The 70,234-nt window shown below is 56.4% G+C and overlaps 2 protein-coding genes and 1 long non-coding RNA gene across 5 annotated transcripts in view; 1 reads left to right on the top strand and 2 right to left on the bottom strand.

Annotated features, from left to right (window-relative positions):
- Nucleotides 1–9,548: 9,548 nt before the first annotated feature.
- On the bottom strand, nucleotides 9,549–40,412 carry MAP3K7CL (MAP3K7 C-terminal like). Of its 2 annotated transcripts, XM_054710457.1 has the most exons (5): nucleotides 40,248–40,412; nucleotides 38,444–38,552; nucleotides 29,435–29,493; nucleotides 18,021–18,136; nucleotides 9,549–10,539 (listed from the first exon to the last, which is right to left on the bottom strand). In XM_054710457.1, exons 2-5 carry the CDS (start codon nucleotides 38,511–38,513, stop codon nucleotides 10,359–10,361), a joined length of 426 nt encoding a protein of 141 aa, XP_054566432.1. In that variant the 5' UTR covers nucleotides 38,514–38,552; nucleotides 40,248–40,412; the 3' UTR covers nucleotides 9,549–10,358. The 2 variants fall into 2 exon arrangements, with proteins under 2 accessions (XP_054566432.1, XP_054566423.1); XM_054710448.1 differs by lacking the exons at nucleotides 29,435–29,493; nucleotides 38,444–38,552; nucleotides 40,248–40,412 and adding an exon at nucleotides 18,337–18,396.
- Nucleotides 40,413–59,759: 19,347 nt separating this feature from the next.
- Nucleotides 59,760–67,982, bottom strand: LOC129148341 (uncharacterized). Of its 2 annotated transcripts, none has more exons than XR_008555415.1 (3): nucleotides 67,890–67,982; nucleotides 63,839–64,478; nucleotides 59,760–60,100 (listed from the first exon to the last, which is right to left on the bottom strand). It is a non-coding gene; the product is annotated as an uncharacterized LOC129148341 (long non-coding RNA). The 2 variants fall into 2 exon arrangements; XR_008555409.1 differs by lacking the exon at nucleotides 59,760–60,100 and adding an exon at nucleotides 67,670–67,741 and having other exon boundaries at nucleotides 63,494–64,478.
- Nucleotides 67,983–69,258: 1,276 nt separating this feature from the next.
- CCT8 (chaperonin containing TCP1 subunit 8) overlaps nucleotides 69,259–70,234 on the top strand; it is a 12,650-nt gene continuing 11,674 nt past the window's right edge. Inside the window, exon 1 of the mRNA XM_008160350.3 lies at nucleotides 69,259–69,383. Coding sequence (XP_008158572.1) covers nucleotides 69,324–69,383 — 60 coding nt within the window. The 5' untranslated portion in view covers nucleotides 69,259–69,323. The remainder of the gene's footprint in view (nucleotides 69,384–70,234) is intronic.

Genomic DNA, 70,234 nt, shown 5'->3' with positions numbered 1-70,234 from the left:
AGGGACAGACCTGGGTCTCTCAGCGGCTCTCTCCGCGTGAGAAAGGCATTTCTCAGCCCGACGTGAAATCCAGACGCCATGAAAAGGGTGGTGTTATTTGCCTATACAAACTCATAAACATCCACCTGGCATGAACCTTTGGAAAAGAACATTTGCTACACATACGACCAAGAGCCTACTTCCTTCATGTAAAAATAGTACTTCTAAATAAGGAAGAAATTAACCCAATAGAAAAATCAACTAAGCGTATGTAAGTATCCAAGATATATGTGAAAAAGCCCACAATTTCCTCATAACTAAAGAAATACAATGTCGTAGAGAAAAAGATAGCATTCTACCTGTAAAACAGTCAAAAAAAATTTAAAGTTTCACAACCTACAGTTGACTAAAGCAGAGAGAAAGGTAAATGCAGGCCAATTTCTTGGATAGCCATCTGGCAAACTCCTTCCCAGTGACACAGTGTGAATAACCTCTGACCCAGCCACTGCACTGCTAGTACTTTATCCTGGAATTCATGAGAGCACACGTGATCACACACGCACACACACACAATGACCATAGATACGACCACACAATGATCACACATGCACACACTCACACACAGTGATCACACATGCACACGTGAGCACACACAATGATCACACGTGAGCACACACAATGATCACACATGCACACACACCACTTGGGTTGCAACCAAGGTGCAGGTGCATCCAGGGGTGGCCTGCACCCCCCACCCTGACGAGCTTAAAGGGAAGGGGCTGATCACCTGCTCCCATCAAACCAACATCCTGTCAAGAAAGCATTCCCCAGCGGGAGCCCCGGCAGGAAGCTGACGGCCCACAAACGGGGTGATCTGAGGACCGAGTGGTAAACAGGCCGTTTAGGAAGGCACAGCACGAGGGGGGACACTACCGAGGAGGTGCAGCCGCCCAGGCCCCGCAGGGTGCGGGAGGGGGCGCTGTCAGAGGAGGGGGCGCTGTCAGAGGAGGGGGCGCTATCGGAGGAGGGGGCGCTGTCAGAGGAGGGGGCGCTGTCAGAGGAGGGGGCGCTATGAGAGGAGGGGGCGCTGTCAGAGGAGGGGGCGCTGTCAGAGGAGGGGGCGCTGTCGGAGGAGGGGGCGCTGTCGGAGGAGGGGGCGCTATCAGAGGAGGGGGCGCTGTCAGAGGAGGGGGCGCTGTCAGAGGAGGGGGCGCTGTCAGAGGAGGGGGCGCTATCAGAGGAGGGGGCGCTATCAGAGGAGGGGGCGCTGTCAGAGGAGGGGGCGCTGTCAGAGGAGGGGGCGCTGTCGGAGGAGGGGGCGCTGTCAGAGGAGGGGGCGCTGTCAGAGGAGGGGGCGCTGTCAGAGGAGGGGGCGCTATCAGAGGAGGGGGCGCTATCAGAAGAGGGGGCGCTATCAGAGGAGGGGGCGCTATCAGAGGAGGGGGCGCTGTCAGAGGAGGGGGCGCTGTCAGAGGAGGGGGCGCTGTCGGAGGAGGGGGGGCTGTCGGAGGAGGGGCGCTATCGGAGGAGGGGGCGCTGTCAGAGGAGGGGGCGCTGTCAGAGGAGGGGGCGCTGTCAGAGGAGGGGGCGCTATCGGAGGAGGGGGCGCTGTCAGAGGAGGGGGCGCTGTCGGAGGAGGGGCGCTATCGGAGGAGGGGGCGCTGTCAGAGGAGGGGGCGCTATCAGAGGAGGGGGCGCTGTCAGAGGAGGGGGCGCTATCGGAGGAGGGGCGCTATCAGAGGAGGGGGCGCTATCGGAGGAGGGGCGCTATCAGAGGAGGGGGCGCTGTCAGAGGAGGGGGCGCTGTCAGAGGAGGGGGCGCTGTCAGAGGAGGGGGCGCTATCAGAGGAGGGGGCGCTATCAGAGGAGGGGGCGCTGTCAGAGGAGGGGGCGCTGTCAGAGGAGGGGGCGCTGTCGGAGGAGGGGGCGCTGTCAGAGGAGGGGGCGCTGTCAGAGGAGGGGGCGCTGTCAGAGGAGGGGGCGCTATCAGAGGAGGGGGCGCTATCAGAAGAGGGGGCGCTATCAGAGGAGGGGGCGCTATCAGAGGAGGGGGCGCTGTCAGAGGAGGGGGCGCTGTCAGAGGAGGGGGCGCTGTCGGAGGAGGGGGCGCTGTCGGAGGAGGGGCGCTATCGGAGGAGGGGGCGCTGTCAGAGGAGGGGGCGCTGTCAGAGGAGGGGGCGCTGTCAGAGGAGGGGGCGCTATCGGAGGAGGGGGCGCTGTCGGAGGAGGGGCGCTATCGGAGGAGGGGGCGCTGTCAGAGGAGGGGGCGCTATCAGAGGAGGGGGCGCTGTCAGAGGAGGGGGCGCTATCGGAGGAGGGGCGCTATCAGAGGAGGGGGCGCTGTCAGAGGAGGGGGCGCTGTCAGAGGAGGGGGCGCTATCAGAGGAGGGGGCGCTGTCAGAGGAGGGGGCGCTGTCGGAGGAGGGGGCGCTGTCAGAGGAGGGGGCGCTGTCAGAGGAGGGGGCGCTATCAGAGGAGGGGGCGCTGTCGGAGGAGGGGGCGCTGTCAGAGGAGGGGGCGCTGTCAGAGGAGGGGGCGCTATCAGAGGAGGGGGCGCTGTCGGAGGAGGGGGCGCTGTCAGAGGAGGGGGCGCTATCAGAGGAGGGGGCGCTGTCGGAGGAGGGGGCGCTATCAGAGGAGGGGCGTTATCAGAGGAGGGGGCGCTGTCAGAGGAGGGGGCGCTGTCGGAGGAGGGGGCGCTGTCAGAGGAGGGGGCGCTATCGGAGGAGGGGGCGCTGTCAGAGGAGGGGGCGCTGTCAGAGGAGGGGGCGCTGTCAGAGGAGGGGGCGCTATCAGAGGAGGGGGCGCTATCGGAGGAGGGGGCGCTATCGGAGGAGGGGGGGCTGTCAGAGGAGGGGGCGCTGTCAGAGGAGGGGGCGCTGTCGGAGGAGGGGGCGCTGTCAGAGGAGGGGGCGCTATCGGAGGAGGGGGCGCTATCAGAGGAGGGGGCGCTATCAGAGGAGGGGGCGCTGTCGGAGGAGGGGGCGCTATCAGAGGAGGGGGCGCTATCGGAGGAGGGGGCGCTGTCAGAGGAGGGGGCGCTATCAGAGGAGGGGCGTTATCAGAGGAGGGGGCGCTGTCAGAGGAGGGGGCGCTATCGGAGGAGGGGGCGCTGTCAGAGGATGGGGCGCTGTCGGAGGAGGGGGCGCTATCGGAGGAGGGGGCGCTATCGGAGGAGGGGGCGCTATCGGAGGAGGGGGCGCTATCGGAGGAGGGGGCGCTATCAGAGGAGGGGCGTTATCAGAGGAGGGGGCGCTATCGGAGGAGGGGGCGCTGTCAGAGGAGGGGGCGCTATCGGAGGAGGGGGCGCTGTCAGAGGAGGGGGCGCTATCAGAGGAGGGGGCGCTGTCAGAGGAGGGGGCGCTGTCAGAGGAGGGGGCGCTGTCAGAGGAGGGGGCGCTGTCGGAGGAGGGGGCGCTGTCAGAGGAGGGGGCGCTGTCAGAGGAGGGGGCGCTATCAGAGGAGGGGGCGCTATCAGAGGAGGGGGCGCTATCAGAGGAGGGGGCGCTGTCGGAGGAGGGGGCGCTGTCAGAGGAGGGGGCGCTGTCAGAGGAGGGGGCGCTGTCAGAGGAGGGGGCGCTGTCGGAGGAGGGGGCGCTGTCAGAGGAGGGGGCGCTATCGGAGGAGGGGGCGCTGTCAGAGGAGGGGGCGCTATCGGAGGAGGGGGCGCTATCAGAGGAGGGGGCGCTATCAGAGGAGGGGGCGCTGTCGGAGGAGGGGGCGCTATCAGAGGAGGGGGCGCTATCGGAGGAGGGGGCGCTGTCAGAGGAGGGGGCGCTATCAGAGGAGGGGGCGCTGTCAGAGGAGGGGGCGCTGTCGGAGGAGGGGGCGCTGTCAGAGGAGGGGGCGCTGTCCGAGGAGGGGGCGCTGTCAGAGGAGGGGGCGCTGTCAGAGGAGGGGGCGCTATCAGAGGAGGGGGCGCTATCAGAGGAGGGGGCGCTATCAGAGGAGGGGGCGCTGTCGGAGGAGGGGGCGCTGTCAGAGGAGGGGGCGCTGTCAGAGGAGGGGGCGCTGTCAGAGGAGGGGGCGCTGTCGGAGGAGGGGGCGCTGTCAGAGGAGGGGGCGCTATCGGAGGAGGGGGCGCTGTCAGAGGAGGGGGCGCTATCGGAGGAGGGGGCGCTATCAGAGGAGGGGGCGCTATCAGAGGAGGGGGCGCTGTCGGAGGAGGGGGCGCTATCAGAGGAGGGGGCGCTATCGGAGGAGGGGGCGCTGTCAGAGGAGGGGGCGCTATCAGAGGAGGGGCGTTATCAGAGGAGGGGGCGCTGTCAGAGGAGGGGGCGCTATCGGAGGAGGGGGCGCTGTCAGAGGAGGGGGCGCTGTCGGAGGAGGGGGCGCTGTCAGAGGAGGGGGCGCTATCGGAGGAGGGGGCGCTGTCAGAGGAGGGGGCGCTATCGGAGGAGGGGGCGCTGTCGGAGGAGGGGGCGCTGTCAGAGGAGGGGGCGCTGTCGGAGGAGGGGGCGCTATCGGAGGAGGGGGCGCTGTCGGAGGAGGGGGCGCTATCAGAGGAGGGGCGCTATCGGAGGAGGGGGCGCTATCAGAGGAGGGGCGTTATCAGAGGAGGGGGCGCTGTCAGAGGAGGGGGCGCTGTCAGAGGAGGGGGCGCTATCAGAGGAGGGGTGCTATCAGAGGAGGGGGCGCTGTCAGAGGAGGGGGCGCTGTCAGAGGAGGGGGCGCTGTCAGAGGAGGGGGCGCTGTCAGAGGAGGGGGCGCTGTCAGAGGAGGGGGCGCTATCAGAGGAGGGGGCGCTATCAGAGGAGGGGGCGCTGTCAGAGGAGGGGGCGCTATCAGAGGAGGGGTGCTATCAGAGGAGGGGGCGCTGTCAGAGAGAGACAGTCTGAGGAGGACGCCTCCGCAGGAGGGGAGGGCCTCCTGGGGGAGCCCGGCCTCTCCCTGGGCCTCCTCCCCGCTGCCTGCGGCCGCTCCCAGGGCTGAAGCCGACAGCAGCTACACCAGGAAGGGGGGGTGCACCAGGCGGACCCCCCTCAGACCCAGGGCAGGTGGGCGGGGCGCGGCCGTCCGGCGGGGCGTCTTCTGATCCACACGGAGGCCCGTGCGGTGGGCACCACCCTAGTGTCCCGGGTTATAATCGCCAGAAACAGGAATAAAGGAACGAGTCACTGATGGTGCACCTGGTGCATGAACGCCACTCAGCGTGTGGGGGCCGGCCTGACCTCTCTCTCTCTCTCTCTCTCTCTCTCTCACACACACACACACACACACACACACACACACACACACACACACACACACACGTCGGCGGGTGATCTCTCTCTCTCTCTCACACACACACACACACACACACACACACACACACACGTCGGCGGGGCCGGCCTGAAGGAGCCGCTGAGCGCAGCCGGGAGAACACTGCTCCTCCTTTAAGTTCTCTCCCCGAAGTCGCACATTCTCCCTCTAGTATCTCCCCACTCACACGTTCACCTCCTCCAGCCAAAACAGCTACGCGGGTCCGAGGATGACGACAAGGCAGGAAGAAGAAGAAACCGTGAGAGAAAGGAGGAGAGGGCGAGGCATTCCCTTACTGAAATAGTCCGTCTATAACAGTGAGGGCCACCTTTTGAGCTTGGTGTGTCAAACTTCACCAAAAAACTGAGCATAACTCGGGTAGTGTGTCACTTTGAGGAAAAAACTAACTCCAAGACTCTAGTCGCAAATGTTTCATCCTCGGCATGCGGCCACGTGTCATCAGAAATGGCTACGCGTGTCAGTGCTGACACGCGTGTCATAGGTTCGCCATCACTGGTCTATACCCTTGGAGGTGGGTGTGGAAAAAATTACCCCATATGAAACACTTTTCAGTATTTAATAAAATACGGCCCTTTGCAACGGAGAAAGGAAGGCTCTAAAGAAGCAGGAATCATTTTCAAACGAACCTCAACCACAAAGACGCATCTCAATATTTTCTGGATGAGTGTTTGAATGTTTAAGGTTAAAAATTGTTAACACCCAATATGATAAGACATCAGAAACATCTTCAATCTCATTACATAACAACGATAGGAAAGTGGATATTGTTATCACTGGACATTTTTTAAAATTTACTCATCATTAGTCTGTTTAAAACCAAGTTCTGTTTTCTTTCTTTTTTTAAATATATTTTTATTGATTTCAGAGAAGACAGGAGAGGGAGAGAAACATCAATGATGAGAGAGAATCATTGATCGGGCTGCCTCCTGCACGCCCCCGACTAGGGATGGAGCCCGCAACCTGGGCATGTGCTCTGACCGGGAATCGAACCTCAGACCCTTCCGTCCACAGGCAGACGCTCCATCCACTGAGCCAAACTAGTTAGGGCCCAAGTTCTAATTTCTTGGTTTTGTTCTCCATTAAACAAAGAATCAGTTTATAGGACAAATTTGAAAGCTTAGGACTATTGGTGTTAAACATGAAAATAAACAGAATAAACAGCTTCGTTCTGAAACTCTCCACATGTCGCCTCGTCAGCAGAGGCGAGACAGATGGGAATGAGTCGGCTCGGGAGCCTGGATGGAACCCCAGTTCCTAGAACCTGGGGCGGGACCTGGGCGGTTTGCCTTGCCGACTCCCACCCACACGAGGCGAGCCGGGCGGTCATTCCTGTCTCGTCTGTGACTAAACACAACACCGGAACTTGCTCAGGGAGGGTCAGCCAACCTTCTTGGAAGAAGAAATGAAATCACCCAAAAAAGCACTTTGGGGACGATGAGGAAGTAGGCCTTGCCTGCAGGTCTGCCTCTGACAGAGACTCAACTGAGAACAGGAAACGTGAACAGCGAGCTCAGTGCCGGTCAGTGTACGAACGTAAGTTACACGGAATGCAAGTTACATGGAATGTAAGTTACACGGAATGTAAGTCACACAGAACGTAAGTTACACGGAATGCAAGTTACATGGAATGTAAGTTACACGGAATGTAAGTCACACAGAACATAAGTTACACGGAATGCAAGTTACATGGAATGTAAGTTACACGGAACGTAAGTCACACGGAACGTAAGTTACATGGAATGTAAGTTACACAGAACGTAAGTCACACGGAACGTAAGTTACACGGAACATAAGTCACACGGAATGTAAGTTACACGGAACATAAGTCACACGGAATGTAAGTCACACGGATCTGCTGACTACCCAGATTAAGGTCCATGTGACCAAAAGACAAAACTTCTGTTGGGGAAAAAATCATGTAACAATAGGTATTCTATTTTTTAAATTTTTATTTTATTTTTTAATCCTCACCCAAGGATATTTTTCCATTGATTTTAGGGAGAGTGGGAGAGACAGAGAGAAACATCGATGTGAGTGAGACACATCGATTGGCTGCCTCCTGCACGAGCCCCGACCAGAGCCTGGGCCGGGGAGGAGCCTGCAGCCGAGGTTCGTGTCCTTGACCGAAATCGAACCTGGGACCCTTCGGTCTGCAGGCCAATGCTCTATCCACTGAGCAACACCAGCCAGGCTGCACAATGTATTTTTTAGAAAAGGATATAAAGAGTGAAGAACAAACATCTTAATTATGTAAACTGTGTTAGCATAATTCTTTTTAGAGAAAAATGTCCTCGTTATAATGGACTAGAGGCCCGGTGCATGAAGTTCGTGCACAGGTAGGGTCGCTAGGCCTGGCCTGCGATTAGGGCCGATCTTCTCCAGCTGCCGGCAGCCAGCCCTGCCCCCCACCACAGCCGCTGCCACTGGTTGCCCTCTGTGTGTGGGGCGACCAGCGGGGTGGTCAGGGCCCCAGCGCCGCCCGCATCCGCCACCACCCACCCCTAGTTCCTGGTTCCCCATCAGGCGATCAGGGCCTGCAGGCTGGGAGCAGCTCCTGTGTTGAGTGCCTGCCCCCTGGTGGTCAGTGCGCATCATAGCCGACCAGTCATTCGCCCACTGGCTGATTTGCATATTACGCTTTTATATACATAGATGGGGTGGGCAAACGTAGGCTTACAGTTGCTCGTAGGGAAAACAATACAATAATTAATAATAATACAGCCATTAACTCCGTGTCTCGCGGACTCACAACTGTCACCTTACCCTGTATCTATGTGGGCGACCCTGATCCTAAGAGACGACCTTTGGCTGGTGGGAGCAAGACAGGCCGAGAGCCTTCATTACTGACAGGAAAAGGAGGAAGTGGGAAGGCGGGATTAGGATGAAGTTCCTCCCTGTCAGTCACGGCTGTTCTGCAGTGAGGGCCCCCCCCAACACACACACACACACACACACACACACACACACACGCACACACACACACACACTTCCGCCTCCCAGACGCCTGTGCGAGGGGTGTGGTGCGTGGGCGCGGCTCCAGGACAGGAATTACAAGCCGAGCTGTGCTCATCCCGAGGGGAAGCCCTTGTGGAGGACGGAGGCCTGTGGCTCCGGCACCAGGAGGCGGGCCTGGGTCTTCAGAAGGCAGGATAACTGGGTTTGAATTGAATCTTTTTTTTTAAATCCTCACCTGAGGAAACTTTTCCAATGATTTTCAGAGAGAGCAGAAGAGAGAGGGGAAGACGAGAAACATCGATGTGAGAGAAACACCTTATTGGTTGCCTCCTGCACGCGCCCCGACCAGGGCCTGGGCCGGGGAGGAGCCTGCAACCAAGATACCTGCCCTTGACCGGAATCGAACCCAGGACCCTTCAGTCCGCAGGCCGACGCTCTATCCACTGAGCCACACCAGCTAGGGCCAAAGATATATTTAAATACGTCATTTCCAAGGGCCTGAATTATAGTAACATTTGTAATAGCATTTTACATCTCAGTTGATATTGACTTATTAAAAATACTTTTGTCTCAAAAATGTCTTCAGATCATTTGGCATTCTCTTGACAGGGCAAACGAGATTCTTCGTATTAAGCTAAGCAAACCCGTGCAGGATGAGGGGACAAGCACACGTTTTATTCGATACAAGGTATCGCTTTAAAGCCTCTGTGTAAATGCAAGTTACGCCTTAAAGGAAGATGTGGTGGTAAAATTCTGTTTGACACGACAGACACCAACATGGCTTTGTAAACGTAAAGTGACTCCAGTGGACTCTGATGGTCACCGTGGAACAGCGGCGTCGGCTGTGACGGTTTTAAGTCACAGAGCATCTCAGGGGGTAAACCGACACCAGGAGAGGCCTGTAGCTGGGGGAGCTCTGTTCATTTCAGATTCAGAAGAGGGAGGCAGAGACAGAAACATCAGTGATGAGAGAGAATCATGGACTGGCTGCCCCCCGCACGCCCCACACTGGGGATGGAGCCCGCAACCCGGGCCTGTGCCCTGACCGGGAATGGAACCGTGACCTCCTGGTTCATAGGTCGACGCTCCACCCCTGAGCCACGCCAGCCGGGCCGCCCTGTTATTTCAATCAGCTCCGCGCCACACATTTTCTGGGAAATACCATCCGACATCCGTGCATCTGATTAGCTCCAGCCCCGAGTTGCTCCCTGAGAAGCCACGTCTTCCCAAGGAAAGGGTTTGCTGGTCTTTGGCACCTGCAGCCCCAACGCAGGGCAGGTTCGGGCGAGCGTGACCAACCTGACCCTGAGCACGAGGTCGGTGAGGAAAGGGCCAGGAGGCAGGCGGGCAGTTTTGATCGTGTTTAATGAAAAAGAAGTTACATGAATAGAAATGGACATAAAACAAAGAGATGGATGGGGGACAGATGGTGGTAAGCAGAACGCGGGAAACTCGTGTTAATCCTGAATTTACGCATATATTTCCATTTGTTATTATCGACCCCAAACGCCTTGTTAAATCCAAAACAGAGCAATAGTCATCATTTTACTGATGTTTTCCCGAGGACTCCCCAAAATAATGTCTACACTATCCCCTCCCGTTTCCCGGGGCCCCCGGACTCCTCGGGGGGGACACGTTCCCCGGGGCCCGTGCGGCGTGAAGAAACGCGCCTTTTTCTGCTCTTAGGCCAGCAGCAGGAGGGCAAACCCGCTGCTAACATTTCCACGAGGAAGCACCGATGCTACGCGACCTCTTATTCCTGGTACAATCCTCGCGGAGGGAGGGCTGACTCTAACAACATGAGCGCGTCCGGGAGGCCTCTGCTTGGCGCCAGGGGGAATATTAACGACGCGGGATTTAAACACGTGCAGGCAAACAGCAGTGAGCATCTGGCTGGCCTGTCGCGTGGCTTCATCCTGTGTAAGTGGCGTCCGTCAATATTCTATTTCTGTCCTATCTTCCTAAATGAGAAGAAATACTTTGGGGACAAATTGTGAAACACTCGGGGCAGTAGGTTTGCTTTCGTTGTCTTCTTTAACGTGAGCTCTCCCTCCGGGCGGCCAGACCCCGCCGTGCCCAGCTCAGAGAGGCGGCAGCATGTGGGTGGCCAGGAGGGGTGATGGGGGTTGGGGGGGGCGCGCAGGGGCCAGGGGCCGACCGAGCTAGGACGAGCCCTGCCTCTTCTGGTACTGGATGCGGAGTTTCTCCAGCTGCTCCACGCACTGGGACTGCGCCAGCTTCAAGGTGCGGTTCTCCTCCGTCAGCGCCTCGAACTCGCGGGCCAGCTGGGCAGCATCCACCTTCTCCTCCTCCGCCTGCGCCAGCTTCGCAAGGAGCTCCTTCCTGCAGGCGGAGCGGAGAGCACACGCTGAAATGCATGCATGTAAATGCACACGCACAAATGCACGCATGTAAATGCACAGAGGAGCCCGCTCCTCCACATCTCACCCTCTGCCCGGCCTCCCCAGCCTCGGATCCTTTATTTGTTATATATTTTTTCATCGATTTTTTGGAGAGAGAGGAAGGGAGAAGGATACAACGATAGGAACATCGATGAGAGAGAGACATCATCCGTCAGCTGCCTCCTGCACGCCCCCCACAGGAGGTCAAGCCTGCAACCCAGGCAGGTGCTCTGACCCGGAATCGAACCGGGAATCGAACCCGTGGCCTCTTGGTTCCTGGCTCGATGCTCAACCGCTGAGCTACACCAGCCGGGCCTGGCACCTCTGAGACACCCAAACCAGAAAACGCTCCACGAACCCTTCGGCCGTCAGGATTCCGACCTTTTAAGGGTGCAACAAAGAATGACAACTAGTTTGGGGGGGGGGGGCCAGGAAACCTGCTGACGATTAGACGCTGCCCAGTGTCCGTGGGTGGAGAGCTGTGCTTACGCTCAGTCTCCCCTCCAAATGCAGGCTCCTTCCTGGTCTCTCCTTTCCGAGTTGAACAAATCGGCACTAGATCTTGGGACTAGGAATTCCACCTCCTCCCGGCGGCTTCCCCTGACCCGACGTCCATCCTGCAGCCTGGTTGACAAAGCAGTGTCTGTCCTTTTGTTGCAGATAGAGAACCAGGAAGCGGCTAAAGGTACTGGAGGGACGCGCAGGGACTAACAGCTCAGTTCTCAGTAAGTATCTATAAACAATGCAGTGAGCCCGGCCGGCGTGGCTCAGTGGTTGAGCGTCGACCTATGAACCTGGAGGTCACGGTTCGATTCCAGTCAAGGGCACATACCTCGGTTATTGGCTCAATCCCCAATGCGGGGCGTGCAGGAGGCAGCGATCAGTGATTCTCTCTCATCATTGGTGTTTCTCTCTCTCTCCCTCTCCCTTCCTCTCTGAAATCAATAAGATATTTTTTAAAAATAAATAAACATGTATGATCTTAAATAAATTGATCAGCGCAGCACAGGACATTAGTCAATAACATTGTAACAACTATGGAAGGTGCCGGTGGGCACTGGAAATATTGGGGGGGGGGGTCCCTCTGTCAAGTACATGATCGTCTAGCCCAGTGGTTCCCAACCTTGTTTTGGCCACGCCCTCCTAAGCATCTCTAACTTCCTGGTCCCCCCCCTACAACGTAGAATTCTTATAGTTCAAAAAGTGACTCCCCTTCACAGGGAGGAAGCCTAAAAGGCCATGAACTTGGTCTAAATAAGCTTCCGAAGAACACGGCAGCCACAAAAGAGAAAAATAAAAGAACGAAAGGACGGTGGGAGTCCTGAGGAAGAAGTCACTAAGAAACTGTTAAAAACATCATAATAATATGAAGAGACATGAAAAAATAGCAAAGTTTCAAAACAGAGAGAACTGGAATGCATAACTATGTCACAATATCTGTTTATATGCTGTATATGAGGCCCCTAGAACCACAAGAAATGCAAAACATTCACAGTTCATAACGCATTCTGGAATCGCCCCCTTAAACATCACACTGCCCCCCTGGGCGTGTGCCCGTGGGAACCGCTGGTGTAACCGGCACGCTGTGTACCTGACACGCACACAGAGCCATGCGCCATGGGAACTGTAACTAAGAGGATGATTTTCAGAAATTGATTAGTAACACGTGCACAAGTAAGAGACGGGCTTCTACTCCCTGCAGACGGTCAGGGTCACGTTCGACCCTCCAGACCCTCCATGAGCTCATCGCCCTGTTCCGTGTTTTCCTGCCTGTCAACTGCCCCACAGACAACTCGGGTTAAGGCGGAGTTTTGTTTTCGAATCACAGGGTTTGGAAGTCCTGGCTTGGACTTGGCCGCTGTCCTGCTTCCATGTCCGGCTGGTTTACAATCCCTGGAACATCTGCGAGTCGTTCTGACCGGCAGAGAAACTAACTCACGGGTCTGACCACTAACGGGGATGGTCGGACGGTCTCTCTGATCCTCCTGAGCAGAGACTGTCGACAACAATGTCTTCGTTACTAGAATCAGGAGGACTTTATTGATAGGTTTCTAAATTAGTGTCGTGCGTTTGCTAAGCAATTACGCATGTTGTCAGTGATCCTGTCAAAACGTCAATCATCTGTCCCAGCCCATTAATGCAGACTATCTACGCCCGTCCATTAGCGAGTCCTGATTAATCCGGCACAGCCAGCGTCTAAGTGAGGAACCAATCAGCTCCACAGGCTGGAGGGAGGCCCCTGTGGGTTTTCTATCGCCCCTTCAGGGGCCGGCTGTGGGGCAGAGAGCACCGAGATGGATGGACGGACGTCAGCACAGGCCAATTGCACGCATGTGTCCACACAAGACCTAGTACCTAGAAGCGTGTCTGTAGCAGCATGAGTCCCAGCAGCACAACGTGCACACAGCTCGAATGTCCATCCGCAGATGAAATGCATTAATAAGTCTGGTCTACCCACACGGCGGGATATTCTTCAGCATAAAAAGGAATGACGTGCGATGCAGGATGCGTGGATGAACCCTGCAAACACCGTGCTCCATAAAGAAGCCATTCTCAGCGGGCACGTAGGGTCTGATGGCATCTGGACGTCCAGGAGAGGGGCCCACAGAGGCCGAGGGCAGTGAGCGGTGCCAGGGGCCGGGGGGAGGACGGGGAGTTGCCGGCTGCTCAGGGGCCCTTCCCCTCCCCTTTTCCTCTCCTTTCCCGCCCCTTCCCCTCCCCTTTTCCTCTCCTTTCCCGCCCCTTCCCCTCCCCTTCCGGAGAGGACACAGCCCCACCAGCGGAGGATGCTGCACCTCAGAGAGCACCGAACCGAACCACTGAGCCGCTTTAGTTACAGAACCGTCTCCACCCCAACTTCACACAGTGGATCAGCTCTCTGACATTGAGTCCACCTTTTAAACACAATTGTTTCCTGGCCAAGTGGTTTCTCCTTTGAATAAGATCAAATGCTCTCTCTGGAGCAAAGGGACCTTTACTAATTGCAAACCTAACGGCAGAGCCAATTGTTGTTTAATGATGTACATTAAACACTTTCCGTCAAACAGCTCAGGGACAAATTTCAAGTCAAAAAATGTCTCTGTCTCACGCCCATGTGTTCCCATTACAGATACAAAACTGTGTGTATTTATTTACTGAAAAAGCATGTGCACATTTCATGTTTCTATATGTGCAATTATATAAAAATATTCACATGCAAAAAGCCTAGAAATAAAAACGGATTCAGGAATTGTCTAAAGATGAAAGAATGCTTAGTAATTTTTTTAAAGCTTTCAATAAAATTGCCCTTTTTCCCCAACTGAAAAGAAAAAAAAAATGCCAATAAAAGTAAAAGCAGGCTTTTCTCATGTGATTGGTGAACAGGCCAGAAGTGATGATTTAAAGTCACTCTGTACTGAGTTTATAATTCTAAAAAAAGTCACCTGTTCAATACCAGGACTTAGTTACACCCCGCTCTCCTCCGGCTCTGCAGTCTTCCAAACGTGCCCCGGGCGACCCCCGCTGGAGAAGGGAGGAAGCTCAGCCTAACGGGCAGCGACGCCCAGGAGCTCCTCTGAGGACCAGGGCCCACGCCCTGTGCCCGCGACACTCACAGTCGCCGGGGCGGGCTGGGCGGCAGCCTCAGGAAGTGACGGGAAGACACTCTCATCCAAACCATCAGAAAACAGAGCCAGTCCCTTAGGGACCCTTGCAGGACCCACTTCCTTGTAATCATAGAAGATGTAACCATGCTTCCTGCCCAGCAATTTATCTCCGCCTTTACTGCTGATATTACCTCCGTATTTTAAACACAGACCACAGAAATCCCAAATAAAATGTGTGCACGGAGGATGCTACAGCCTCCCATAAGCACTACAAACAACCACTCTAAATCACACACTCACACACACACACACACACACACACACACACACACACGCCCTGAGCGCAGCTCCCACTGGGGGGCTGGGATTCGAGTCTGCAGGGAGCAGACCTGAGGTGGGTAACTACTGATGGCAACCAGCTACAAAAGTGCCACAAATATGCTAAAACTGGTTTGGCTCAGTGGATAGAGCGTCGGCCTGCGGACTGAGGGGTCCCAGGTTCGATTCCGGTCAAGGGCATGTACCTTGGCTGCGGGCACATCCCCAGTAGGGGGGTGTGCAAGAGGCAGCTGATCGATGTTTCTAACTCTCTATCCCTCTCCCTTCCTCTCTGTAAAAAATCAATAAAATATGTATTTTTTAAAAAGTGCCAGAAATAGTCCAACCGGCGTGGCTCAGGGGTTGAGCATCGTCCTATGAACCAGGAGGTCAAGGTTTGAGTCCAGGTCAGGGTCTGGTTGCAGCTCAATCCCCAGTGTGGGGCATGCAGGAGGCAGCCTATCAATGATTCTCTCTCATCATTGATTGATGTTTCTGTCTCTCCCTCTCCCTTCCTCCCTGAAATCAATAAAAATATACATTAACACACACACACACATTAACAGACACACACACACACACACACACACACACACACACACACACATTAACACACACACACAGTGCCAGAAGTCTCGTTCCTGTGAGCTTTCCTCTCTCAGGAACAGAGCGGATCCCTGGGGAAGGCGGGGCGGGGGCTAGCTAAGCCTTCCTCCGAGGGGGGGCTCAGGAGGCAGAGGAGGGAGGTGCCAGCGCAGCAGAGGCAGAAGGGGGGAGGGGGCAGTGTCCTCGGAGGCGAGGGGTGAGGGGACCCACAGAAGCACGCGGGCCACCTGGAGGTCTGGGTCAGGCCACGCCCTGGGCCTGCTTCCCAGGCCAGCCGTGCGTATTGCAGCCCGAATGGCAGAAGCAGGAATGAAGACAAAGGAAGCTGAGAGACTTTATGAAAAAGATTTGGCCTTCACCGCACATCCAGCCTGGGACTTAGGAAGGCCGGTGCGGGGCTGAGCTGGGGCTTGGCCAACATTTCTGTGGTGTGGCGGGTTGTGTGGAGTCGTTGCCCAGGCCCACGGGCCACCGGCTCTCGAAGGCTCTGCCTCTCGTAGTCGCCTGCCCGCTGGGCGCCGCGGCAGCCACTGCTCTACGCAGGAGCAGAGGGGCAGGGCTCCCTCACACACCAGAGGCGCCACACGCACGCTGCTGTCCTGGCGGGCTCTCTAAATGCCGCAGACGAACACACAGACGTACAGATCCTGTCACTTAGGGCGTGTCTTCCACTGCGCCCCAAAAAAGAGCCACTCCCATTGGTTTAGATAAAGTCCCCCAGCACCGCAATTGAGTTTACAGATAAATACATATAAATACAGATAAATACATAACTAGATGTTTGTCACGACACCACAATTCACACACCTCACACGCACACACTCGTACACACACATACTAACACAGTCATACACACACACTCACACACACTCACACACACTCATACACACACATACTAACACAGTCATGCACACTCACACACACACACTCACACACACTCACACACACATACTAACACAGTCATACACACTCATACACACACACTCACACACACACATACTAACACAGTCATACACACTCATACACACACACTCACACACACACATACTAACACAGTCATACACACTCATACACACACACTCACACACACTCACACACACATACTAACACAGTCATGCACACTCATACACACACACTCATACACACACATACTAACACAGTCATGCACACACACACTCACACACACTCATACACACACATACTAACACACTCATACACACACTCATACACACACATACTAACACAGTCATGCACACACACTCACACACACTCACACACACACATACTAACACAGTCATACACACACACTCACACACACTCACACACACTCACACACACACATACTAACACAGTCATACACACTCATACACACACACTCATACACACACATACTAACACAGTCATACACACACACACACTCACACACACTCACACACACATACTAACACAGTCATACACACACACTCACACACACTCACACGCACAGGAACAGACTTTGGTAGCTGCAGAGTAAACAAGTCCTCCTGTAGCTCACCACCGGTCACGCTATTAATAAGCTCCCTTGGTCCCTTTATGACACTTTTCTGGGGACTCGGCCTGTGTGTAAAGGTCCAGCCTGCACACACCCGTTTGCCAGAACGAGTCGCAGACATGTGCGGGGAAAGCAGTGCTTCTGACCTCGCAGACGCCTTTGACCCGATAACCAGAGTCCAGGTAGAATTTGTGTTTGAAACACAACGAAGCCACGAGGTAAGGAAAGGCCCACAGCCTGCGACGGGGTCTCAGGGTGAGTGCGGAAGTCCCAACCTAAACCCGCACTCGCCACCGCGTTCCCTGTGCACCCGCCTCGCTGGGTCTCCAGAGTCCTGACAATTCCATCAATTTCTTGCTTTGATTTAAAAATTAAGTAGTAAGTATATATGATATGTCTCTCCAGTGAGAGGAAGGGGAGAGGCAAATAACTAAGGACCATATTTGGACTCACTCTGCACGCATGTGTCACTCATCCAACACGAGAACGTCACCCTGGCCCTAACCCTACCTCAGCGGCTTGTCCACCTGCTGTGGGAACCACCAGGCAAGCGTTCAGTACATGCCACACAGCCAACGTGGGCTGGGCCTCCGCACGTCCACAGGGAACAGAGAGCTGCTCTGGTGTATTTTGGCATTTTTAATTCCCTGAGTTAAAAATGCTTATTAAAAACTTAAGTTTGGGGGGAGAAAGCACCTTATTGTTCCTCGCTGCTCCCAAAGCATTGACTCCACAGAGGTGCCACTTGCATCATTTCTGGGACAAACAGGACGGACACCAAGGTGCCTAGCAACCTCAGAACCCCAGGACGTCAGCCCCTGCCGTCAGATAAGCCTGCTAAGCCTGGCCCCGCCCAGATCAGTCAGGCCCCACCCAGATCAGCCTGGCCACGCCCAGATCAGCCTGGTCACGCCCAGATCAGCCTGGCCCCGCCCAGATCAGCCTGGTCACGCCCCTCCAGCACAGCCTGGCCCCGCCCAGATCAGCCAGGCCACGCCCAGATCAGCCTGGTCCCACCCCCAGCTCAGCCAGGCCCCGCCCAGATCGGCCTGGTCACGCCCCTCCAGCACAGCCTGGCCCCGCCCAGCTCAGCCTGGCCCTGCCCAGCTCAGCATGGCCCCGCCCAGATCAGCCAGGCCCCGCCCAGATCAGCCTGGCCACGCCCCTTCAGCACAGCCTGGCCCCGCCCAGCTCAGCATGACCCCACCCAGCTCAGCCTGGCCACGCCCCTCCAGCTCAGTCTGGCCCCACCCAGCTCAGCCTGGCCCCGCCCCCAGTGCAGCATGACCCCGCCCAGCTCAGCCTGGCCCCACCCCCAAGCTCAGCCAGGGCCCCCCCACCCCTCCCCTCCCCTCCCCCAGCAGCCGGAACTGCGGCACCTACTTCCTCTCCTCGAGCAGCGCGATCTCCCTGCGGACCTCGTGGTACTCCTCGGCGATCTGGCAGTGCTGCTTGAACACCTGCATGGACTCCAGGGAGTCATGGCGGGGCGGCAGCGGCTGGGGGGCAACGACAAGCAGTCAGTCCACGTTCTCGCCGCAGAAGAAATAAAAGTGTGCGTTACACACACACACACACACACACACACACACACACACACACACACGGCCTCTGCTCCCCGTGTCCTTGGGGGCTGGGGGGGACCAGCAGTGCCAGCAGCATCCTGCCCATTCTAATGAGGAGCACAGCCCGCACGCACCTTCCGGAGCCAGTCCCGCATCCCAGGCCTGAGCCGGAGACCCCACACGCCATTCACCCACGGGCGGTTCCGGGTCTGTTTGCGTGGCCCGGGCTTTCCGGTCCGCAGCCCCGGTGGCATCGCCCCTCCCGGAGCAGCCGACCTGGAAGGCTCTCTGAGAAATGCACCCGAGCGGGAGAGTGTCTGCAAGGATGGGCGCCCCGCAGAAGGCCAGCCCGAGGAGGAAGGAGGAGCGGGAGGCCCAGGCCCAGGACCAGCCCGAGGGGAGGAAGGAGGAGCGGGAGGCCCGGGACCAGCCGAGGGGAGGGAGGAGGAGCGGGAGGCCCAGGACCAGCCCCAGGAGAGGAAGGAGGAGCGGGAGGTCCAGGACCAGCCGAGGGGAGGGAGGAGGAGCGGGAGGCCCAGGACCAGCCCCAGGAGAGGAAGGAGGAGCGGGAGGTCCAGGACCAGCCGAGGGGAGGGAGGAGGAGCGGGAGGCCCAGGACCAGCCCCAGGAGAGGAAGGAGGAGCGGGAGGTCCAGGACCAGCCGAGGGGAGGGAGGAGGAGCGGGAGGTCCAGGACCAGCCGAGGGGAGGAAGGAGGAGCGGGAGGCCCGGGACCAGCCCGAGGGGAGGAAGGAGGAGCGGGAGGCCCGGGACCAGCCGAGGGGAGGAAGGAGGAGCGGGAGGCCCGGGACCAGCCGAGGGGAGGGAGGAGGAGCAGGAGGCCCGGGACCAGCCCCAGGAGAGGAAGGAGGAGCGGGAGGTCCAGGACCAGCCGAGGGGAGGAGGGAGGAGGAGCGGGAGGCCCAGGACCAGCCGAGGGGAGGAAGGAGGAGCGGGAGGTCCAGGACCAGCCGAGGGGAGGAAGGAGGAGCGGGAGGTCCAGGACCAGCCGAGGGGAGGAAGGAGGAGCGGGAGGTCCAGGACCAGCCCCAGGAGAGGAAGGAGGAGCGGGAGGCCCAGGACCAGCCCCAGGAGAGGAAGGAGGAGCAGGAGGTCCAGGACCAGCCCCAGGGGAGGAAGGAGGAGCGAGAGGCCCAGGACCAGACCCAGGAGAGGAAGGAGGAGCGGGAGGCCCAGGACCAGCCGAGGGGAGGAAGGAGGAGCGGGAGGCCCAGGAGGGCGGAGTTCCTTCGCTCTCCTCCTCCACGAGGCGCAGACGGCATGGCCACCTCACTCCCCAACACGTGGACGAGCCTCGATTTCCTGATTTATAATTCGGATTTCTAGTTAGCAGCAGGTTATTAAAATCCTTATTTTTAGAAACTCTCGTTAGCAGCCTTTTAAGGAGCTTTTTAAATCACCCCTTTCAATTACTTATAGAAAAAATGTCATATGATAACTGAGAAATAGGAACTCATTGTTAGCTCTTCCGTCTCACCACGGCCTAGGCGTGTGAGCTGTGTGTCTGGTCGTGTGCTCACCTTTTCCGTGTTGGTAACTTGAGAACGAGTGAACGTCTTACTGCTGCGCCTCTCACTACATTCTGCACGAACGCGGACCTTTTTGGGTGTCAGGGTTAGGGACCCCACTAGGTCCAGTAGAAATTCCATAGAGTTTGTTGTCTGGTTGGTGGATGAGATGACCCTCCTCGTTTATCATGAGATCTTTCTTAAAAAGTAAATTTTCGAAACAGATTTGGAGGACATGTACCTTCCTGTGGAACATCTGTTGTGTCCTAGTTCATGGAAAATCTAATAAAAATTACATTGTGTAGCATCTTTCCCTATCGCCCATGAACACACTCGCAGCATGACCTCAGGCTGTTGGGACAACCCCTTTCTATCTAGATTATAAAAGGCCTGTGGCCCTAACGCCGGAATGACCAAAGACCAGCGTGGGTGGGCGGGCCCACGCAATTTCACGCGCTGGGCTCCTAGTTTAGCAATAAATTGAAAAGTCGGGCCGGGCAGTCCTACAGCACAACTCACCCTGCCAGATAAAGTGTCGCCAGAGGAATTCAGAATGCCTGGCCCTCCAAGTCTGCCCTTGAACTCACCAGCTCATCAATTCTCACCTGTTCCACTGGCAAATTACCAGGATGACAGTGAGGAGAATGAAAGCAATTTACTCTGGGCAGCTGAGCTGCGTGGAAGGGCCCAGGCCTTGCAGGGGTAGCGTGTCGGGAGCCTGAGACGCCGTGCATCTGTGTCCTCGCCTCGTGAAACTCGCAGAACACACCCGGTTCAGTCAGTAACTTGCCACGTGTAGGAGCCTGACCCACAAGGTCAGCAGTTACCTATGTGAGGGCAAAAGCTTCCAGGGCTCTGAGGCGACTCGTGTGCGCCGGAGGCTACAGACGAGAGCAGCCACAATGAAGGGGGAACTGCCCTTTGCTGCCACAGTGTAAAGGAAAACTGAAAATTAGACATAATTTTCTTAAGAAGAGAAAGGCCTCTCCCCCCCGCTCCCTTAGCTTTTTATTAACTGGAATTTTTTCACGGGTTCTGTTATATATATGTGTGCATGTATATATTTATGTGTGTAATCTTTTATTGATTTCAGAGAGGAAGGGAGAGGGAGAGATAGAAACATCAATTGATGAGAGAGAATCATTGATCGGCTGCCTCCTACACTCCCCCCATTGGGGATCGAGCCTGCAACCCAGGCATGTGCCCTCGACCAGAATCAAACCCGGGACCCTTCAGTCTGCAGGCTGATGCTCTATCCACTGAGCCAAACCAGCCAAGATCCACGGGTTCTTTTTTTATTAGCGCTTCTTAATTGTGGAAAATTCAAAGGCAGAATTATGCACAGGCAGTGGGACCCTGCTGCTAAGGGTATTTGAGGAGAGGGGACGTCTCGGGATATCCCGTGTCCTCGTGTGCCCTTAGCGGCATGGCCATGCTACTAATACATAACAATGTTTAAGGATTTCCCACAGGCAAGGAGCAACGCCGATTTTAAAAGCACAAACCAAACACACTCCGGGGAGCAAAGGTGCCGGGTCCTACCAGCTCCGTCTTCGCCCCAACCTGACCCGTAAACGCCGCACCACCCACACTGAGGCCTCCCAATCTGCACGGAAGCCCTGGAGAGCAAGATCGGCTTTTTAAAGAGAGGACGGACATTATCTTGCACAACCACCACCCAGTAAAATGGTCGTGGGGTTGCGAGGGGCTGGGCAGGGAGGAGTTCCTGTGTAATAGGGAGCATGTCCGTCTGCAGACGGCCCCCCGACCGTGTGATGTGCTAACGCCGCCGAGTGCACACCCAGGAGTGGCGGAGGTGGTGGCGTTACGATATGTGTTTTTTACCAGAATAAACAAAGTTAATGCAGCCCGGCCGGCGTGGCTCAGCGGCTGAGTATCGAACTATGAACCAGGAGGTCGAGGTTCCATTTCCAGTCAGGGCACAGGCCCGGGTTGTGGGCTCGATCCCCAGTGGGGGGCGTGCAGAAGGCAGCTGATCAATGACTCTCTCATCATTGGTGTTTCTCTCTCTCTCTCTCTCCCTTCCTTCCTCTCTGAAATAAATAAAATTTAATGCAAAAAAGAGTTATCTTCCTGCTGCCCAGCCCATCTCCCAAACTCTGCTGCAGGGATGCCCTGCCCGAGGCTCCCCTCCTGTGCACCTGACCTTGCTCCCCGGGAACTTGAACATTGGGAGCCAATAACCCCACGGCTGCCGGACAAGTGCAAGCACCTGTCAGCAGGACCCGCTGTGCTCAGCAGGCGCCCACATCACGGGACGCTCACTCCAGCCGGGAGACTCACCAAAGAATTTTTAAACACATGTGTGCTTATCCCAGTAGGAATTCTGGTGAATAAGAGTAGCAAGATATTTAGGTCTCATGCCTGAAATGAAAAGTAGAACCACAGAGTAATGGAAGGTGATGCTCTGTATGACACAGGACACACATTGCTTTGTGTATGATGTGTTTGTGTGTATGATGTGTTTGTGTGTATGTATGTGTTTGTGTGTATGTATGTGTTTGTGTGCATGTGTTTGTGTGTAGCATCTTAAATCCTCTCTGACAGTGACTCTCTCTTACCTTCTTACAACCCCTCAGGAGACACTACACTGAGTGGCGATTATTAGATTATTATGATCTCTGAACGCATAATAATCAGGCCACTCAGTATATATATATAGAGAGAGTGGCCCGGTGCATGAATTCGTGCATGAGTGGGGTCCGGCCATCCTGGCCAGGGGGAGGGGACATGGGCGGTTGGCCGGCCTGCCTGCTGGTCAAACTCCTGGTCAAGGGGACAATTTGCATATTAGCCTTTTATTATATAGGATACACACTGAGTGGCCAGATGATTATGCGTTCAGAGATCGTCATCACCTGGCCACTCAGTGTGTATGGCCAACAGTGTCCATGGACAGATTTGCCTGAGGAAACAGATGCTGAAATTCAAGCACCAGAATCAAGTTTCCACTTTGAAAGCAGAGCGACCAGCAAGCTTCCGTCATGTGACGTATAGCACACGGGCATGGGGGAGTTAACTGGCCCCCATGCACTTAAGATCCTAACACATGTTCACACTGAAAACTTAAAAGTATCTTAAAAGAGAGCCCTGGTAACCGGATGAAATGGTCGGTTAACTTCGTGGAAGAAGAATTAACACTTTTATTTTTGCTTCAGTCCTCATTGCTTAATTTTAACTATTCTCATCCAAGAGGTCTTTGTAGTTATTTCCGGGCTGGGAGCGCACGAGCAATAAATAAACTCTCCGTGGGGATGAGAATGTCTCGTCGCCCGAGGAGGAGAAAACGTTCTTGTTTCTCCACAGTGATGCCACCTCCTCCCACACTCTTGCCCGAGGAGTGAAGTATTGCATTCCCGGGAAGAGGACCTGCAGATCCCCGCCTGGAAGAGGCAGTGGCGGAGGCACCCCTCTCGGACAAGCGCACACACCGCGGTCATGGGACGAACACCGTGCAGACCCACCCAGGGCCCCGCCGGGTACCTGTTCTGCTCGCACACGTCCGGGTCTAAGAAGGTTAAATTAAGACACTCTCCTAACGGCGTCTCAAGCCAACGCGGAGACACTCTTCCAAGACACAGCCGGGGGTTTGCGTGAGGTCAGGGCCCAGGAGGGCACTTCCTCCTGCCCTCCCCACCCCGCCTCCCCAGCTGCTGGGACGAGCTTCCAAGGGCTTTAATTACACGAGTGAGGTGAGCCCCACCCACGCATCGGACCGATTTAACGAGATGAAGTAACTGAGAAACCGCAGGCTCCTGGCCCAGCCACGCCACCCCGCCTCGCTGTCCACCGGCCACGGTCTGGGGCCAGCTCCTCCTGAAATGGCCCCGGGCCCTGGACGGGGCCCCGTGGGACAGGCCCGGCCAAACCTCTCTCCACAGGGCAGAGCCAGCTTAAGCGTTTCCGTTTTCTCCTTGGCTCCTTCAAGTACTGGCCCCTCCACCTTGAAAATGTAAGCCGTTAATTTTCCTCTCCAGCTTCCCACACACGAGATATATTTAGGAAGCTAAATATTCTATGGTTGCTGAGCAGACTTCGTATTTATTCCTTAATTCTCGATGTTACCTTTCACTTGCGGGGGAGGGGGCAGAGTGGTTTAAATTTATGTTGTACTTTATTTTTTTTAATATATTTTTATTGATTTCAGAGAGGAATGGAGAGGGAGAGAGAGATTGAAACATCAATGATGAGAGAGAATCATTGATCAGCTGCCTCCTGCACGCCCCCTACTGGGGATCGAGCCATTGACCAAAATCAAACCCGGGACCCGTCCGTCCACAGGCCGGTGCTCTAGCCACTGAGCCAAACTGGCTACGGCTATGTCGCACTTTAATGACCCCAAATCAACCATAATTTGTTAAAACTAAATGGAAAAAGTACTCAGCACTAATTGCAATATTTGAAAATGCTGTTATCTAGAATTTTAAATATTTTTTAAACATTTTAAGAACTGACATTTTGTAGCATCTACATGATGGCCAACGTCAGCACTAGTAAATGTCCAGCGTCCCTTATATAACATTGGAACGAAGAATATTTGAGTCATTCCTGTTGACATAAGCAATACCCAAAGGGTAATAACTCAACTCAGAGTGTCTCAGACTTTTCCTACGAGGCATAGCCTACGGACCACTGGGTCTCTAAAGGACCGAAGGTGCCATTATAGAGCTCCAAAGGTCTATGTGCATTTCCTCTGTGATCACAGCAGCCTAAGACACTGCCGGGCACTGACCAACGTGTGTGAGGGAGAAGCAGCCGATTCCGCTGGAGGGCGGAGAACCCTGGAAGGCTGACTTCCTCTCCGTTTCCTAGCTCCCTTCCCCAGCCAACGGGACCGATGGATGCAAGACCTAAAAGAAGCGTCTGGGGGTTCTGCTCGGATAACAGGATATTATTGTCCACAGCTCGAGCTGCGCGCTGTTTATTTGTGGAGGTGACCTCAGCTTCTGGACGGACCAGACACTGTCTGAGGAGAGGCCAGTTCAGTGTGTACCGCGACACCTGCCGCCTCTTCTCAGAGTCGGCGGGGGACTCGGGGTGGGTGGGGGAGGGGTGGTTATTGCTCAATTTGCTTTAAAAAAAAAAACAGTCACCTTGTTTTCCAAGTTCCTTAACTTCATGAAAGCGAGACGAAGGCCTCCAAACCTCTATCCCAACTCAAAACTCCAAAGAGAGGCTCCTGTTTCATTGACACGTGATTGTACTTTGGTCGATGCTTCACTCCGTGAGCGATTCATTGGGGAAGAGAATTAACGTGAGCTGAGCGATGGTTTTGCCAAGCACTTGTGCCCGCGCTGCTCATGCTCACAGCTGATCCCCTCCCCAGTGACGCGGGCGAGGTATTATCTCCACGCTGCAGTTCAGGGAAGCGAGGCTTAGAGAGAGCAAATAGCACTCATTCCCCGGATCACAGAACGAGCGGGTGTGGAGCTGAGCGCCAATCCCGGCCAGTCCAGGGCCAGGCCTGCCTCCTGTGATCCCCATCAGCATCCACTCGTTGGCTTAGCCAACGCCCGGCTATGAAAACGGCTTCCGCATTCCAGGCTCATCATCAAGACCCCATTGCAGCTTAGCTTCGGAGCCTCCATAGGCCACTCCGTGGTCTCCAAAACAGAGCGGCGTTACTAGATTTGAAGGCAAATTCGGTCCTGACCCCGTTACATTCCTGTCCTGTCTTTCCAGAGAGAGGAGGTCAGTTGTGACCTTTTCAAACGGAAGGACACAGGGGCCTGAAGACGCTCCATTCATTCTTAGAAGGGGACATAACTGGGCCCTGCACGGCCTAAACGCGCTCGCCCACACGCGGCCTCTGATGGGCGTGGAGAATTTAGAAACCCATTTCCAGGAAAGGAATCCACACAAAATAGAACCAACCTACCACCTGCCCCATGGCCCATAAATGAATGTCGTGAAGGGATGTTCGTTTTCACACCTACCGTGCCCCGAGCTCTCTTGCCCAACCTCCTGCATTAATAGAGACATCAAGGGCCGTGTTGGTCACGGCTATTCTTGCCCGGGGCTGTTTTGGGCTTCTGTGAAAATAGAAGCGCCACAAATTTCATGCTCAAACATGTCCACATTCTTGGCAAAGCAACAGAAAACCCTGGGGGTCAAATGGTGGTGGAGGATCCACCACATGGATAGTTTACAGCCGAGTTTTATAAGTGACTATGGAGTGTGTAAGCTATCGGAAAGTCAGGACAGGTTTTACGAGGCTGTTCCATGACCACACTATGACAACCCGGCAAACCAGGAACAAAAACACCGCACATCTATCGAAGCGACGTAAGCGCCCACAGGCTGGGCAGCAGTGCCAGAAGGAGGAGGGGGAGAGAGAGAAGCATCACCGTGAGAGAGACACGATCGGTTGCCTCCCGCACACCCTGACTGGGGCTGGGGATCGAACCTGCAACCCAGGTACCTGCCCTTGACCGGGAATTGAACCACAGCCCCCTGCCCTGGTCCAGGGGCCGATGCTCTAACCACTGGGAACACCAGCCGGCCCATAACACAGCTTTGGGCGACGGTGAGCTAAAGCAGAGAAGACTGTACGGGGACAAGGGGATGGTTGCTATCGTGCCTCCCCAGCCAGACCTCCAGCAGCCGGACAGCCAGAGGCCCAGCAGGAGCAGGTGCCGGGGGAGCACGCGGATGGAAATGCAGGCAGAGCCGGTGTGAAGAGAGGAACGGGGGGAGGTGTGCACACCAGGAGGCAGGGCGGGCAGCAGGTCCCGCAGGGGACGAGGAGAAGAGGGGGGCGGGCGCGGGGGGTGCAGGGGACACTCGAGAGAACAGAGAAGTCTTCTGACAGCGAGTGTGCCTGGTGTGACCCCACGTCCTGGGCAACCTGCGGCATCTCCACCCCCCGACACCCCGTGCTGAGCGGCTTCCTGCTGGGCAGAGACAGGGCCCGGCCGGGCTGGGAGGGGAGGCTTCTCCAGAGGCCACCCGCAGGGCACCGCCAGCTCCGGGCTTCCAGCTCTGGGCACAGGCTCCGAGGTGAGAACTGGCCGAGGAAGGGGACACCAGCGTGGGTGACCCCGGGCCATCCTGCTCTTCCTGCCTGCCGAGGGCTATGGGTCCCCAACTCCAGTGCCTCCAGGGACCAGGCCCAGCCACAGTGGGGACGGCGCTGGGTGCGAGGAAACGCCGGGTCTGCTGGGAACTGGAGGTTGCAGCCCCTCCAAGGGCTTTCAGACGCAATGTTTAGAGAAAATACGTGGTGACTGAGCAGATGTCCATGCACAGGATGTAAGCCTGGGGCGGCCTCGTAATGACCTGTGACCTGTGCAATGACCTCAACCTGTGCAATGACCTGCAGCCTGCATAATGACCTGTGACCCATGTAATGACCTCGACCTGTGTAATGACCTCAACCTGTGCAATGACCTGCAACCTGTGCAATGACCTGCGGCCTATGCAATGACCTGTGACCTGTGTAATGACCTTTGACCCCCAAGTAATGACCTTGACCTGTGTAATGACCTTGACCTGTGCAGTGACCTCGGCCTGTGCAATGACCTGTGACCTGTGTAATGACCTCGACCTGTGCAATGACCTGTGACCTGTGTAATGACCTGAAACCTTTGTAATGACCTGCAACCTGTGTAACGACCTGCGACCTGTGTAATGACCTGTGACCTGTGTTGTGACCCGCAACGTGGACGTCTGGCCTGAGGCAAGTGTCCAGGTTTTCAGGCTGAAGCTTGTCCCAGGGCCGAGTTTGCGAAATGTCACCCCCTGTCGTCTAGAGAGAAGCAAGGGCCCTGAGCCAACCACTCGGCGCCTTGAACTGGGCGTCTTCGATGGATCCTCCACGACATCGTCCTCATGGTCACACCAGACGGGATTCTAAAGGCTTCACTTAGAGTAACGCTGTTCTATGGGAAGCCGTCAGAGACCGACCGGGAAGGTGGGGGGCTGAGCACGGACGAGGACGCTGAGGGCTGAGCACGGACGAGGACGCTGAGGTCGCCTCCTCTGCACCATCATTTACCAAGTCCCAGCCCAGCCAGGCCCGCTGCGTGGCCCAAAGGGAGTGGACGCTGCGTGGCCCAAAGGGAGTGGACGCTGCGCGTCCCAGACAAAGGGGAGTGGACGCTGCGTGGCCCAGACAAAGGGGAGTGGACGCTGCGTGGCCCAAAGGGAGTGGACGCTGCGCGTCCCAGACAAAGCGGAGTGGACGCTGCGTGGCCCAGACAAAGGAGTGGACGCTGCGTGGCCCAGACAAAGGAGTGGATGCTGCGTGGCCCAGACAAAGCGGAGTGGACGCTGCGTGGCCCAGACAAAGGAGTGGATGCTGCGTGGCCCAGACAAAGGAGTGGATGCTGCGTGGCCCAGACAAAGGAGTGGACGCTGCGTGGCCCAGACAAAGGAGTGGATGCTGCGTGGCCCAGACAAAGCGGAGTGGACGCTGCGTGGCCCAAAGGGAGTGGACGCTGCGCGTCCCAGACAAAGGGGAGTGGACGCTGCGTGGCCCAGACAAAGGGGAGTGGACGCTGCGCGGCCCAGACAAAGGGGAGTGGACGCTGCGTGGCCCAGACAAAGGGGAGTGGACGCTGTGTGTCCCAGACAAAGCGGGTGGACGCTGCGTGGCCCAAAGGGAGTGGACGCTGCGTGGCCCAGACAAAGGGGAGTGGACGCTGCGTGTCCCAGACAAAGCGGGTGGACGCTGCGTGGCCCAAAGGGAGTGGACGCTGCGCGTCCCAGACAAAGCGGAGTGGACGCTGCGTGGCCCAGACAAAGGGGAGTGGACGCTGCGTGGCCCAAAGGGAGTGGACGCTGCGCGTCCCAGACAAAGCGGAGTGGACGCTGCGTGGCCCAGACAAAGGGGAGTGGACGCTGCATGGCCCAAAGGGAGTGGACGCTGCGCGTCCCAGACAAAGCGGAGTGGACGCTGCGCGTCCCAGACAAAGCGGAGTGGACGCTGCGTGGCCCAGACAAAGCGGAGTGGACGCTGCGTGGCCCAGACAAAGGGGAGTGGACGCTGCGTGGCCCAGACAAAGGGGAGTGGACGCTGCGTGGCCCAGACAAAGGAGTGGATGCTGCGTGGCCCAGACAAAGGAGTGGATGCTGCGTGGCCCAGACAAAGCGGAGTGGACGCTGCGTGGCCCAAAGGGAGTGGACGCTGCGCGTCCCAGACAAAGGGGAGTGGACGCTGCGTGGCCCAGACAAAGGGGAGTGGACGCTGCGTGGCCCAGACAAAGGGGAGTGGACGCTGCGTGGCCCAGACAAAGGGGAGTGGACGCTGCTCGTCCCAGACAAAGGGGAGTGGACGCTGCGTGGCCCAGACAAAGGGGAGTGGACGCTGCGTGGCCCAGACAAAGGGGAGTGGACGCTGCGTGGCCCAGACAAAGGGGAGTGGACGCTGCGTGTCCCAGACAAAGCGGGTGGACGCTGCGTGGCCCAAAGGGAGTGGATGCTGCGTGGCCCAGACAAAGGAGTGGACGGCGCGTCCCAGACAAAGGGGAGTGGACGGCGCGTCCCAGCCCAGCGCCCCTTCTCCCCCCCTAACCCCACCCTCCCCCCGCACAGGAGCCGGCCCCTCTGCGTGTCCCGACCGGCTGGTGCTGAGGGCCACAGGCAGGGCGCGCCCAGGGCCTGGCCCTCTGTCTGCCTCCCAGCCCGCGGCCCAGCTCTGGGCTGTGAAGCCGAGGAGGAAGGAGGGTGCGGAGAGCCCTCACCTGCAGCTGCTGGTCTAGTTCCGGGAAGAGCCGCGTGGGGTCCTCCGGAGGGGCGCCATCTGGAAGGGAAGATCAGACTGTCACTCTGGACCCTTCCGCCCGCGGCTGAGCCGTCAGCGCCGACGCCCGCTGGTCTGTCCCTCGCGTTGGAGACGGACCGGACGCAGAAGACAGCGGCACTCACGACCGACACACACAGCGTCCCAGAGCCGAGGCGGCCGAGACCAGCGTCTCGCAAACGTCTCTGGTAGTTCTCCAGTGAAGAAGGCTCTGGCCCTGGCTGGTGGCTCAGTGGTTAGAGTGTCAGCCGGGGCGGGGAGGGGGCGCGGGTTCGGTTCCCGGTCAAGCACACGTACCTGAGTGGCAGGTTTGATGCCAGGCCCTGGAAAGCAACCAATCAATGTGTCTCTCTCAGATCAATGGTTTTCTCTCTCCCCCGCCCTCCTTCCCTTTCACGCTCTCTAAAAAATCAATTGAAAAAAATATCCTCTGATGAGAATTAACAAAAAAGAACAGCCCAAAAATGGCTCAGGGGTTGAGCATCCACCTATGAACCAGGAGGTCTCGGTTCGATACCCGGTCAGGGCACATGCCCGGGTTGTGGGCTCCATCCCCAGGGTGGGGCGTGCAGGAGGCAGCCGACCAATGATTCTCTCTCATCAATGTTTTTATCTCCCTCTCCCTCTCTCTCTCTCTCTTTAAAAGAACAGAAAAATCAATAAAAACATTTTGGGGAAAAAGGAATTCACTTTTATAGCCAAGTAAATAGCAGATTCCCCGTGTGACCCAGAATCGACGAAGCCCCTGGCCGAAATCTACGTCACGATTTAGCCACCGCACACACGGGTGCATAGGTGTGTCCACGCTGACCACCTCGCAGGCACGTGAAGGCTCCACCTCGAGTTGCTGGGGAAGCCTGTTAGTCAACGTAGAAATAAACGGAGAATTGGTATTTTACAAGCAAAATAAAAGCAAGGCTTTAGTCTTAAAAGTGAATCAAGTGGGACTAATCCAAGCAGGAAGTGGCAGCGGCAGCGAGAAAACCACAGACAGATGTGAGGCGGCGCGCCAGCGGGTGCCTCCGGGCCACCTGCCGCCTGGCACCCCGGCCGCCAGCAGCGCCAGGGCCGGGAGCCGCGCTGCGCCCGCGGGGATGTGCGGCCTGTTTACTCTCAAACAGCGCTGTCTTCTCCAGCGGGCTTTAAAAATAGGCGACTGGGCTAAAAGCGGAGCGGTGAGTCACGGGCCGGGCCGGCGGGGGAGGGCGATGACTCAGCCGGGGACACAGCTGCGGACGCCTGGCCCGGCTCGGGAGACCTTGGCGGGCGGCGCTGGACCGGCTCCTGAGAGCGCAGCCTGGTCGGCGGTTCCGGAAGCCAAGGTGCCGTACAGTAGCGATGCCTGAGCCGCCCCACCCCCGGCCAATCTCCCTTTTTTTAAAAAGAAAGCAGCCCCCGGTTTGTTTAGAATGGAACAAAATCGGTGCAAGCACGTTGGATCAAAGTTTACTCAGGGGCCCGATTCTCATCACTGATGCTTCTCTCTCTCCCTCTCCCTTCCTCTCTGAAGTCAATAAAAACGTATTTTTTTAAAAAAATTATTTATTTACCAAATATCGATCGAATGCCACGACAAGGGCTCTAGGCTAAATCGGCAAATCGCTTTATCGTATGTTAACGTTTTGAGGAAACCTTTCCTAGGCTCCCTTTACAAAGGGTGCAGTGGGCTTGCTGGACACGCTGGGGGGGGGCGGGGGGCAGAAAACCACTGAGGATACGACTCGAAGGAGAGCTTAAAGGGGAGTGTGAGCCAGCAGAGGGTCGCTGCCTGTGGAGCAGGCGCGATGGGACTAAGTCAGCGGCACTTAAAATAGAGCTTCCACCACCCACGGTCCGCCCTGAGCCCTGGACGTCATCCCGGCCACTGAGCAGCTGCCGGCTGCTCTGTCCCTTCTTTTTCCTTTTTTTTAAAAATATATTTTATTGATTTTTCACAGAGAGGAAAGGAGAGGGATAGAGAGCGAGAAACATCGATGAGAGAGAAACATCGATCAGCTGCCTCCTGCACACCCCCTACTGGGGATGTGCCCGCAACCAAGGCCCATGCCCTTGACCAGAATCGAACCCGGGACCCTTCAGTCCGCAGGCCGACGCTCTATCCACTGAGCCACACCGGCCAGGGCTGTTCTGCCCCTTCAACAACCATCCTCGTTGCGTTTCTCCCTGAACCGAGTAAGTGGGGCCGCGGGGTCTGTCACCCGGACCCTCCCCGCTCCGCAGTAACTGGACCCGCACGCTGGGAGGCGCTGAGCGGTGTCTGGACCAGCCTCTGGGTGCGGAGGCAGGGGGTGTCCCACCCGGGGCTCTCGCCGCGCCTCTGCCCTCCTCCCGCTGGTCCATGACCCCACGGCACACGCTCGGAGCCCCGGCAGTTTCCCCCAAACCCTGGGAACCGTGTCGTCAGCATCCTCAGGACAGAGAACACTAACTCCGACTCACAAGACCAGCTGACCCTCGGCCAGGAGAGCCCGTCACTGGGTAAACGTACTCTGCAGAGAAAACAAACCCTGAGAGGTCCTCGCTGCTGTGTCCTCGTTTCCTGTTTTACATCCGAATCCGAGAGGTGGCAACTCGGCCCAAACCGACCAGGTGTGCACAGGGTCTGAACCCCTGTTCTGCACGACATCCCGGCCGGACTCCCCCCACGGGGTCCCCACCCCAGGCACACTCGGGGGCCAGGAAACCCAATCCTCACGGAGGAGACCCCGGGGAGCCGGCTCAGGGGACAGCCCACCTCCTTCCCTCCCAGCCGGGAGCCTGAGGGCCACCTGCTCACACGCCATCCCATCCACCTGCTCATCCCGCCGGGGAGCCGCCCAGGGCCTCCTGCCGGCTCAGTGCATGGGCCCCTGGGCCAGGGGGCCCAGACAGGGGACATGCCCCGCCACAGTGTCTGCAGACCCCACCATCTCTGACCAGGAGCCCCCACAGGCCCTGCAGCTGGTCCTGCCTGCAGGTGGGCCCGAGCTGGCGTCCCGGAGACCGTCCTTCAGGGACACACACGCTCACAGGCAAGCGCGTGCCAGGCTCACGCGAACACGTTCCCGGGCCGTCTGCCTCTGAAGGCCTGACACTGAGGACACGGCGCGTCGGTGCAACATGCCGTGGACAGGCCTGCACGGAAGCCCGTCGGCTTTGCCGGGGGTGAACGGGGAGAATCACGTGACCTCTCTGAGACACAGTTTCCTCCTCTGCTAAATGGGTGCAACACTCCCTGACTCGTGAAGGAATGCGGACATCCATCATTTACCCCACAGCTGGTGCCCAGGAAATGACCAGTAACAATGACAACCAGTGTTTACTATCATCCGGTTTAGCTCCCGTTCCCTTTCATCGTAAGTCAGACCAGAAGGGGTGATGGGCGGGGGCGGGGAGGGGGGCGCCCTCGGCCCACGGGGCTGACGGTACCCTTTTCCTCGTCGGAGAACAGAGAGAACAGAGCCCTGCCTCCTCGGCTCCCCGGCCAGGGAAGGGGCGTCGCCCTGGACCTGGGGTTACTCTTTCCATCTAAATCTCAACGTGGAACAGTCTCCCTGTCACTCTCCCATCAGAGCAAACCCTTCGCATATGAAATATTGCCCCAAATTTCACGGATACGCAAAAGGGCCTCGAGCACTTTCATTTTAAATCTAAATTGAGATTAATGTTTTATTTATAGAAGTAACATAAGTGCTACACGGCTGCCAACCCACGTTAATAATATATCAAACGACTTTTTTTAAAGGTCTGGATACCTGGCTTCTCCTGAGCGCATCACGCCGCTTTGAAACACATCAAAAGCTTTTTTAATCTGTCTCCTGCGTACTGAGCATTAGAGGCATGAATTCCTTAATACACACGGGGTCTCCAGGTGCACAGAATCCAAGGTGTAGACACAGGTATAAACGGCCACCGATGTGGGTAGAGACATGGATACAGGTAGGGACTTGGCGTGGCCCTGGGCAGACTGCCAGTTCTTTATCATTAATAATTATATTAATATCGATCGTCACGTGACCCCAGCCAGCACCTGGCACTATCAGGCCAACAAGGTCGAGGGTCAAACAGACGGCGTGGTCCCACCGGGAATCGGACCTGGTTTGAGGCGGGCTTTACGTTCTTAGGAGCAGTCCTCTGGTCGCCATTATTGCTGCCATCGTTTTGTGACTCTTACCCATCATCCTCTGTAAGAATATTCTTACTCGTTTAGCTTAGCACACACTTACCCAGAAACACCTGCTTCACAGAGAGTCCATGGGAGTCGTTACCGTCAGATAAAAGGTGCCCCCACGTCCCTCCTCTTCCTCTAACACCTCAGAACTGACCTTCCTCCGTCACCCCCCCCCCCCCGCCACCGGACGCTCTGCTCTCAGGAGCACGTGTGCTTCTCTCTCTTACTTTTCTAACTGTTTTTATTGACGTCAGAGAGGAAGGGAGAGGGAGAGACAGATAGAAACATCAGTGATGAGAGGGGATCATGGGCCGGCTGCCTCCTGCACGCCCCACACCAGGGATCGAGCCCACAACCCGGGCCTGTGCCCTGACCGGGAATCGGACCGTGACCTCCTGGGTCATAGGTCGACGCCCAACCCGAGCCAGGCCGGCCGGACCAGGCTTCTCTTCTCTGACGGGGCCCCACCTCCCAACGGGCTGAGTCCCTTTCTAATGCTGCTTGTTAGCTGCCATTGGGGGCAATCACTTCCCTCCCCCGCCAGCTGCCCCGTCCGTAAATGGGCACAACGTCCTGCTGGGTCGGAGAGGCCGGAACGGCAGGGCGCGTCCCACATCCAGGCCTCGCTCCGGGGACGGGCTGTAGTGCTTATGGAATCATCCTGCTCTTCTGACTCAGGTTCTGCTCATGCTTTGTGTTCGGAGGGAAAGGGAGGACTTGTTAAAAGATAGAGCCCCCTCTTTACCTGCTACCCCGGCCGGCACCGTTCCTGCGCTGCCTCCGTGCCCTCCCTGCCTCCGAGCCCCGGTGACTTCCAGTCTTCCCGGAGCTCTCTGCCGTAAGAAACACAGAGGAGGAGTCGTGCCGTGCCCTCGTTTGCCACCTCGCCCACCTCGCCCACCTCGCCCACCTGAGTCTGGGAGCATAGAAACGAGTAAGGTCAGCCGAGACCGGTGTGGCTCAGTGGATAGAGCGTCGGCCTGCGGACTGAAGGGTCCCGGGTTCGATTCCGGTCAGGGGCATGTACATTGGTTGTGGGCACATCCCCGGTAGGGGGTGTGCAGGAGGCAGTTGGTCGATGTTTCTCTCTCATCGATGTTTCTAGCTCTCTGTCCCTCTCCCTTCCTCTCTGTAAAAAATCAATAAAATATATTTTTTTTAAAAAAAGAAACGAGTAAGGTCAGATCAGGGACAAGGGGCCAGGGCCACCAGCCCCACTGGCTAACTGGTCCCTAAGTCACCACTGGTCACTGGCACCGTGGCTGTCTGACACGCGTACACGTGGGAGAGGCAGGCAGGTCAGGGACCGCTGAGAACCGACTGTGTGAAGCACCTGCACAGGGTTAACCCGAGTCTTACAGCTGTCAATCATCTTACACAGCTCACCAAACACCGCAGGTCAGCAAAGTGTAGTGACTTACGCTAAATCGTTAAAACTGTGATGGAAAGGGGTCTGGAAGCCGTGCCTTGCTGATGCTAGAGCCTATGTTCTTAATCTCTATCCCAGTTCATCTCAGAGAAATATGGAGGAGGGGGAGCAGGAGGAAGAGGAGGAGGAGGAGGGGGAGGAGGAGGAGGGGGAGGGGAAGGAGGGGGAGGGGGAGGGGGAGGAGGAGCAGGAGGAGGGGGAGGGGGAGGAGGGGGAGCAGGAGGAGGAGGAGAGGGAGGGAGAGGAGGAGGAGGTGGAGGAGGAGGAGGAGGAGGAGAAGGAGGGAGAGGAGAAGGGGGAGGGGGAGGGGAAAGAGGGGGAGGGGGAGGAGGGGGAGGGGGAGGGGGAGGGGGAGGAGGAGCAGGAGGAGGAGGAGGAGGAGGAGGAGGAGGAGGAGGAGAAGGAGGGAGAGGAGGGGAAGGGGGAGGGGGAGGGGAAAGAGGGGGAGGGGGAGGAGGAAGGAGGAAGAGGAGAGGGAGGGGAAGGAGGAAGAGGAGAGGGAGGGGAGGTAGAAGAAGAGGAGGGAGAGGGAGAGGAGGAGGGGGAGGGAGGAAGGAGGAGGGAGAGGAAGAGGAGGAGGGGGAGAAGGAGAAGGGGGGGGAGGGGGAGAAGGAGGGGGAGGGGAAGGAGGGGGAGGAGGGGGAGGAGGAGGGGGAGGGGGAGAAGGAGGGGGAGGTGGAAGAAGAGGAAGAGGAGAAAGAGGGGGAGGAGGGAGAGGAGAAGGAGAAGAAGAGGAAGAGGGAGAGGAGGAGGGGGAGGGGAGGAGGGGAGAAAAAAGAGGAGGGGGAGGGGGGAGGAAGAGGAAGAAGGGGAGAAGGAGAAGGGGGAGGAGGGGGAGAAGAAGGGGGAGGCGAAGGAGGAGAAAGTAGAAAAACAGAGCTAACATGGCTGTGGGAATGAGCCCCGTATTAGGCTCCTCAGACATGAACAAGTCAACATTCACAGGCAAAAAGGAGTCCTTTTCCCACGGACTCTGCTTATCCTCAACCATCGATCCGAGGCCGTGGGATTGCTCCCTAAGATCCTCCTCGGTTGTCCCACGTCCTGGGAAAGTCGGTGCTTCCCTGAACGTGGGGTGTCACCACACGCAGCGGAATCCAAAGGGCAGCACCGTGTGAGGAGGGCGGAGCTGCCCGCGTGACCCGGGATTCCCAGGGTGCGCCCCCACTCTGCGCACGCCAGGCCCCGCACACGCCAGGCCCCGCACACGCCAGGCCCCGCACACGCCAGGCCGCAGACGCTGCCTCCAGCGGGGCACCTGCTGGGAGAAAGGTGGGCGAACACCGGCTCCTGCCCGGTGCCCTGTTAGAAGGTGCCCTTCCCGGAGGCAGGAGCTGCGGGTCAGGACGGCGGGCCCAGCTCCTTGCGCGGCTTCGTTGGGGATGAGCCTGACCCTTTCGGTCATTCACTGTCACGGGAGCCCCCGCGTGGGCACCGCGGGAAGGAGACGGGGTGACGGGGAGACGACAGGTAGATGGATGGAAAGACAGAGGAGCCAGCCCTCACAAGGCAGGTCTCGGGGGCCATGCGGTTTGCGCCTAGGCCTACATATTATACGCGTGTGTACATATGTACAAGTGTGTGCATACATGTACACCATATACACCACGCACAGGGTGTCCCCCAGAATGTACACACACTTTCACAGCTGATGCCTCATTTTGGAAGTGAAGTGTACTGTAATAAACACTGCCTTTAGAATCACTCAGAGTGTGTGTACATTCTGGGGGCGCCCTATGTATGACATGCACAGATACGACCCTGGCTGAGGGTGACAGATGACACGCATGGACATGCAAGCCTCCCTGCTCACCGCCGTGACACACCCCGAGGTCCGGTCAAAGGGGTGCAATTCCAGGTGTGTGAGGAGTCCCTGGGGGCGGCGTGACGCGGGCTCTGCGCAGGCTGCCTCCTCACCCTCGCCCCTGGAGAAGGCCCCTCGCCTGCCCACACAGCACTAGCCTCACCCCCTCACCTGCCCACACGGCACCAGCCTCACCCCCTCACCTGCCCACACGGCACCAGCCTCACCCCCTCACCTGTCCACACAGCACCCGCCTCACCCCCTCGCCTGCCCACACACCACCCGCCTCACCCCCTCACCTGTCCACACAGCACCCACCTCACCCCCTCACCTGTCCACACAGCACCCGCCTCACCCCCTCACCTGTCCACACAGCACCCACCTCACCCCCTCACCTGCCCACACACCACCCGCCTCACCCCCTCACCTGCCCACACACCACCCGCCTCACCCCCTCACCTGTCCACACGGCACCAGCCTCACCCCCTCACCTGTCCACACACCACCCACCTCACCCCCTCACCTGTCCACACAGCACCCACCTCACCCCCTCACCTGCCCACACACCACCCGCCTCACCCCCTCACCTGCCCACATGGCACCAGCCTCACCCCCTCACCTGTTCACACAGCATCCGCCTCACCCCCTCACCTGCCCGCACACCACCCGCCTCACCCCCTCACCTGCCCGCACACCACCCACCTCGCCCCCTCACCTGCCCACACAGCACCCGCCTCACCCCCTCACCTGCCCACACAGCACCAGCCTCACCCCCTCGCCTGCCCACACAGCACCCACCTCGCCCCCTCACCTGCCCACGCCTCACTCCGCCTCACCTGTCTAGACACCACGTGCCTCACCCCCTCACCTGCCCACGCCTCACTCCGCCTCACCTGTCTAGGCACCACGTGCCTCACCCCCCTCACCTGTCCACACACCACCCACCTCGCCCCCTCACCTGCCCACACACCACCCGCCTCACCCCCTCGCCTGCCCGCACACCACCCACCTTGCCCCCTCACCTGCCCACGCCTCACTCCGCCTCACCTGTCTAGACACCACGTGCCTCACCCCCTCACCTGCCCACGCCTCACTCCGCCTCACCTGTCTAGGCACCACGTGCCTCACCCCCCTCACCTCCCACCCCTCACTCTGCCCATGGGAAGTAAGGGAGCCGCCCAGCAGCTCAGCGGCAGGAAACGCTGCTGGAGCCGAGACAGCGTATTTTTACGTATTTTCACACCCACCGACCGCCCGCTCTCAACAAACTCAGCAACGACCTGCTTTGCTGTTGTCGGGAAGTTAGCTCACGACTCTCAACAAAAGAAAGCCGAAGTGGGGAAGGAAGAAAAGAGAGGAAATGGACTAAAATGACCAAAGAATGAGAGACGGGGACGCTCCCGCCTTAGAGGCATCGGGGAAGCCACCCAGCTGGGCCTGATGGGGGTCAGGAGGTCAAGGTCAGCCGGCAGCACCTGCACAGGCCGCCCTGAGGTCAAGGTCAGCCGGCACACTGCACAACCGGGGGTGCGCACGGGGAGGGGGGGCGCGAGGACGGAGGGCACACCTGAGGCTTGGCCGAGGCTGAAGGCGATGCGCACGGGCCGATCCGCAGGAACCCTGGCGGCGCTGAGCATGTGGGCGCCGGAGCCGCGGCCTTCCCCCGGGTCTTCCAGCTGCAGGACAAGAGGCATCGTCACTCACTCCGAGGTCGCAACCCCCGGGGCCTTGGCAAAGGGGGGGCGGGGCGGGGGCGTCGCTCTCTCGTGAAGACGCTCCCAGTCCCCGCCTGCCTTCCCTGCACCCAGAGTCCCGGCCCCGTTTAGCCCCTTTTCTGACACAAAAATGTTGCTTTGGGAACAGACATCTGCTGGGCCTTGTCGCATCCCTTCACCCCGGCCGGCACAGCCCTGGCCTCTCGGGGTCTGACGCTCCTTCTGAGTTGAGGGACGGGAAGTCTGGGCACCGGGACTGTCGTTAGACGGGGCTCGAAGGTCTACGGGACGCGAGTTACTGATCAGGTCGGGGAATCCTTCGAAAACCAACAAGGACTGTTTTAAAATACCCCACAGGCGTGCTGTGAACCGTCTGTGCGGTCAACACCGGACTCCCTCCCTGTCAATCTGTCAGCATCGCTGAGGATGCGTGTCTCACCTGCACGACACAAAACACAGAGCCTGCCGCCATCCTCCCCCATTAAATTTCCATTTAATTCCTCAACGAGGGCGGGCGAGTAGGGAAATATCCTGCAGACGCGATGGGCTCGGCCGGGCACGCACATTTGTTACAATAAGACAATTCAGCCCAAACACCTCTGAACCGAGACGTGTGATGGTTTCAGTTCACGGGTACCAGGAAAAGATATTGTTATAAATACCTTTGCTCCTTGAATACATATATTTAACGTCTCTGCTTTTAGTCGTGTTTCCCCTAAACCCTCTGCTTTCCTTCCCGTGCAGACAGCAAACCAAAAAACGCTGGAGGGTATTTTAAGGAAAATGTCTCCAAAAACGGCCACAAATAAATCACGGCTCAGCCGCCCTCCCCGGGCTGTGGGAACCACGTCGGCGGAGCCTTTTCTCCCAAGAGGGGCCCCGCGTCTTTCCCATAACTTTTCTCCACCTAAAAATAGTGCCAGAACATCGGGTTTTGTTTTCACGATTATTTATAGAGCCAAAGCGAAGGCACATATATATGTACGTGCGTACGGGACGCGGCCTGCGCGGGATCATCTCGCCCAGAATGTGGACAGAAAACGGGCTTTTTCCGCCTCGTTCAGCTTTGGGGGGAGGGACAGCCACTGCTTGTCACGAAGTTGGAACCGCGTTCGGCCCGTTGATGCCACGCCCCATCCCGTTAGAAAGGAGTGGGGACACAGACTTCCAGCTTGGGGACAGGGCGACCTAAGGAGTGTTTCCCCTCAGCCCTGACGCTCACTCTGTGCAGCCCCGTCTGCTTAGGATCCAGTGTCTGGTTAGCCACCTGCTCCTGGGGATGGAACGGACTGTCTCAGGTTTAACAAAACAAACTGTAAAAACCCCTGGACCCCGTGGCTAAAAGAAAAAGTCACGTTCCACAAGCCACGTTACCACAGCGTCTAAGGACGCGCAGCTGGGCTGCCCCCTGGCCGGGGCTCCCGGCTCGGTGCTTCCGGAGAGGGCGGGGAGGTGGCCCACAGACGCCCAGGCTGCTGCCCGCTTGCACCACGGAGACATCTGTGCCTCCAGGGCGGCGGCGGCCAAGTCGGGACGCGGTGTGGACCACAGGGGCCGAAAGCAGATGCCCTCCCATCCCTCCTCGGCCGGCCGAGCTCGGCCAGGCGGTGCGCCCCGCCCGGTGAGCGGCGGGCGGCGGGCACACCTGTTCCTTACCTCACTCGGCGGGGAGTGTGCCCTCGTGTCGTCCAGGGCAGCGCTGCTGGCCGCCCGGCGCCTTTGTGCGCAGAGACTCGGAGCTTGCACCTGCCGCGGCCGCCGGCGGTCTGAGCAGCGGCGACAGCTGCCCGCCGCTCCGCTACCTGCTGTCCCAGACCCGTGTCCCCGGGCCTCCTGTTCCCTCCCGCTGCCACCCCTCCTGCCCTCGCCGCCCCGACAGCCGGGATGCGGTCATGCTTCTAGAAAAAGCAGGGCGGTGCAGCCCTCCTCCTGTCAGAGGCATTGATGAACAGCGAGCGCGGCGAGGCCAAGTGCTCGCTCTCCTTGGTCCTGGCAAACCCAAAATACAGCAGGCTTGCATCACCCGGCAGGAATGTCTTCAGCGTGACCCAACCGGGGCCGGCTGTGCCCTCGGGCTGGCGCGCACAGCGTGACCCCCGTCGGCAGGAATGCCCTCGGGCAGCGCCAGGCACCCAGCCCGCACGCGGCCACGGGCCCACGCTCGGAGGGCAACAGCCAGGAGCCCCGTTCGGAAGGTGAGGTTTGAGCCCGGCCGGCGTGGCTCAGGGGCTGAGCGCCGACCTCTGAACCAGGAGGTCACAGTCGGATTCCTGGTCAGGGCACAGGCCCGGGTCGCGGGCTCCATCCCCAGTGGGGGGCGTGCAGGAGGCAGCCGACCCGTGATTCTCTCTTTGTTGATGTTCCTCTCTCTCTCCCTCTCCCTTCCTCTCTGAGATCAATAAACACAAATGTAAACAAACAGACCAGGAGGCCTGCACACCTGTTAGGAAGGCTGAACTCCGGAGCACGACCCGCCCCCTGCTGGGGGGTGTGGAGCCGCAGGAATGCGCGATCCCGGGTGGGCACGCAGATGGCACTGACCCTACGAGCCCTGTGACCGCGGGACCCAGCGGCCACGCCCGGCTGCTCCCCCAGAGACGTGCCTCTGACGTGTGCTGATGGGGAAGCAGATAGCACATCTGCACGGCGCCATCGCCATCGCCATCGCCATGGCAGTCAGTGGCTGGAGCACCTGGATTCCATGAAACTGGCCCCTCGGAACAGGAAGAGCTGGAATGAGTAGCCCTCCCTCCTCCCCGGCCCGTCTTCCTGATGGAGAGACTGAGGCTTGGGGGTTGACGTGTCTGGCCTGGCCGAGGCCCTCGGGGAGCCGCCCGAGTCGGAAAGGGGCAGCCGCACACGGACCCGATGGGAAAGGTCACCTGCCAACGCTGCCGGGGCGACTGACAGATCCCGCCCAGAGCTTCACCCGGAGGCCACGCCGGGGACGGACCCAGGACCGCCCGGCACGGCCGGTCCGCGCTGCAGCCTCCTGACCGCAGAGATGGCGTCGGAGGCCCGGCCGGTGCAGAGCCACCGAGGAAAAGGTGTCCTTCAAGGACAATTTGACAAGAAAGAGACAAGGAGAAGGCTCTGCACGGCTGTGTGCTCTGTCCCGGTCTGCCGTCTCCGTCCAGGACGTCCCGATACCGGTAATGAGGGACACTCCGCGCTCTCCGTTCCCCGAGGAGCAACCGTGTGTCTTCTTGGCTCTTGAGTGAAACGCGTCCAGGAAAGCGACAAACCCGAACCCCAAGGGGAATCGCTTTCCAGAACTGGAACCAAAACTAGCCTCACGGCATTTTGAGAATTCAGTAAAATTACGGTAATTCCACCCAGAAAGGCATGTGCGCATCCGAGTATTAGCACACGGACGGAGGCTCCGGGAGGAGGCAGCACGTGTGGTTTGTACTGTGTCCTTGTCACAGTAAATAACGGTTTCCCGCGGCGCAGAAAGTGGAGTTCAATAGGATCGGAGGAGCCTCTCAGAGGCTGAGCGCCGGGCTTGCTTCGGAGCGACGGCCTATCAGACCCACAGCAGCCCCTGCACGCCTGCGGCCTCAACGCACGTGATCTCATCGACTCAGCCAACGTGTTGGGAAGACTTAGTTTGCTCCAGGCTGGCCTTTCCCAAATTTGCCTCAATCCTGGCTTCCTGCCTTTGACTACGACCAGGCCCTGCCGGGCCCTGCCAGGCAGTGACTCCGCAGAGCTGGGCAGGCCTGGGGCTTCTCCACTGGCACGCGAAACGCGACTACCTGTGGGCAGCGTTTGGAGAAGGGTCTAAAGGCGCTTCCTCAGGCTTTAACGTTCGCTGCCAGGCTGTGTGACCCGTGCAGCCTGCTGTCTCCGAGAAAGACATCTCTCACGCTGGTGAAACGGTCAGCAGTCCCAGCCCTTCTCTGTAAAGGGCCAGACAACCTGTGTTCACACTTCACGGGCTGCTACGGGCTCGTGCGAACTGCTCATCTCTGCCCTCCTCGGAGCCACAGAGGAGACGCCTTTGAATGGATGGGCTCCAACTTTATTGACAAAGACAGGAGACAAATGGGCGTGGTGTGTCCCAACAAAACTTTATTTATTTACTTACTTACTTACTTACTGTTAATCCTCGCCTGAGGATATTTTTCCATTGATTTTTAGAGAGAGTGGAAGAGAGAGGGAAAGACAGAGAGAAACATCGACGTGAGAGAAACACATCGATTGGTTGCCTCCTGCTCGAGCCCCAACTAGGGCCCAGGAAGGAGCCTGCAACCGAAGTACATGCCCTTGACCGGAATCGAACCCGGGACCCTTTGGTCTGCAGGCCGACGCTCTATCCACTGAGCCACACCAGCTAGGGCAAAACTTTATTTACAAAAACGAACAGCTGCCTGGATTCAGCCTCAGGCCCGCATTTACCAGCTCCTGCCTCACCCCAACCTGAACAGGGAGGTTAAATGATTTAATACAAGGAAAGTACTTACAATAACAGGGAAGACAATAAGCACTTTACAAGTAAAACCAGTGGCCCGGTGCACGAAATTCGTGCACATTAAAAGGGAATTAATTAGAGGAAATATTTTAATATTGCTATTTGCCCTTTCTCTATAATAGAAGCGTCAGAGATGAAAGAAAATGAGTAAAATGTATATGAAAATCTCCCTCCTGTCAGAGGCTGGGGTGCACCGTGGGACCCAGAATCAAGTCCCCACCCACCCGCGCGCGCCTCAAAATCACGCAAGATCCAGACCTGGCCAGCCCCATCCCTGTCGAGCCCTGCAGGGCGGGGGGCACAGCCTCGGTCCCCCGGCCTGGCCTCAGGGTCCCTGGCCCCAATGTGACAGTGTGATGGCCATTTGCATATTGGCTCTTTATTATATGGGATTATTCTTCCAAAGGGGAAAAAACATAGGGGAAACCACACCCAAAGGCATTTGACAGGTTAGAGAACCTCGGTTTGAACTATGATCCTGCTTCCAAATGCTGTACAAGTGAGACCAGACGCGCGAACCCTCCGAGCCTCAGTCTGTCCATCAGGAAGATGGGTCAGCAAAACTTTCTGCAAATATTTCAGGTTTCCCAGGCCATAGGTCTCCCTCACAATTATTCATCCCTGCTATTCCTATTGTGAAACACAGCCATAGACACTATATAAGTGGATGGATGGGCTCCAATAAAATTGTTTTTGTGTAAATATACTTCATTTTTCCATTAAATACTCCCTCTGCTTTGGAGCGGATAGTCCCTCGTTCAGTCCACAGTCACTGGCCAAGCGTGAGTGCCATGTCTACTCTGTGAGCCGGACGAGAAGGGCTGGGGCACGCGAGCCTGCAAGGTGCACCCGTGAAGGTGGGGGTGCAGGGCCGCGGCCGGTGCGTGGTTTTACCGGGTCGGGAGGGCGTCTGAGTTTGCAGCCTTTGTCTCCAAAGCACTGCCCCCCAGACCCACCCTCCTTCCGGGCAGGATGGAGCGTCACCTTCTCCGTTTCCCAAACCCTGGGAAGCGCGGGTGCAGGTGGCGGTGTTGTTTGTGTTTCTGTTGGTTGGCTCTGCTCACAGGCGTCAACCCATAAGATGGCAAAGGGGAAAGGACACGACAGGAGCACGAGGGCGGGGCTGGGAAGCAGGTGGACGCGCGGGCGCGGTGACCGCAGGCTGAGAGAGCGGACAAACACGCAGGGGAAGCGGGGAGTCCACGCCGCACGGAGGAGAGAAAACAAAGGCGCCGTCGTCAGAGGTGTGGGCGCTCCCAGGAACCACACTGGACGCCAGGAGGGGGGCTGGCCTGGACTCTGCCAAAGGAAACGTGTTTCCACCTGGAATTCCCGCCCTGGGCACACTTCCAATCGATCTGAGGACCAAGGTCTTAGGAAAACATTGACCTCCCTGCACTTCTCTCAGAAAGCGGCGGGAACCAGGCAAGATGTTGCGATGCAGACGCATCCTGGTGAGGACCTGCCTGAGTGGTGGCCTCTGGAGTGAAGGCGGGAGGGAGGCAGGGCCCTGCGGGCGTTTACGTAACAAACCTCCAGCCCAGTGGGGCCCACCTTTTCTGGCCCCCCCCCCCCCGCCCCCGCCCCCAGCATCTCTAACATCCTGGAGCCCCCCCCTCCCCAACGTAGAATCCTTGTTGTTCAAAAAGTGACCCCTGTTCACGGGAGGAAGCCTGAAAGGCCATGAACGTGGTCAGCACAAGCTTCCGAAGAACACGGCAGCCACGGAAGAGAAAAACAAAAGGACGAAAGGACCGTGGGGTCCTGAGGAAGACGTCACTAAGAAACTGTTAAAAACATCATAATAATATGAAGTGACGTGAAAAAATAGCAAATAAAGTTTCAAAACATAGAGAACTGGAATGCATAAAGACGCCACAATTCATTTACATGCTGTATATGGGGCCCCTAGACCCACAAGAAATGCAAACACGTCACTGTTCATAGCTCATTCTGGAATCGCCCCCTTAAACATCACATTGCCCCCTACCCCGGGGGTGTGCCCCGTGGAAACCGCTGCTGTAGTGTGTGAGCGGGTCCAGCGTGTGAGCAGGTCCCGTGTGTGAGCGGGTCCCGTGTGTGAGCGGGTCCCGTGTGTGAGCGGGTCCAGCATGTGAGCGGGTCCCGTGTGTGAACAGGTCCCGTGTGTGAGCGGGTCCGGCGTGTGAGCGGGTCCTGTGTGAGCGGGTGCCGTGTGTGAGCGGGTCCGGCGTGTGAGCGGGTCCTGTGTGAGCGGGTCCGGCGTGTGAGCGGGTTCAGCGTGTGAGCGGGTCCAGTGTGTGAGTGGGTCCTGTGTGAGCGGGTCCCGCGTGTGAGCGGGTCCCGTGTGTGAGCGGGTCCCGTGTGTGAGCGGGTCCAGCGTGTGAGCGGGTCCAGTGTGTGAGCGGGTCCCGCATGTGAGCGGGTCCCGTGTGTGAGTGGGTCCTGTGTGAGCGGGTCCCGTGTGTGAGCGGGTCCCGTGTGAGCGGTTACCGTGTGTGAGCGGGTCCCGTGTGTGAGCGGGTCCCATGTGAGCGGGTGCCGTGTGTGAGCGGGTCCAGCGTGTGAGCGGGTCCCGTGTGTGAGCGGGTCCCGTGTGTGAGCGGGTCCCGTGTGTGAGCGGGTCCAGCATGTGAGCGGGTCCCGTGTGTGAGTGGGTCCTGTGTGAGCGGGTCCAGCGTGTGAGCGGTTACCGTGTGTGAGTGGGTCCAGTGTGTGAGTGGGTCCTGTGTGAGCGGGTCCCGTGTGTGAGCGGGTCCCGTGTGTGAGCGGGTCCAGCGTGTGAGCGGTTACCGTGTGTGAGTGGGTCCAGTGTGTGAGTGGGTCCTGTGTGAGCGGGTCCCGTGTGTGAGCGGGTCCCGTGTGTGAGAGGGTCCCGTGTGTGAGCGGGTGCCATGTGTGAGCGGGTCCAGTGTGTGAGCGGGTCCCGCGTGTGAGCGGAAAGACCTCGGATGAAGTGAAAACGCCCACAGACCCGCCCGCTGGCTCCCTGGGCGCAGAGGGGAGCGCAGCATTCGATGCCGTCACCGTGTGTGCTCCTCCCCCGTCCTCGGGGGGCCACCCTGACCTCCGCCCAGGCCCCCGATCGACAGTGGGACTTGGGGCCGGTCAGCTCTGTCCCTTTCAGAGCGAGGCCCGCTGCTGTCACCGCCCGGAGCCGCCCGCGGGCACTCCGGACGCCCTCGCTCCCTTTCCGCCGAGCTCCTGGCAGCGCCAGGTGTTTCTCCCTTCGCTTTAAGGCGGACCCTCCCCGAGGAGCCCCCTGAGCACACACAGGAGCGCCGCCCGGCCCGCCGCAGAGCCGGTGGTGCCCGGCGCTGAGCTGACCGCGGGACGTGAGCGTGTCGCAGGGAAGGACACACGGACGCCGGGGGACGCGGAGACATGGGTTTACCTCGCCAGTTAGACCCGGCTGCACGTCAGCCTTCGACGCTCCATCTGTTTTTGTGAAGAATCAGTAGCCAAAAAGCCGCGGGTTTTATGTGTGTTTTTGTTGTTGTTTTGTTAATCCTCACCCCAGGATACTGTTCCATGATTTTTAGGGAGAGTGGAAGAGAGAGGGAGAGAGAAACATTGGTATGAGAGAGACACATGGATTGGTTGCCTCCTGCACGAGCCCTGACCAGGGCCCGGGCCATGGAGGAGCCTGCAACCGAAGTACGTGCCCTTGACTGGAATCGAACCCGGGACCCTTTGGTCCGCAGGCCGACGCTCTGTCCACTGAGCCACACCAGCCAGGGCTGAATTTTACTTTTTATCCCAGAGATTCCCTGCTTTGCTTCCTCCTCCCCCTGCGTCTGCCACCAGGCCCTGCATGTCCCTCCTCACGTATATGCAATGATTCTAGGGCACAAAGTAACCCTGACGCAGCCATTCCTCCAACCACTGTCTCCGCCCTTGGCGATGCCGCCCCAGGACTGGGCCCTGAACCTGGGCTCAGACAAGCGCTTCGAACGTTCTCCGGGTTTGGAGCTTCCTGCCTGGACACTGCTGCGGGCACTTGGTGGTGACGGCGATGGCATCCAACCCATCAGAGTACCGACTCGAACCTCTCGACGGAGGATCAGTTTCCACGTAGCCGGTGTTTTCAGAGGTTGGGTCAAAGGTCAAGGACACAGAGTGGAGGCTGGCACGCCACTTAGCAAGTCACCTTCTTGTGAAAAAGTCAACACAAAACGCAAGAACGGGCCTCGCGTTCCGTGAAGGGCACGGGTGGCTGAGAAACCTTCTCTTGGCTCCAGCTCTCTCGGCCACGTGGACACCGACCCCACTTCTCTGCCACGGTTCCTCACCTGGAAGGCAGAGCTCTAACACAGATGCCCTCGCCCGGCTGGCGCGGCTCAGTGCTTGAGCGACGACCTGTGAACCAGGAGGTCACGGTTCCATTCCCGGTTGTGGGCTCGATCCCCAGTGTGGGGTGTACAGGAGGCAGCCAATCCATGATTCTCTCTCATCATTGATGTTTCTTTCTCTATCTCCCTCTCCCTTCCTCTCTGAAATAAATAAAAATATATTTTTTAAAAAATCCTATATAATAAAAGCTCAGCGACCGAAATGGTGGAACAACCAGAACAACCAGAAACTAGAATGACCGTGGCCCCTCCCACCAGCCTGCCCTGCCCCCAGCGGGGACCCCCACCCCAATCTGGGGCCCCCACCAGGGCAGGCCAGCCAGCCCCCACCCGTGCACTGGGCCTCTATCCTATTTAAAAAAGGGTAATTTGCACATTGACCCTAACAGCGGAACAACTGCTTGACCAGTCACTAGGAGGCGCACTGGCCACCTCTCGGTCCCTTTCCAGGCCAGCAGGCTCCAATCGCTCTATGGCGATGGCGAATGGGGAACCGGGGGTGGGTGGTGGCGGGGGGCGGGGCTGGCTGCCAGCAGCTGAGGAAGATGGCCCTGATCGCAGGCCAGGCCTAGGGACCGTACCCGCACACAAATACCATGCGCCGGGCCTCTAGTGAATAAATAAAACAGATGCTCTCCAAGCTCCTTAGAATCTACATCCCTTCATCTTAGGGGGTGGATCAGCCCCCAAATGAACAAGTGATTATATCGGGGCTCCTTCCCTGGTTTTGATTCAGTGAAGAGTCCACGGGTTTGTAAGAAACCAAAAATACACTTGTCAGCCATCGGCAGGAAAAGAAGGAAGAGAATCCCTCTTCCTCTTCTCCATGGAGCCCATTCCCAGCGCCACCAACGTCCCCGAGCCTCTTCGTCACCGGTGTTCCTGCCCAAGCAGCGCCCATCCCGCCGGTGACACCGGGAGCCCAGGACACCCAGACCGCGGTGACACCGGGAGCCCAGGACACCCAGACCGCGGCAGGAAGAGACGGTGGTTTGTGCGTCCAAACGCTTCTCGGATTAAGCCATCACGTCCCAAAATAGTGGCGCGGCATCGCCGCGGCCTCCTCCTGAAAGCCCGGAATGCGGCCGGTGTGGAGGGGTCCCCCGCGGTGCAGACACGGGTGACGGATGGCCGGGCCTCGGGGACACCTGTCCGCTTCCCGTTTTTAGCTGCGCGGACTCGCCCACACAGACGCGTGTGCCTGAGCAGCGGTCGCATTCGGACGAAAGCGGAGCCTCAGATACGTCCCCTGCTTCTTAAAGACACACTTAAAAGTTGCAGTATCGGCCACAAGCGAGTGGCTGCCTCGCCTCTCAAAGGAGACACGGAGACAGGGTGTGAGCTCCACAGGGGGCGGCCTCCCACCGGGGCCCAGCCAACGGGAGGAAGGCTTCGTGGAAGAGGCGGCGGATAGACCGACCTTGTCCTTTGGCAGAGAGCCCAGCAAAGGTCCGGGCCTCTCCTCTGCGCTTTTTTTTTTTTTTTTTAAAAAAAAAACATGTTTATATTGAATTTTTTTTTAATCCTCACCCGAGGATATTTTTCCATTGATTTTAGAGAGAGTGGAAGAGAGAGGGAAGGACAGAGAGAAATGCTGATGTGAGAGAAACACATCAGTTGGTTGCCTCCTGCACACGCCCCGACCAGGGCCCCAACCAGGGCCAGGGAGGAGCCTGCAACTCAGGTCCGTGCCCTTGACCGGAATCGAACCCAGGACCCTTTGGTCTGCAGGCCGACGCTCTATCCACTGAGCCACACTGAGTATGGCTATATTGATTTTTAGAGAGAAAGGAAAGGAGAAAGATAGAAACATCAGTGAGAGAGAGTCATTGGCCGGCTGCCTCCTGCAGGCCCCGTACTGGGTGGAGATGGAACCCGAAACCCAGGCTGTGCCCTCACCGAAATCAAACCCACGACCTCCTGGGTCAACATTCCACCGCGGAGCTTTGGGAATGCATTGCACCTACCAGCAGTGAGGGCTCCACGAACCAGCAAGATAAGAATCCGAGTGTTTCACCGTTTGCCAAATTCAGCCAAGTCACTCGAATTAGACCAGTCTATGCCCAGTGCCCGTCGGGGCCGAGGTCCATGCCATGGAAGCTGTTTGTGTGTCAGGAAAACATTCCTGCCCATGAAAAAAGGCGTATTGCTTTAAAAAGCCTTCTGGGCTGCCAAAACCGGTTTGGCTCAGTGGATGGAGCGTCGGCCTGTGGACTGAAAGGTCCCAGGTTCGGTTCCGGTCAAGGGCATGTACCTTGGTTGCGGGCACATCCCCAGTAGGGAGTGTGCAGGAGGCAGCTGTTCGATATTTCTCTCTCATCGATGTTTCTAGCTTTCTATCCCTCTCCCTTCCTCTCTGTAAAAAAATCAATAAAATATATTTTTTTTTAAAAAGCCTTCTGGACTAATGACAGCGAATTCATACTCTGAATGCTACCATTATGTATATAGTCAAAATCTTAAAGAGCTCTCTGCAGAGCCCAATTAGCGTGCCTTTAGAATTCTCTTCCCAAATTTAGGTTCTGAAATTCACAATGAACAAGAATGACATTCCCTTTTAACCAAGAAAAAAAAGTAAATGAAGATTAATGAAAATATAGACAGTATTTTGTACTCCATTTGGGTTTTTCAAACAAAGATTTCAAGAAAATTGTATCTGTCCTCGACCTGAGATGTTTCTGACGATTTTCCTTAAAGGCAGGTTAAGAACTAAAGCTCGAGAAGCTGTAAGCTGGTCTTCCTGGCTGTGCCCACAAGTGACCATGAATCGGGGCCCCTGGGGTTACATTACAAATACTCAAACCAGAAGATTTCGTTTAAATCGCCTACGTCACCCCCGGTTGAGCCCCTGGGGAAACTCATGCGTCATTTAAACCTACATTTGTCTTCTAAAAAGGATTTACACTCGTATGTTTCGTTCATTTTTTGATGACAAGATCCCAATGTCATTTACTCGACTCTTGTAAACTCACGTGGCTTAATCACGTGGCTTAATCGTGTGGCCGCCCACTGGCGGAGCTAGCACTTCCCAGGTCGAGTCTGGAGTTTTATAGATGAAAGTAAATGACAACACACCAAGCTCACGAGGCACTGCCATGCCCGCGGCGGAGCGTGGGACGTCAAAGGCGTCAGAAAGTGCCGGCTGCCGACAGGCCTTCCTGAAGCGAGCACGGTGTGAGCACGTGTGAGTGAACGGGCAGAGCCCAGCCTCGCTGCCCACCGGCCCCACCTTCCCCGAGCCGTGACCGTGTCTTCAGCTCCCAGATTCACTAACCGTTTCTTTATTTTTATTGTTTTATTGACTTCAGAGAGGAAGGGAGAGAGAGAGAAACATCAGTGATGAGAGAGAATCATGGACCGGCTGCCTCCTGCACGCCCCACACTGGGGATCGAGCCCACAACCCGGGCAGGTGCCCTGATCGGGAATCGAACCCTGACCTCCTGGCTCATAGTGGACGCTCAACCGCCGAGCCACGCCGGCCGGGCCCTCGCTGTTTCTTTTTCAGTTTTCACTAGCATTCCCCCGGATCCCGCCCGTGCCAGGCCCTACACTCAGGGCTTTAAATACAAGAATTCACCTCATCCTCACAGCGGTCCTACGGCCAGGGCCAGCTCCCTGGGCCGGGCACCGGGCCCCACACTCGGGGGGGCCTCCCGCTTGGATCGACGATCTAGTGTCGTCACCTCGGAACTGGAACAGGGGGCCACACTGTCATTTCACCGAAATGTGAACAAGGGGCTCTGCACATGTTGTCACTCGTCCCGTCTGTGAGGTCAGCACTGCTATCGCTCCCATTTTACAGATGTGGAAACTGAGGCAAAGGGCGGGCGAGTCACTTGCCAGGGTCCAACAGCGAGTCATGGGCGCCGGGACCCGGGTGCACACCTCCGTGCCCACCGGGAGCCGTGGGGACCGCGTGCTCCGCTCCGGTGGGTCCTGCGGTTCCCGCTGAGGTCACTTATCACAGGAATGCGGAGTCCACGCCCTCCTCCTGCGTCGGTGCTGTTTATAGAGGCCGATCGCAGCGGATGAAGAAAAGGAGGCTTTGCGTTCACAAATAAGCCGAGTGTGGAAGAAGAACTGCTGAGCTGACTGAAAGACGAGAGGCTGAACGGCCGTGGCAGGGGCTCAGCTATTTAAATGACCAGCAAGCGAGATCCCGTTGAGCTGTTTCAGCTCCGGTCCCCAAATTAGAGCTTCTAGGGATGGGCTCCAGAGGGCGACGCGGAAAAGACCAAGTTAGCAGCCACGGCAATGGCACCGCGGAAGGCACGCGTCTGAGGTGCTCCGCTCGCTGCCTTTTATAGACAGAACCTCGAACAGCCCTGTGCAACGGGCAACAGAAATAAAAGGCTGGCATCAGCGAGGATCAAACACTAAAATAAAAACCCAGATTTCCTGAGGGCTATGAGTCAAAGGTCACGTCCCCCGTGGAGAGAAGCACCGCCCTCAAGGTTCCTGCCACCCCTTCCACCCTGCCAAGGCGTGGTTCCCAGCCTGCTTCTGGCCACGCCCCCCGGGGCCCCCACCCGTGAGCATCTCTAACATCCTGGTCCCCCCGCCCCCCCATGAGCATCTCTAACATCCTGGAGGCCCCCCCCCAACCCCCGTGACACAGAATCCTTGTTGTTCAAAAAGTGACCCCTGTTCACGGGAGGAAGCCTGAAAGGCCATGAACTTGGTCTACACAAGCTTCCCAAGAACACGGCAGCCACGGAAGAGAAAAATAAAAGGACGAAAGGACCGTGGGGGTCCTGAGGAAGAAGTCACTAAGAATTGTTAAAAAAATAATAATAATATGAAGTGATGTGAAAAAATAATGTTTCAAAACATATAATAGAGAACTGAAATGTATAAATGTCACAATGTGTATTTATATGCTGTATTTGAGGCCCCTAGAACCATAAGAAATGCAAACACGTCACTGTTCATAGCTCATTCTGGAATCGCCCCTTAAACATCACACTGCCCCCCGAGTAACGGTAACGGTGGGAGCGTCACTTTGGCTAAAACGTAGGCATAAGGGCATCGCTTGCCGCGTTGTTGGACAAAACACTGCGTTTCTGACCTTGCGTTTCCTCACGTCCACAGAGAGCGAGGAGCATTCATCTCGTGGAGCAGCGACGACCACAGCTCGAGCACAGCCCGGAGGAGCGGCGTTTCCCGTCAGCGAAGCCATCGCCATCAGCCACGAACAGAACACGCGACAAAATGTCTTCGCCGACGGACACCCTCCGGGAACCAGCGGTCCGAGGTAGGATTGGCTCATTCAGTCCCGATGCAGCCAGGGCTTCTGAGTTCCCCTGCTGTTCTCACACCTCTGTGTCCCCACGGCCTCCCCATGGCTGCTGCAGCCCCACACGCCACAGCCCACCACCACCTTCCAAAGGGGGGCGGGGGCAGGGGAGGGAATCATCCCCCGAAGCTCGCAGCGGTTTCCCCGGGACTGGGTCACATGCGTACCCTCAAAACTGCGAAAGGAAGTGGGGTGTTTCTGACTCACGAGGGCCACTGCTCCACCAGCACAGAGCAGCCGGGAGAGGAAATGGCGGCCGTGGGCAGTCTCTAGACCAGTGATGGCGAACCTATGACACACGTGTCAGCACTGACACGCGTAGCCATTTCTGATGACACACGGCCGCTGAGGCGGCCGCATCCCGAGGATGAAACATTTGCTGCTCCTAAGGTTGAAACATTTGCGAAATAATGTTTTTTCCTCAAAGTGACACACTACCCGAGTTATGCTCAGTTTTTTGGCGAAGTTTGACACACCAAGCTCAGAAGGTTGCCCATCACTGCTCTAGACTGTTCCCTTCTAGTCCTGGGAGTTCACCCTCAGACCACGGCCACGTAAGCAGAATGGGTCACGTCCCAGAGGTGAACGCCAGCCCCAGGCCCACACAGGCCGGCCTCTCCCTCCAGCCACGGCCACGGCCACGGCCACGGCCACAGCGTGGGAGGACAGGTCAGAGCAACAAGGAAGCACCAGGCGGGGTCTGCGCCAGGAGGGCAATGTGTGCGGGCTGAGCGTCGACCTAGGAACCAGGAGGTCATGATTCGACTCCCGGTCAGGGCACAGGCCAGGTTGTAGGCTGATCCCCAGTGGGGGGCGTGCAGGAGGCAGCGATCCATGATTCTCTCACCATTGATGTCTCTCTTTCTCTCTCTCTCTCTCTCTCCCTTTCCCTTCCTCTGAAATCGATAAAAATAATCTATAAAAACAGCTCAACCACACACACGCGGAAAGGCCTTTCTCCTCTGAACCAGCCCCGGGGAGAAAGTGAAGCAGAATGGGCACCTGAACGTGAGAGGCAGGAGCCCAGACCTCCTCGGAGCCACGAGCCAGGGAGCCCTCCACTCCGACCGCACCTCCCAGGGCGGGTCCCAGGCACCCCAACGTGAGCGGGGATTCCGGGGCGCAGAGATAGCGTTGGCCTCGGCGTGACCACCGGGCCCGGCAGCCACCGTGGCCTCTGGCTGGCCCTCCATGAGGTTGCAGGGCCGAAAATGAAATGCTAAGTATAGACCAAGGCCAAGTCAAAGTCAGGAGGAGGCAAATGACCCCACGCAAACCTTTTGATGTCAGTTCTTTTTTGATCTGAGAAGAATCTGAAACCTCTCGCCTCCTCTTCAGGGAGGATCGTTAATGGCCTGTGAACCGGAGTTTAAATCCGGAAACGTTTCCTCGCCGCCGAGGGAGAGCCCCGCGTGCGGCGTCAGAAGGCCCTGGTTCTGGTCTTGGAAACTCAACGGAGAAACCACTCAGCCCCCGGCCTCAGGGGTGGGTTTCCTTGTTCCTGTTCGACGGAGAGACCTGCTCACAGGCTCTCCCCCAGCAGAATTCTGCTCTTCACCAGCATCCTCACCTCGTGGTTCACAGGCCCACAACCTGGGAAACACGGAGCATAAAGTCCAAGGAGCCACCATCGGGGGTCAGGAGACCCAGCGTGGAATCCCTGCTCTGCGGGGTCCTGGCTGCGTCCCGGGGACGCTCCCTGACCCGCGCATCCTCAAGGTTAAACAGAGGTCATAACAGTACCCCACACGAAGTGGAGACAGCTAGGTGAGCAGCTGTCACACGGTCGTGGGCCCGTGGGAAGCAAGGCGACAAGGCATTCTCGGACCCTCGGAAAACACAGAGGGAGGTGTCAGCATCCCTCCCCCCGCTGAAGCAGAGGGAGTTAGAGCCACTGAGAAGTGGGCTGGCTGAGAAACAGATTTCCACTCCACGGACAAGGCCTCAGCACGAGAGGGGACAGTCTCCCCCAAGGAACACGCGTCGCTTCCCGGTTTTCCCGCGTGACCCGAATCAGCAGACGACTAGACACGGGCCCCGCCACAGGGCGCCTGGGGGAACACGGATTTCTGTGGCTTCGCTGGGCTGGGGGCTGTGGCGGGAGGAAGGAGAGGAGAGCTGTGTGCAGGTCAGCAGCCCCTTCGCGTGGAGACGTGCCCGAGGGCGAGACACACACCAGACCCAGGGGACTTGGTGCCGAAGGAGGGATGGAAAACGGCTCTAATGCTGCTCTATTGGCCACACATTAAAAGGACGGAAATTTGATAAGTTGGGGTGAATAGGGTCTATTTTATTTGACCTGTTTCTTGTTACTTGTTTAATGTTGACTACTGAAAAACGTTGAAATGGCATATGCAGTGTGCATTATAGACAAGGCTGATATTGAAAGAGGGGAACACACACACACACATACACACGCACACACACACACACACATACACACGCACACACATACACACACGTGAGGGAAAAGGAGTCCCAAGAATGTGACAAACTGAAAAACCGCGGTCCGTGAGGGAGGACATGGGCCTGGCGACTCCAGCTCCACCTAAAGAAAGGAAGCCATAGCGCTAGCTGGTGTGGCTCAGTGGGCAGCCTGAAGGGTCCCAGGGTTCGATTCCGGTCAAGGGCACAGGCCTGGGTTGCGGGCTCGATCCCCAGTAGGGGGCGTGCAGGAGGCAGCCGATCAATGATTCTCTCATTATTGATGTTTCTATCTCTCTCCCCCTCTCCCTTCCTCTCTGAAATCAATCTTCTTTTTTAAAAAGGAAGTCATAGAGATCGACTTTTCTGTCGGCTGAAAGAGACTGCATCCCCTGTGCCCTTTATAGATTCTGCTTCCTCGCACTGGGCAGAGGGGAGAAAAGCTGTCCCACACTCCCTCTCCCCTCAGACACCAGTTTTTACCCATAACACCTGTCCTCTCTGGGAAGTGGTAAGAAAGGCGTACGGTAAGGGGAGTGCGCCCTCTGCAGGCTGCTTCGTGATGTTTTAAAAGAAACTGAAGCCGAGAGGGAGGAAGGGTGATGCGGGAGAGGGTGAGCCCCTTTCAGCTGTTCCGCGCTCACTCAGAAGCGAGGGGCAGGCTGATGGTGTGGAAACCATTTCTAGGTCAGGCAGACCCTTCCTTCTCCTTTAAAAATATGTATTTTATTGATTTCAGAGAGGAGGGAGAGGGAGAGAGAAATAGAAACATCAGCTGAGAGAGAATCATGGACCGGCTGCCTCCGGCACGCCCCCACTGGGGATGGAGCCTGCAACCCGGGCCTGTGCCCTGACCGGAATTGAACCCTGACCTCCTGGTTCACAGCTCGACCACTGAACCACGCCAGCTGGGCTACCCTTTCTCTTTTCTCTCCCTCCCTTCCTTCTTTTTATCATTTTCCTTTTTTTTTCACTCTTTGAACTGAAACACACTTGAAAATAAATAAATCCTCTGTAAACACAAGCCACAAGGTCCAATTCGACTTCGAGGTGGAGGCTGCTTAATTCTATGCGATACCTTCCTGAGGTGAGTGTTTGCTCCGACTCCGAAGCCCAGCCTCACGGACCAGGCCGAGAACAGGACGAGCACAAACCTTCCCGGCTGCAGCCCGCACGCCGGGCCAGCGCGTCCCCTCAGCAGCCCTCGGCCCGGGAAGGGCTGCCCCCCCCACGCGCAGGTCACGGCTGCTCTAGACCCGGACACCCCTCCTCGCCTGTTCCTGGCAGATCTGCAGACGTAAACACGCGTCCACCTACACGGCAGCCGGGAGCCGGCTGATAGCCACGCGGTTTCTGTCTGCCCAGCGGCAGAGCACAGGGCGTTTTCCTGGGGAAAGACGAACGAAGACCCACCTGGGGGCCCAGCCGTGTGAGCAGCTTCTTGGTGTAGGGGGAGCGGTACCTCTGGGGACCATGTCCCAGACCCGCCCCCGCCCCCCCCGCCTCCTCCGCTTTCAGGAGGAAGCTAATCACTGGGACAGTCGCTGGAGAAGCAAGGGAAGTGCTCAGTGTCAGGAGGTCAGAGAAGCAGGACCACAGAGGGGCTGTGCCTGCCACACTGACACACACACACACACACACACACTCACGTCCTTATAAACACGCACACACGCATGTATACACACACTTATGCACACACTCACACACATTCACATCCACATTCAATCACACAGACACAAAACACACACAGGTACACACTCATACACACTCACATATGTGCACACACATACGACACACTCGCATACACACATTCTCACACATACATACACCCACTCACATGCATGTTCACATATACTCACACACATTCACACACATACACACTCACATACACACATTCACACACACACATACACCCAGTCACATGCATGTTCACATATACTCACACACATGGACACACTCGCATACACACATTCTCACACATACATACACCCACTCACATGCATGTTTACATATACTCACACACATTCACATACAGACACACTCGCATACACACACATACGACACACTCGCATACACACATTCTCACACATACATACACCCACTCACATGCATGTTTACATATACTCACACACATTCACATACAGACACACTCGCATACACACATTCACACACACACAGACACAATACACACATATACACGCATTAGCACACTCGCATGTACACACATGTACACACATGTACATGCACACTTCACCCTGTGTCACACGGTGGTTGGGCCCAGGCTAAGGCTCCTGTGACGATGGTAAAGCCGGGCTTCGGGAGGCTCAGGAAACAGCATTCGTGTTACGGGGTGTATTTCCTGTTATCATTTTTATTATTTGCTGCATAACTTTTTAAAACCAACCTGCTCCCTTTTAGCCGATCCAATAAAACCAGTCGTTCCATTAACCTTCGCAGGGTGTGACGTATGTAAAAGGAGCTTCTGAGGAGCTGGAAGAACTCAGAAATCACATGCTAGTCCTTACACAAAGCTCAGCACATGGTGGAGGTAACGCAGGCCCCACCCTGCGTGCTCTCTGCTCACTGCACGGCCACTGTTTTAGAATAGACACGTGCGGGTGCCCAGAAGGTGGGCGGGTGAATTAGTTGCTCTTTCTACGCTCGCAGTTAAACTTCTCACAGGAGAATACGTGGATCTGTGTGTCTAGTGAAGCTTCACTCCTCAGTTCAGCTGCCGGAGAAATGAAAGCGTCTGTGTTTACCGAGCGATTAGGACCAGGGACAGGTTCACGGCGCGGCCGGTCCTGACCGAGTTGGGAAACCCAGCACTTCTGGAAGGGCGCTTCACGCCCAGCAGCTCAGAACGCAGCTCTTGGCCACTCCGTTAACTTCGGAGACTAAAGCAAAGCCAGGAATCCCCTCTTGGGCATCAAAGTTTCGTTTTCATTGTAATCTTTACCTGAGCTCAGGTCTGATGTAAAGAAATTCTGTAATTGTTGTCTGATAGCACAGTGGTTAGAAAATGGGCTTTGGCCTCAAGCCTGGATAAATCCTTTGGGAGCTGTGTGTCCTGAGACAGATATCCTAACCTCTCTGTGCTTCAGCTTCCTGGCCCAACAACCAGAGTTCATTCCTTCATCGAATACCTAACGGGTGCCAAGCACTGTTTTAAGAGCTGGAAACAGCTCTTAATAATAATAACCAATACGTTTGGTCCAAATTCTCAGGAAGATGACATTCTTATTGGTGGGGAGATATATTTTTTAATTAATTAGTATGAAAATTTTCAGGGGGTATTAGGTGTTCTGATGGGGACAAAACAGCGTGGTGTGGAGGAGGGTCTTTACACAGAGTCGTCAAGGAGCCTCCCTGGGAGACGGGACTTCCTCTGGGTCCTGAAGGACAGGAGGAGGCACCCACGCCCAGCGGGATGCTGGGGGAAGGCGGGAGGGACGTGAGCTCCGCGCGCGCTGAGTGGGAATGAAGCGGGACGTGAGGCCGGGATGGGCGCCATCGTGCCGGCCGTGGAGGCCCTGGTGCAGTTTGGCTGTAACCCTGAGTCTCTGGGAAGTCGTCGGGGGGCTCTCAGCAGGTGGTTGTGACGATGACCAGACAGGGAGCCGGGGCTCGGGGTGAACTCGCGACAGGAGACGTCGCCATCGCGGTGACTCGGTCAGCCCCGGCACAGGACACACCGTGCGTCCAAAGACTTCATCTTATGAAACTCAGGTCGAGCTACTGCCGGGTGGATGGAGTGAGGAGGGGCCTGGGCTGAAACGGAACCAATCGCCCACCACTCCCCCTGCCCCGTGGTTCCCACCTCGTTTTGGCCGTGCCCCCCCTCAGCATCTCTCAAATCCGATGCCCCCCCCCCCCCGTGACATAGAATTCTTACTCAAAAAGTGACCCCTGTTCACGGGAGGAAGCCTGAAAGGCCATGAACGTGGTCGACACAAGCTTCCGAAGAACACGGCAGCCACGAAAGAGAAAAATAAAAGGACGAAAGGACCGTGGGGGTCCTGAGGAAGACGTCACTAAGAAACTGTTAAAAACATCATAATAATATGAAGTGATGTGAAAAAATAGCAAATGAAGTTTCAAAACAGAGAACTGGAATGCATAAATGTCACATGTATTTACACGCTGTCTATGAGGCCCCTAGACCCACAAGAAATGCAAACACGTCACTGTTCATAGCTCATTCTCGAATCGCCCCCTTTAAGTCAGATTGCCCCCCTGGGACGTGCCTCCCTGGGTTCTCTCGTCATCATCACCAATTAAATGGGGCCCACCCCAGGCCGGCACTGCTCCCCATTCTTGACCTTTGCCATCCACCGTGACGTGGCACCCAGCCTGTGGCAAACGAACCTGAAGGAGGTCACTACGAAATGACATCAACAGTCCCCAGTCTGCCCGCGCGTCCTCAGGGTGGCCGAGCTGCTCCCCGGCGTGGTGAGCGCTGCTTGATGCGCAAAAGCTCACGGAGACGCTCCCGCCCTGGTCGGTTGGGCCCCGTGGACAGAGCGTCGGCCTGTGACCGAAGGACCCGGGTTCCCAGAGCCGGGGAGCAGCAGCAGGTCCCGCCGGGAACATCACAGGTGCGTCTCGGGGAGCATTCACGGGCGCACGGGGCGCAGCCATCCCTGGTGACCTGGGCCGGCTCCTGCTGTGAGCAGCCATCCGTCGCCGTCCTCACTCTGTGATCTACGTCATAGTTTGTTTCCCCCGGGATACCACACGCCATTTTAGTCTGTTTTCCAAGGTCTGGAGTGACTTGGCTGGGAATTGGCGTTGTATGAAGGGAACTGAGTGAGCCGGTCTCAATCAGCACCTGGAGGAATGGCCAGGCGGCCTTCCCCACGTCGCCCGCCCGCGGCGCCAACAGCAGTGTCAGCTCAGAGACGTCCAAGTTCATTTCCCTCCGCCGCTTTCCTGCATGTTCTCGGGTGTTTTCCATGGAACAGGACTGCAGGAGGCAGTCTTCTAGGAAGGGGCACAGAAGGGCTGGGATGGTGAGATCTGTCACCACGCCCCACAAACCCACTGGAGGCGCGGAGATCTGAGCGGCCCCGTCACCCCGATGGGAGCAATTTCACTGCCTCGGGGTCCTGCACGGAGTGAGAGCTATGATCCTGCCTGGACGCCCCCACGCTGCTTCGAACAACGCAGGAACAGCCGTGAGCACTCAGCAATGGTAGACACAGCAGCACCTCACTCCTACATCATGTCGGCGGAACGCGATGTTATAAACGAATGTTTCAGAGAAGTTAAGCTCCCTCCACCAAGAACCAAGAGGTGGAAGCAGAAACGTAGGACGGAAGATGGCGGCGAAGGTAAACGCCTGTACCCGCCACCTCCCACAGGCACATCAAAATTACAACTAAAATACAGAAGAGCCATCATCAGAACCGCTGGAAAGCTGGCTGAATGGAAGCCCCACAACTAGAGAAGCAAAGAAGAACGCACACTGAGACGGGTGGGAGGGGAAAGGGGTGGTCCGGCTTTTTAATTGGGAGGGAGATCGTCTCTGTGGAGGCCGCCCGGAGGAGCAAGGGGTCCCAGCCCCACACCGGACCCCCAGTTCAGGGTCCCAGAGCTGGGAAAGAAGCCCCTATGGGCAGTGAGAACTACGACTGTAAAAACCAGCGGGGATTGGGCTCAGTGACACACGGGCTGCAGGAGACCCAGCTGTTCCTCTTAACAGGCCGGCACCTCGCACTGAACTTACGAGATCCTGTTCACAGACACATACGAGGGGGAACTGGATTGCCTGGCATCGGGGCAGGAACTCCGGGGCGGCTTCCTTCCAGACAGAGGTGCTCACAGCGGTCATTGTTCCCGTGCTGGGACCTCCCCGGCAGGGCGGACTGGCAGCCATTTCTGTTTGCTCCGCCCTGATGATTCCCTAAGACCCCTCATCCAATTTACAACCCCACCCAAGCTGTGGGCAGCAGCTTTTGCATCTGAATGGCCTGTCCTTACTCAGGCTAAATTCTCTCAAACAAGCTGCAGCTGGGTCAGGGAGCCCAAACCTAACAAAAGGCCCAAGACCCAGCACCAGCACCTGCCTGCCTTGCTTCACAGCTGGGCCTCGTCTGGGCACTTCCAAACTCGATACAAAGAGGAGGAACCCACAGTTCTCTCTGTGGCTCCTGCTGGGTGGTCCCAGGCAGTGGCTGACTTTGCACCTCCCTGGAGACCCAAGAGCCAGTGTACCCAGGGGTCAATGTGAGACCATCCAGATTACAACTCTTCACATCCACAAGGGACACACTCAGGGGGCAGACTCAGTGAGCACCAAAGCCCCACTGAAGCAAGTCCTGCCCCATAGGGTGTCTCGGCAGTCGCAGCTGATTCTCACAGCCAATTGGCTTGAAGGTCAATTCCTCCCGGTGACTCAAACAGCAATCAACTCTCAACTACAATAAGGCTGTGCTCACAGCCCACAAAGGGGTGCACCTAGAGCTCCCAGATGAACCACTGGGCCCTATAGAACACCTACTACACAAGGCCACTCTACCAAACTCAGGAGACATAGCAGCTCTACCCAATACATAGAAACAAACACAGGAAAGCAGCCAAAATGCAGAGACAAAGAAACATGTCACAAATGAAATGGAAGAAAGCAAACTACTGGATATAGAGTTTAAAACCACAGTTATACAGTTACTCAAGAATCTTCTAGAAACCTCCAAAAATATGGAAAAGGACCAGTCAGAAATTAAGCATACTCTGACTGAAATAAAGAATAATATACAGGGATTCAACAAGTGAAGGAGAGGATTCTGAGAATCAAATCAATGATTTGAAATACAAGGAAGCAAAAAACACCCAACCAGAAGAGCAAACAGAAAAAATAATCCAAAAATATGAAGATAGTGTAAGGAGCCTCTGGGACAACTTCAAGCGAACCAACATCCGAATTATGGGGGTGCCAGAAGAAGAAGAGAGAGAGCAAGATATTGAAAACCTATTAGAAGAAATAATGACAGAAAACTTCCCCTACCTGGTGAAAGAAATAGACTTATAAGTACAGGAAGCACAGAGAACCCCAAACAAAAGGAATCCAAAGAGGACCACACCAAGACACATCATAATTAAAATGCCAAGGGCAAAAGACAAAGAGAGAATCTTAAAAGCAGCAAGAGAAAAACAGTTAGTTACATACAAGGGAGCACCCATACGACTGTCAGCTGATTTCTCAACAGAAACTATGCAGACCAGACGGGAGTGGCAAGAAATATTCAAAGTGATGAATAGCAAGAACCTACAACCAAGATTCCTCTACCCAGCAAAGCTATCATTCAGAATTGAAGGTCAGATAAAGAGTTTCACAGACAAGAAAAAGCTAAAGGAGTTCATCACCACCAAACCAGTATTATATGAAATATTGAAGGATATACTTTAAGAAGAGGAAGACGAAAAAGATAAAAAATATGAACAACAACATGGCAACAAATACATACCTATCAACAATTGAATCTAAAAATCAAAATAAATAAGAAATCTAGCCGAAACCGGTTTGGCTCAGTGGATAGAGCGTCGGCCTGCAGACTGGAAGGTCCCAGGTTCGATTCCGGTTAAGGGCATGTACCTTGGTTGCGGGCACATCCCCAGTAGGGGGTGTGCAGGAGGCAGCTGGTCAATGTTTCTCTCTCATCGACGTTTCTAGCTCTCTCTCCCTTCCTCCCTGTAAAAAAAAAAAAAAAAAAAAAAAAGAAATCTAATAAATAGAATAAACTGGTAAATAAAATAGAATCAGAGGCATGGAAATAGAACAGACTGACAATTCTCAGAGGGAAGGGGGTGGAGGGTGGGAAGAGATTAAACAAAGATCTTATATGCATACTAGAGGCCTGGTGCACGAGATTCGTGCACCTGGGGGGGACGGTATCCTCAGCCTGGCCTACACCCTCTCGCAGTCTGGGAGCCCTAGGGGGATGTCTGACTTATGGCTTAGGCCCGTTTCCCTAAGCCAGTGGTCGGCAAACTGCGGCTCGCAAGCCACATGCGGCTCTTTGGCCCCTTGAGTGTGGCTCTTCCACAAAACAACACGGCCTGGGCGAGTCTATTTTGAAGAAGTGTCATTAGAAGAAGTTTAAGTTTAAAAAATTTGGCTCTCAAAAGAAATTTCAATTGTTGTACTGTTGGTATGTGGTTCTGTTGACTAATGAGTTTGCCGACCACTGCCCTAAGCCATCAGTTGGGACATCCTTAGCGCTGCTGTGGAGGTGGGAGAGGCTCCCGCCGCCTCTGCACTCGCCAGCCGTGAGCCTGGCTTCTGGATGAGCGGCACTCCCCCTGTAGGAGCACACTGACCACCATGGGGCAGCTCCTGCATTGAGCATCTGCCCCCTGGTGGTCAGTGAGTGTCATAGCAACCGGTCATTCCACCATTCAGTCGATTTGCATATTCGCCTTTTATTATATAGGATGTGTATTACCTGTGGACATAGACAATAGAGTGGTGAAGGCCTGGGTCAGGGTGGGAACCAGGTGGAGGGGGACAGTGGGAGGGGGAAGAGGGACATATGTAATAATCTCAACAATAAAGATCTCTCTCAAATTATTTAAAAAGTAAATAAAATTTACAAAAAGAACCAAGAAATGTTTTTAAAAATTAAGTCACTTTTAATAGAATTTAAATGTATTTGTCATGTTCTCTGACCACGTAGAAGGGGCAAGAATCGTTATTTTACTCACGGCCGGTGGTCACCTCACCTGCAATGCACCATCCAGGCAGTGGCCTCGCCGAATAGCCCCAGTGATGCTTCCCTAGTCCCTCAAGTCTCTGTATGTGTGTCCCTGGCTGTTATCTGTCACCTGCTGCTACTATCGGTAGGTCTGCGTGTCACCTTTGCACCCACACCTGCTCTTGTTTGGGCTGCGTGAGAAATCAGACAGAAAGCTTATGGGAACGAGTGGCATCACCTTACAAGCCTCAGTCCCAAAGGTCCCAAGGAGGGCCGACCAGCCCCCCACACCCCACATGAGGAGACAGCGCTGGGGTGTGGAGACAGGAATTTCCCTTGCTAACTTCTTTTTCCTTCTCTCCTTGGTAATTTTCTGGCAAAAAGTGAGAGTCATTGGATAAGTGACTGTGTATTACTACATTTTTCTAAACATATTCCTTTGTCGCTCTTATTTCTAAATGACTCTCCTTTTTCATCTTGGAAAGTTAATTTCTAATTGTTGTTAGATGGTGTTTTCCTAAATTGTCGAAAATCCCCGTGTGATGATGCAGGCGGACGAAACGATCTCCTGGAAAGGATTTCGTAGGCACGACCCTCCTGGGTCAGGGCTCCTGCCTGGCGGGATCTCACCTCCCGGTGCGACTAGGCGGAGTCAGAAGAGTGAGTGTCTATTAAGGACAGAAAACAGCTGCATCAAATAGCACAGAAACAATGCAACTGCTCCAGCCAATCACACATCAGTAGAGCCTTTCTTTTTCTTTCTTTTTTTTTAAAAAATATATTTTATTGACTTTTTACAGAGAGGAAGAGAGAGGGATAGAGAGTTAGAAACATCGATGAGAGAGAAACATCGATCAGCTGCCTCTTGCACACCCCCTACTGGGGATGTGCCCGCAACCAAGGTACATGCCCTTGACCGGAATCGAACCTAGGACCCTTGAGTCCGCAGGCCGACGCTCTATCCACTGAGCCAAACCGGTTTCGGCAGTAGATCCTTTCTTAATCTTATTCCCGAGACTGACTCACCCTAATGAGAATCCCGGTGGAAATCATTTTAATAAGAAACAACCGACACCCGGCCACTAGGGCTCAATGGTTGAGCATCGCCCTATGAACCAGGAGGTCACTGTTCAATTCCCAGTCAGGGCACATGCCCGGGTTTCGGGCTCCATCCCCAGTAGGGGGCGTGCAGGAGGCAGCCAATCGATGTTTCTATCTCTCCCTTCCTCTCTCTCAAATCAATTTTTAAAAATATTAAAAAAGATAACCGAAACATTAAGAACAGGGTACGTGAGGGTGGCGGTGGCTGCTAAGCAGTGAACATGGAGTGTCCTTACCCATCCAACCTCCGCAGTAAGTGCTGGCTCATGGGCTGAGAACCTAAAAGAAATCTGGAACCATCTTGTATGAATCAATTCGCAATTTAGTTTAAGGAGAAAAGTTATACAGTGACCTTTTATTCCTGTTGTTTTTAATGGAATCAATGTATGGTGATGTAAGGCAGCCTTAAGCTTGCTTTATGCTCTGGTATTGTACTACTTACACCAGGGGTCCTCAAACTTTTTAAACAGGGGGCCAGTTCAATGTCCCTCAGACCGTTGGAGGGCCGGACTATAGTTTAAAAAAACAACAACTATGAACAAATTCCTATGCACACTGCACATATCTTATTTTGAAGTAAAAAAACGAAACGGCAAAAACACCCGGCGGGCCGGATAAATGTCCTCGGCGGGCCGCATGTGGCCCGCAGGCCGTAGTTTGAGGATGCCTGACTTACACTGTGCATTTCTAGCAAAAATTGCCAATTCCTCTTACTAAATTAGTTTTTAAAAAATCACTGTGGCCGTGGCCAGTATGGCTCAATGGTTGGAGCACCATTCCGTGCTCAAAAAGGTTATGGCAGTGGTCAGCAAACTGCGGCTCGCAAGCCACATGTGGCTCTTTGGCCCCTTGAATGTGGCTCTTCCACAAAATACCACGTGCGGGCGAGCACGTACAGTGCAATTGAAACTTCGTGGCCCATGCGCAGAAGTTGGTTTTCGGCTCTCAAAAGAAATTTCAATCGTTGTACTGTTGATATTTGGCTCTGTTGACTAATGAGGTTGCTGACCACTGGGTTATGGGTTTGATCCCCGGTTGGGGGCAACTGATCTGATATTTCTCTCTCACATCAATGTCTTTCTTTCTCTCTCTCTCAAGTCAATAAACATATCCTCAGGTGAGGATTTTCTTTTTAAAATTAATTTTAAAAATCAATGTGAACTGAGGCTTCTAAACCCATTAACCCTTTGCACTCGCTTGCTTTTTTCTCGATTCCTTTATTCTACTCGGGATTTAATTTTTTAAATACCCCAGATTTTACAAAGCGCGGCAGTAGAATAAAAAACTGGAGTTTCTTTTCATACAAACTTATTTATTTGGATTTTTTATATTTCAAATTATTGATACATTCAGAGAGTAATTTTAATCTCTATAATTTTTCGTGGTGTGATATTTTTGGAACATTCACCCACATGAAGACCTGGTTTACATTCACATGTTTCGCAAATATAAATCGTCTCTCTTCTTCGTCCTTTGATTTTTCTGTTAGAATAAACAACACAATCTTTGTGTTTTTTGTTAGGGTGAGGTGTGATTATATGGAGTTTTCCATCTAAACGTTGCTCTAAGTTAGTGGATAATAATCTACCCCTGCAAGTTAGTGTACTGGTCTAACCTTTTTCACGTGACTGATGTGTCTTAGAAACAAATAGCCTTTTTTTTTTTTTTTAAATATATTTTATTGATTTTTTACAGAGAGGAAGAGAGAGGGATCGAGAGTTAGAAACATCGATGAGAGAGAAACATCGATCAGCTGCCTCCTGCACACCCCCTACTGGGGATGTGCCCGCAACCAAGGTACATGCCCTTGACCGGCATCGAACCTGGGACCTTTCAGTCCGCAGGCCGACGCTCTATCCACTGAGCCAAACCGGTTTCGGAAACAAATAGCCTTTGAAGATGCCATTGGTGAAGCTTAGGTGGTGGCATCAGTTGAGATGGCATTTACATTTTACTTGTCCTTTCATGCTAATGAAAACAAGAAAAGATACTGGAAAAATAGACAAAAATCCCCCTTCCCGCCGCGGTGAAACTACGTGTTGAGTGTGGCTCGACATACAAGCTGCTACCGATGCTAACCGTGTCGAGTCACCCTCGACATCCGAGTGCAAAAGGTTAATCATCTGCAAGCCATCTGTAAATTTATAAACTAGCACTTTAAAAAATATATTTACACCCCATCTTATTCCCTAAAGCAGTGGTCGGCAAACTCATTAGTCAACAGAGCCAAATATCAGCAGTACAACGATTGAAATTTCTTTTGAGAGCCGAAAACCAACTTCTGCGCATGGGCCACGAAGTTTCAATTGCACTGTACGTGCGCGCCCGCACGTGGTATTTTGTGGAAGAGCCACACTCGAGGGGCCAAAGAGCCGCATGTGGCTCGCGAGCCGCAGTTTGCCGACCGCTGCCCTAAAGGGTATGATGTGGCTTATAGAAAACATCACCTGTACAGTTGTGATAGCTGGCCTCACATTTGGCTCAATGTTCCTAGTAGTTTAAGAGAGAAACAAAAGCCCAGCGGTTGAATGTCGACCCAGGAACCAGGAGGTCACGGTTGGATTCCGGGTTTGGGCACAGGCCTGGGTTGTGGGCTTGCTCCCCAATGCGGGGTGTGCAGGAGGCAGCTGATCAATGATTCTCTCTCATCATTGATGTTTCTTTCTCTTCCTCTAAAATCAGTAAAAATGTATTTTTAAAAGAGAGAGAAACAGAAAAGATGTAAGATCATAGAGGCCATAAAATAAAAAGTGGTTACCGGGACACGTGTTCCCCACGGGTCGTATGAAAAAGATTCCACGCAACGAAATGTTTGACAGCAACAACAGGCCTAGAACGGAGACAAGTGTCCACTGACGTGGCTGTCCCTGTCCCTGTCCCCGTCCAGGGCGATGGTGAGACACCAAAATGCTTGTCAAAGGCGATTCTCCAAAGACGGCGAGCCCGGCCGCCTGGCTTGACCCAGGGCAGTTTCTCACCTGAGAGGGCAGCGTGGCAGTCGGCGAATTCCCCTCGGACGCCATTTTCTCAGTTAGGCTTTGCATTGGGATCGGATAAGATGGTTAGAAGTTATGTTGTCGCCCTGACCGGTTTGGCTCAGTGGAGAGAGCTTCGGCCTGCGGACTCAGGGGTCCCAGGTTCGATTCCGGTCGGGGGCATGTGCCTTGGTTGCGGGCACATCCCCAATCAGGGGATGTGCAGGAGGCAGCTGATCGATATTTCTCTCTCATCGATGTTTCTAACTCTCTATCCCTCTCCCTTCCTCTCTGTAAAAAATCAATAAAATATATTAAAAAAAAAAAAAAAAAGAAGTTATGTTGCCAAAGCGGAATTCTGGCCGGGGCTGTTTTTACCTTCCTCACAACCATTCACACGGGAATCCTCAATCGGCACCTCAGGTAGGAAACAGAAACCATCTGGGTTTACAAGCAGAAAGAGTTTTGTTTGTTTAAAAAATATTTTTTTATTGATTTCAGAGCAGAAGGGAGAGGGAGAGAGAGGGAGAAACATCGATGAGAATCATGGATCGGCTGCCTCCCGCACGCCCCGCACTGGGGGGTCGCCACCGGGGCGTGTGTCCTGACCTCCTGGTTCATGGGTCCACGCTCAGCCACTGAGCCGCGCCGGCGGGCAGAGCAGAAAGTTGGTTTTTAAAAAAATATAACTTATTGATTCTTTACAGAGAGGAAGGGAGAGGGAGAGAGAGCTTTCATACCAGGAATCAGAGGCTCAGACACCCACACGGGGTGGGGACGCCAGCTCTGCGGCCGCCGTCCAGGGGCAGATCCGAGGGGCACAGAACTGACCTGGAGCCACCGCTTCTGGGCGGGGCATCGGGCCCGGCTGGCCAGCCCGAGACCAAGAACGCACCACCGCTGGGCCCCGGGCCGCGCCCCCCGCAGCAGCGAAGCGGGAATGCACCCCGGGACCAGGCCGGCTCCTCCCCCCTCGCGCGGGCACCTCGGCGTCAGGCAGAACCACACCTGCAGGCCGGGCGCCGGGAGGAGAGGGACCTGCCTCCACCCTGTCGGCGGCTCGGGAGGATGACGTGCAAAGTGCCCTGAGGTGCAGCCACGGCCTCCGCTCGGAAACAGGAAACCCGACGGCCCACGCCCCGCGCCCGCGGAGCCGGAACCGTCGGGAGCGAGCGCCATGCCTGGGCGGCCTGCGCGTGCGCGGACCCGAAGATCCGCAGGCGCGCCCCGCGCTCGGCCGGGCCGATCGACCTGCTCGGGGATCGTCAGCACGGTCTGGGCGCGGGAACTGCTCCATCTCGCGAGGCTGCCGCCAGCGGCGGGGCGGGGCGGGGCATCCCGAGAGAAGGCGGGGCATGAGCCCGCGCGGCGTTCCCAGGAGGCTGTGCGGCCCTCGCCTCTCCGGGTCGGCGCGTGAACGGCTTCCGCGGCGCAGCCATGGCGCTCCACGTCCCCAAAGCCCCCGGCTTCGCGCAGATGCTCAAGGAGGGAGCCAAGGTGAGAGCGCCGGCTGGGGAGGGGCGGGCGTGGCGGCCGCGGAGGGGAGGGCGGCTGCTCCCGGTCCCGCGGTTGGAGGAAGAGAAGGTTCTAGAACGGGCGGTGCCCGGGGTGGGGGCACGTCCGGCCTTGGCGCCTCCGTCCCCCCGCGACCCTGGTTCGCGTCCCGCCGCGCGCCTGTCCCCACCCTCGGGGACGGCGGCGGGGCGGGCGGCGGGGTCGGGCCGGGGCCGGCGGGTCCTCGGGCCACGTGGTCCGGGCCCCACGGGGCCGGGGGTGCCGAGCTCGGCCCGCAGCCCCTCCGATGGGGGTCGGGCCGCAAGGTGGCCCTGGAGCTGTGCGCCCGCGGGGACCTGGCCCCTGGCCCGACCCACGCGGCTTTACGGCCGGACCGGGAGTGTCGCCCGGAGCATCACTTTTTAAATGTCCGTGCTCCGCCGACGACCTGGGCGCTGGCTGCTCCCGTGGTGGCTTCGCTCTCTGCCCCCCGGGTTTCCTGCGGTCAGTTAAGGAAACGGGCAGCGAGGTTCCATTTCAGGGAACAGTTTCGGGGAGCGAGCTTCTTGCAGGCAGGACGCACCGTCGGGACAGCGTGACGGCCACTGATGTAAACGCGGGGGAAGCGGCTAGCTGACAATGGCGGGGGCAGGGATAACGGGGTCAGACCAGGACGGGGGGGTCTCAGTGATGGCAGAGCCGACGAAGAGCTGGGCGGTGGAGCGGGACCTGCCGGTGCTGAGTGGGAGCGGCCGCCCGATTACAGGGGCAGGTGTCCAGGCCGGAGGGGGGGCCGTGGGCACAGGCCCTGGAAATGGGGTGTAGCCACGGAGAACCGGGGAGGAAGGAGATGG

This window comes from Eptesicus fuscus, chromosome 3 (genome assembly GCF_027574615.1).
Source record: "Eptesicus fuscus isolate TK198812 chromosome 3, DD_ASM_mEF_20220401, whole genome shotgun sequence".
NCBI classification, from domain to species: Eukaryota; Metazoa; Chordata; class Mammalia; order Chiroptera; family Vespertilionidae; genus Eptesicus; species Eptesicus fuscus.
Note: the sequence above shows the minus strand (reverse complement) of the source record. Positions and strands in the feature narration are given on the sequence as shown.

Excerpts from the sequence above, each read along its gene's own strand:
- MAP3K7CL (XM_054710457.1), bottom strand. The coding sequence starts at position 38,513 with ATGCTCAGCGCCGCCAGGGTTCCTGCGGATCGGCCCGTGCGCATCGCC. Across the intron at positions 29,494-38,443 it reads CAGCCTCGGCCAAGCCTCAG|ATGGCGCCCCTCCGGAGGAC; the intron begins GTGTGCCCTCCG and ends CTTCCCTTCCAG. Across the intron at positions 18,137-29,434 it reads AACTAGACCAGCAGCTGCAG|CCGCTGCCGCCCCGCCATGA; the intron begins GTGAGGGCTCTC and ends GTTGCCCCCCAG.